This window comes from Helianthus annuus, chromosome 6, assembly GCF_002127325.2.
Source record: "Helianthus annuus cultivar XRQ/B chromosome 6, HanXRQr2.0-SUNRISE, whole genome shotgun sequence".
Lineage (NCBI taxonomy): Eukaryota > Viridiplantae > Streptophyta > Magnoliopsida > Asterales > Asteraceae > Helianthus > Helianthus annuus.
This window is the reverse complement of record NC_035438.2, coordinates 115,391,550-115,463,638: the sequence shown is the minus strand read 5'-3', so window position 1 is coordinate 115,463,638 and position 72,089 is coordinate 115,391,550.

The window sequence follows — 72,089 nt, the reverse complement described above, 5'->3', positions numbered from 1 at the left end:
TATGCGAGGGCCGAGGGATCTCAGGTCGATACTTCCATATGCGCAGAGAGATATCAGCTTCGACTTTTCAGTGTGTCCCCTTTAGAGGATCTTTTAGCATTCAACAGCAGATTATCAATTTTATTGTCTAATCAGCTGAGGGCTTTTTGCTATGTTTCAAGCAAATGCAGCAAGTATTATCCGAGGACTAGGTCAGAACTTCCATTCAGCAGAAGTCCTGGGATAATACCCCAGATATCATAGAGTATAAAGACCTAGTATATCAGAATACAGAATCTTTCAAACGAGATTTCAGGGGTTACCTATATATCCAAGTTTGTGTTAACCCACAGAATAAGCAAGTTTAAAAATTTAGTTTATATCTCGTCACAACTTACTAAATGTGTAACAATTTTGTGAAAAATCTACTGACATATCTAGAATAAAATTGTTTATCACATTTTAACATTTCAAATCTTTAGCATGTTGTGACAGCCTACTGATGTACTATCATTTCCTCTTTTCACAACGAAACTTATTTTTGAATTTTATCATGTTTTTGTGTTTTTCAAATTTTCAAATGTTTTTGGATTTTCTGAAATTTCCCTACTCCCCCTAAAATGCAAACACATTTCAAAGAAAATTTGAAAACTTCTAGACTCTTAACCTACTTGAAGAAAATTGAAAACAAACTGTACAGAAACATGACAACCGATATCAAATCGCTTCAAATCGCCATTCACTAGGCATAAACAATCTGAACTCCCCCTTTCACAAACCATTTTCTCATTTAGATTTCAAAACACTTTAGTTTGTTTTAATCAAAATGACTTTTCCGGAAAATGAGTTTGTTAAGATAAAAACCACTTGTAGGTTTATCACTTTGTTAAAATCGGGGATATGGTTCATCATCTTGTGCTTTGTATTATCATGAGTTAGTAAATCAAGTACAACTTAATGTCCTTGATTCATCATTTGCAATTAAGAATCCTCTTGATCCACTTGTAAATGATAACCACTTGAAAAAAAAACCAACAAATACCACTTGTAAGTAGATCCAATCACAAACCATTTGTAGGTTTTCCTGTAGGAATGATACATCTACAAGAAACCTCTTTACCACTTGTCAAATTAGTCAGAAAGATGCCGATTCCTGCTTCTCAATTACCAACCTGGAAGCTCCGGCGTAGTCCTTTCACCTGTAAAATTCAAACACTATTCAAAATCTTTCAAACAAACTTTTCAAACACTAGAATGATGCCGATTCCTGATCCACGATATAAACTTGGGATCTCCGGCATAGTCCTAAGACTATCATGGAAAGCATACTTCCATCCAAGTCTTTTCAGACTTGATGGCTTTTAATTCTTGCGCAGTGGGGTTGTATGTTGCCTTTTTAGTTGCATAGAAGTCTTTAACCCCCTTCGCTTTCCCATTCAGCATTTTCCCAAAAATTTTCTTTACACTTCCATTAAAAGTTTTCTCGACATCAAATTCATTTTTCTCTGTGTAAAACTGTTTCGAGATATCAACTTTTCCAATTTTCTTTTTAACTTCTTCAAATTTCAATTATGGAAATTCTTCATCATTCATTGAAATTTTCTTCTCAACCTGTGGCTCTTCTGGCTTTGTGGAACCAGATTTATCGCCGACATTTTCATCATTCTTTTTAACAACCCACACTTGGTTGTCTTTTTCTTTCTTTTTTGTAAAAATTCTTCTTCGAACACTCACCAACCTCATATTTTGAATTGTCAAAAATTTTAAGTCTATTGGTTGGTGGTTCAACAGCAACAACTTTGTCTTTTAATTTCTGAGAAACTCCCTGTTTTGTTTTTGCATTTGTCGAACAGTTCCATGCAATGTGACTAGCTTCATTGCACTTGTAACAGGTTCGAGTCTCTCTTTGATAAAACACTTCATTTCCATTCTTCTTTCTTTCAGCAAGAAACTCTTGATTTGACTGTCTCCAGAATGGTTTCTTCTGTTCCTCATCTGAGCTTCCACCTGACACAAATTCTGTTTTTGTTTTAGTTATTTTATCGTTTTTATAGTTTTCTGGTGGAACAAAGCCTAATCCTTTCTTTTTGTAGCTACGATTTTGGTTAGGTTTCTTTTGAAAACCAGAACCAGAATTGTAACCCTTTTTCTTGTTTAGACGTTGTTGAACTCTTGAAGTGTACTTTTTACGTTTTTCAGTAAGATTTAAATTTTTTATTTCAGAAATATTGATTTCTGTCATTTTGAAAACCTTTTTGATCATGTCAAAGCGAACACTTCTTATTGGAAATTCTTTGTTGTAATATAATTTGTCAGAACCATTCAAAGTATACACTACTTCAAATGTTTCATCATTCAAATTTGCTTTTGATAACAAAAATTCTTTACTGTAAGACTGTTTAACCGACAAATTTTCACTGTTGACTGACGAATTTGACCCTTCAGACCCAGATTTTGACTCGGACCCCTCATCAGTATCCAACACCTGATCGACCACCTTTCTTATTAACTCAGACTCATGATCAGTATCGGACGAGGTAAACGTGACATCAATGTTGTCTGGTAAAACGTCAGATGTGTCGGTTTTAAGCTTTATATTGACTGCTTTTTCTAGTTGCTCCTCGTTTGGTTTTCTAGGAGAATACCCTTCCCAAATTGGAGGCGGACACTTGTTATAGCTAGCAGTCGGTTTCTTACCACAATCTTTCTTCTTCTTTAGCTTCTCGTCTTGAAAAGCTTCCATTCCTGCAATAGTTGGGTAAATACGATCAATGAGATAATTAGAACTAGAATAACTTTGTAACAAACGTCTAATTCTCTCATTCTCGATCTTTTCTGTCTCCAACTCTTGCTTCCACTTAGCACTTTCTTCGATGTAAAAGTTGATAGCTTTCTGCTTTGTCATCATGACTGCATTCATCATCGTTAGCGCTTGTTCTCTCTCTGAGTTTGTCTTTTGGAGACCAGTTACTGCTTTGTTCAAGACATCATATGATTCTTTTACATAGTTGAGATTGAACAGTAACTGCTCCTTCTTCTTCTCATACTCAGCAATAATGTCATCTTTTGCTGCACATTCCTTGCAAGCTTCCAAACACTTTGTGCAAGGCTTGACAACTTCAACAATCTTCTCAACCTCGATTGTTTTCACAACTTCAATCACCTTTTCTTCTTCTTTCACCTTCTCAGCTTCAATTACTTTCTCAACGTCAGTAATCTTCTCAGCAACACTTTCAACATTTTGAACATCATCTTCAGATTTCTTTTGTTGTTCTTTAGCAGCTCTTTTCTCCTTCAGTTTCTCCAAGCGTTCTGCAAAATAAAAATGAAAACTTTCAGGAGAAAGATGAGATTTTGCAATATCGATATGTTTTTCTTTGTTGGGATTGAACCCTATCAGAGGAACAGATAATTAAAGCCAAAACTGGATCAGAACAGTGGATTATGAATAAGCAGATGCTGATACACAAATCTCTCCCCTTGAAAGTGATTACAACTATTGATGACCTCCTATCTGCTGATCTTACCAAACTACTGACTCATAACTGCTGCTCAACTAAAGATCTGATGGAAGACTAAAGTCCTGCTGATTCAATCTACTGCCTTGAGTCAAGCACTGCTGATCCAGACAAGTGTTGCTGGGTTCACAGCAGTAGAAGGTTGCAGCAGTTGTTCTAAAGTCTGTTTTGTAATAGAATGTATTAGCAGTAGTTAACACAAGCAGTGTCTGTATAGATCAGAGGTTAGAGTTTGTTAGGAGGTTAGATGTTACTTTCATGGTGACGTCAGCAAAGACGCTCAGTAGTTTGCAAGTGCCTATAAATAGTTTAGTACTTTGTACTGTTCTATCAGCTCTTTACATCATTCGTCTTCTTTGTACGAACAAACTACTAAGCTCGGGCTGAGGGGGAGTTTGCATTCATACATCTATCTTTGTAATCGTTTTTGAAATTAAATTCAATCATTCGGTTCATTGTGTAAAAGATGTTTGATCAAAGTATTACTCTCATTTGATTGTATGCAAAGTTTGTTTTCATTTTAATTCCGCTGCACAACTCATCCATTTTCATCTTAACTTCAAACACAAAATACAATCAAAAAGAAACTCAGATCCAACAATTGGTATCAGAGCTTGGACAGTCAAATTTGATTTAACAATCATTTTGACGTAAAAGTTCAGCTCAAAACAGTTGATACTGATCGTTTGTTCGTCGTTGAAAAACAGAGTAAGGATTAATCACCACTAAAGTTGATTTCTCAGTACCTGTAAAACAACAAGAATGACGTCACAATCTCAGGACGATAAAAACATTGGTTCTCTCTTTAAACCACCTATGCTAAAAAGAAATGAGTACAACATCTGGCAGAGGAGGATGGGTCACATCCTCGCTTAACAAAGTACAGGTTGTTGGAAGTCTGTTATCTTTGGTCCTCATGTTCCTACAGTGCCAAGCGCTGAAGATGCTAAAAAACAAGTTCCAAAACCTGTTGAAAATTATACTGAAACGGATTATCAAAAGTTTGAACTAGATGCTAAAGCATTTAGTATCATAGCATCAGCGCTGCCCAACGAAATATATGCTGGATTGTTACATTGTGACAATGCCAAAGAGTTGTGGGACGCACTTAAGGAACAGTTTGGAGGTACCGAAGAGGTTATAGAAAACAATAGGGAAATCCTGAACCAACAGTATGAAACATTTTGTCATGTTAAAGGTGAATCACTGACGCAACAATTTGAGCGGTTCAGTTGTCTCATCAGTGAACTGAGGCTTGTTAAAACCACTTTTACAAACTCAACTCAAAACAGCAGGTTCCTCAGGTCACTGCCAGATAAATGGGACACAATAGCGTTTGTCGCCCGAAATTCACCTGAGTTCAAGGATCTGACCTTGACCTAACTCCATGGTCGACTCCTGACCTATGAAAGGGAGTTGAAGCAGAAAAGGAAGTTACAAGAGTCAGGGAAAACCGTTGATGATTATTCATTCGGTAACACTGCTCTTCTGGGTCAAGAAGAATCTGGTGGTAGTGGTAAGGATCAGGGTTATGATCACTTCCTTGACATAACTGCTGGTGCAAATTTTAACAACCCTGATCCTCACTCTACAGGTTATGCATTCACTGCAAATGAAAACCAGATGTCAGACAATTTAAGCTTTGAACTAAATGATTTACAGCATTTTGACCCCACTGATCTTGAAGAAATGGACATCTTGCATCAACTGGCCTTGCTAAGTGTTAGAACTAGCAAGTTTTATAAAAGAACAGGGCGAAAATTCCCAGGGTTGCATGGGAATCTAAGGGTTGGGTTGGATAAATCGAAAATCAAGTGCTATAAGTGTAACAGGTTAGGACATTTTGCTAGAGAGTGTAGGAGTCAAACAACTGGTCCCATAATTACTCACCCTAGTTCAAATCCTAGACCTCAAAATCAAAACACTGTGCACTATGCCCAATATGCCCCAGCAGCACATGTGAACATTGCTCACTATGTTGTTGCTCCTGTGCCAGTGCATTATGTCCAAACAGCTGCTCCACAGATTCAATATGTTCAAACCCCTGCTCCACAGATTCAATATGTTCAAACCCCTGCTCCCCAGGCACAAGTGCAACCTGCACCACAAACCACTGCTCCAGTTGCAACACAACCAGATCAACAAAGTTTCTTTACTCAAGAGTTTGTTGACTGGAGCAGTATGCCTGAAGACCTCAGTGATGAAAACTTTGCACTCTATGCTTCTAATGTTTCTTCTCATGATGAATTTTGTTTGATGGCATTAGAGTCAATACAGGAGGGTGTTGAATCTGAAGAGAAACAGCTGGTCTCTGAAACAGTGGATGAGGTGATTGAAACAGTGGTTACTGCTGTGGCTGATAAAGTACTGTTGGAAGAAAGTTCAGGTACCCTGATTGAACCACTGACAGATCTATGGTCTGAAGAAGATAAGAAAGAAGAAAAGGCAGGTGAAGAAGAAGAGAGAGCTGGTGATGAAGAGAATACTCAGTGTGATTGTGCAATGATGGCTGCTGCCAAGGTATCACCTCAAGTTCTAGAAAAACTATGTTCTGACAATTGCATTATTGCTTTTGCTAACATCAAAGAGGTGAATGAAAACCTTAGGAACAAAATCTTAACTGATGAAGTCAAATTTGAAAGATCTTTAAAAGAACTTAAAAACAAATTGGCTGAAAAAGAGAAAGAGATTAGCAGCATGAAAGAAGAGCAAAGCATAACCAAAACCCAACTCCAAACTATGGTAGAAAAATACCAAGTTTGCAAAAAGGAGTTAGAGTCCACCCAGATCACATGTGAGAAATGGGTGGAATCATGCAAAGGGTATGAGGTTATGCTTGAGAAACAGATAAAAAGCAATGTGAAATTTGGGGTTGGGTATAGAAAACATGATGATGAAAACACTGCTTTTGGAAAATCTGTTTCAACCACTGATGTAACTACTGAGTACATCCCCACAAACAAGAATGGCCAAGAAGTGAAAATCACTGACAAACTTGGTAACAAAATCACACTTGACAGACCAATGGGCCCCTCTGCTTTTGAGGAGATTGAAAATCATCAATTTAAACCAAGATGGTCTGATGAGTGTGATATTCTTGAAAATTTCAAGCCAATGGACTTTACATCAACTGATGGTGTTAAAGCTCCAAAAGCTAAAGTCATTCCTCTCAAGGACATCCCGGCAGTGGTTAAAACCTCTGCTGCAAAGGAGTCTGAAAAGAGGAAGAAGAAAGAAAAAGTTGATAACTTGTTTTGTGAATTCTGTGAGAAGAGGAACCATCTAATAAAAGATTGTTTCCACTTAAAAGCTTATGATTTAACCAAAACAAGTGTCACTACTTCAGCTGAAAGTTGCAGTGTTTGTGGTAAAACAAACCATAAAACTCAGGCATGTGTGTATCTCAAAAACTTCAATGAAAAGAAGAATGAATACATGGCTAAAACATCCTTGAGTTCATCAGCATCATCATCATCTGTCAAGTTCACAAAGAAACAACCACTGTTTGTGCCAGTTCAAACAGCTGTCACAAAACAGCTGAACCAAACATCTGTTAAAAGAGATGTTCAGGTTACTGATGCACCTCCTGCCAATCAGTTCAGAAAAGGCAAGGAAAAACAGTCTTACCAAAGGATTCCACACGTTTATGAGGTCTACAAAAAGCCCTCTAAACCCAGAGTGAATAGGCATCCTTTCGGTTACCAGCAGGTGATTGGGTAAGACCCTCAACAGTGGTTAGCAAGGAACAGTACTAAAACTGTCCAAACCCCTGACTTAACCACTGTCCATCACACTGCATTCATACCAGACATTGTTGAGACTCCATCCAAAGCCTTGTTGGCTTTAGAGTCCTTAATGAACTAATCCTTTTACTCCATGTGCAGGGAGCTTCTGCATGCTTTGATAGTCTTTGGTATGTAGATAGTGGAGGCTCCAGGCACATGACAGGATATAAAGCCCTCCTCAAAGACTTTAAAATCCATGGTGGGGGTGATATATCCTTTGGAAATAATAGTAAAGGAAAGGTTTTGGGGTCTGGAACAGTGCAATCTGGCAATGTAAAATTTGAAAATATCAATCTAATAGACAATCTAAAATTCAACCTTCTGAGTGTATCCCAAATGAGTGACAAAGGGTTTGGGTCATTCTTCACAAAAGATTGTTGTAGGATTGTTGGACCAGAAATGGTCAAAAAGATTGAAGCAATAATCAAAAATGGTCAAACTAAACTTGTTGCTCAAAGAAGTGGCAATGTTTATGTTGTTGACATGTCAAAAGAGTGTCCCAGAGCTGATGCCTGTCTGTTCTCAGCTGCCTCTAACAAAGAGACAGAACTTTGGCACAAAAGACTGGGGCACACAAATCTTAAGACAATAACAGAAATTTCAAAAAATGGTTTGGTGGGAGGCCTGCCACAAAAAGTGTTTTCATGTCCTGAACATTGCATTTCCTGTTTAAAAGGAAAACTGCATAAAAGTTCCCACAAGTCCATTGAAGAGTCCAAAACAACCCAGTGTTTGCAAATGCTACACATGGATTTGTTTGGCCCAGTTCAAGTCATGAGCCTTAAAAAGAAAAGATATTGTTTGGTAATAGTTGATGGCTTTTCTAGGTTTACATGGACTTTCTTTTTGCACTCTAAAGATGAAACTGCAGGCATTTTGCAAGACTTTATGACACAGGTTGAAAAGCAATTTGACCTTCCAGTGAAAAGCTTTAGGACTGACAATGGCACAGAATTTAAAAATAGGGAGTTGGATGCCTTCTGTGTGAAGAAAGGGATTGTAAGGCAGTACAGCATCCCTAGAACACCAGAGCAAAATGGGGTTGTTGAAAGAAAGAACAGGACTTTGATTGAGGCTGCCAGAACCATGCTTGCAGATTCAGGTTTGCCATTAACTTTCTGGGCAGAGGCAGTAAACACTGCTTGCTATGTCCAGAACAGAGTTTTAATAAACCACAGGCACAAAAAGACTGCCTATGAAATTCTGTATAAAATCAAACCACTGATCTCATACTTTAAGGTGTTTGGCTGCCCATGCTTTATTTTGAACTTAAAAGATTCCATTTCAAAATTTGCAGCCAAAATAGATTGTGGTTATTTTCTAGGATACTCAACCACTGCCAAGGCCTACAAAGTGTTCAATGCACGGACCAAGGTAGTGGAGGAGACTTTGGATGTAAAGTCCAATGAACTTTCATCAATGAAAATCCTAGCAAATCCTGCTGAACTGTTTGATCTTGAAAAATTCACTTTTGAAAATACTGCTGTCAAGACTAACAGTGCAGGTCCATTAGAGGATACAACACCTGACTATGGGTATGAAGTCATCATCCCTCAAAGGTCTGCCACAAAAGGGAAAGCATCAGTTGTTCAAAACATCTGTGAAAGCTCAACCACTGCTACATCAACAGTTGTTGACCAAAGTAGCCCATTTCCCACTACTTCCACATCCTCAAACACTGCTGACAAAAGTCCTCAAACAGTGGATAAAAGTCAGCAGTGGTCCACTCCATTACCACCCATTCCACCACCTTTTGAAGCCACTGCTGGGTCATCAAAGTCACCAGCAGTGGTTAGCTCAGATGATACACATTTGCAGCCTTCACCAACAAATGCCATCATACCATACCAAGGAGATTTAATCTTCTTGATATCTCATCCACCTGATCAAATCATTGGCAACATCAATGAAGGGGTGCTCACAAGAAGCCAAACCCAAAACATTTGTCTTTTTGCTGGTTTTCTATCACTCCATTAGCCAGTCAAGTACCAAGAGGCACTAAAAGACAACAGCTGGGTAGAAGCCATGCAAGAGGAGCTCCAACAGTTTAAGAGATAACAAGTATGGGAGCTTGTACCACTGCCAAAAGAGGTTAGTCCCATTGGCATAAAGTGGGTCTTCAAGAACAAAACAGATGAAAGGGGCATTGTTGTCAAGAACAAAGCCAGGCTTGTGGTTCAAGGTTATAGACAGGAAGAGGGGATTGATTATGATGAAACATTCGCCCCTGTTGCAAGATTGGAAGCTATCAGACTGTTCCTGGCCTTTGCTGTCAACCACAACATGAAGGTGTTTCAGATGGATATCAAAAGTGCTTTCCTCTATGGTACATTACAAGAAGAGGTATATGTATGTCAACCTCCAGGCTTTGAGGATCCATTTTATCCTGATCATGTCTACAGGCTAAACAAAGCCTTGTATGGCCTGAAATAAGCACCTAGAGCCTGGTATGAAACTCTTTCCAACTTTCTACTCTCAAATGGTTTCAAAAGAGGTACCATTGATAAAACACTGTTTCTTAAATGAAGAGGGAAAGATTTAATGATTGTCCAAATTTATGTGGATGATATTATTTTTGGAAGCACATGTACCAAAATGTGTGAAGAGTTTAGAGAACTCATGACAGCTGAGTTTGAAATGAGTGCAATGGGTGAGCTGCAATGCTTTCTTGGTCTCCAAGTACAGCAATTGCAAAATGGAACTTTCATTCATCAAAGCAAATATGCTAAAGAACTTTTAACCAAATTTGACATGAATGATTGTAAAGCATGCAGCACACCCATGGCCACAAATAAGCTTGTCATGTCTGATGAAAAGGATGAGCTGATTGACCAAACACTCTATAGAAGCATGATTGGGTCTTTATTGTACCTAACTGCATCTAGACCAGACATCATGTTTGCAACATGTGTCTGTGCAAGAAGTCAATCAGCTCCCAAAAAATCAAATCTCTTTGCTGTAAAAAGGATTCTCAGATACATAAAAGGTGCTCCCACACTTGGTATCTGGTATCCAGCTAATGGGAATATCAAGCTTTCAGGTTTTTCAGACAGTGACTTTGCTGGATGTCACACCACAAGGAAGTCCACTTCAGGAGGGTGCCAGTTTCTAGGTGATTGCTTAGTCTCTTGGCAAAGCAAAAAGCAAGCAGCAGTTTCAACATCCACTGCTGAGGCTGAATACATTGCTGCTGCAAGCTGTACAGCCCAACTCCTGTGGCTTCAAAATCAGTTATTGGATTTTGGTATCATTGCCTTAAAGACACCACTCATGTTGGATAGTCAGGCAGCAGAAAATATCATCAAAAATCCAGTTTCTCATTCTACCACAAAGCACATCAACATCAGACATCACTTTGTGAGGGATTGCTATGAAAAAGGTTTAATTTCTCTGCATCATGTCCCAACTAAAGACCAGCTGGCAGATGTGCTCACAAAAGCACTTGATACAGTCACTTTTGAAAGCTTGGTCTCTAGGATTGGGATGCTAAACATGGAATAACAAGCAACATCTTGTTTTTCTATGAATAAAAGCAACAAAATGTTTTCAGAAAATCAAAAATCCATCCTTAAAAATAGCTTAAAAATAAAAATTTCATTAAAATCCTTAAAAGTCTGCCATAACCACTGATTGTTCAAAAGTCTGCTCTACTTCAAAAAGTCTGCCCACTGCTGAAAGGCAACCTCTGTTCTCTCATTCATTGATAACCACTGTTGTTCAAAAGCAGTGTCTTATCCACTGATATACTATCCACTGATAGTGAAAATCATCCACTGCCCCCTTTCCACTGCTTTCATCAGTTGCTTTCACCAAAATTACTGTCCTTCATTTTCACCAGTGGTTGTCACGTGGGCAGTACATAGCAGTCAGACCTTTTGTAACGGCTGCCACGTCAGCATTCATTCTCTTTCCTATAACACCCCCATTCACCATCAAAACAGGGTTTTACTGTCGAATTGAATTCTTAAAAATTCTCTTCTCAAAGCAGTTTTTCTTCTCATTTCTCACAAATTTCTTCGATCGTTTCGTTTCAAAAATGACAAAATCGAAGCTCTCTGCAAAACCCACTTCAAAATCATCGAAAACAGCCTCTCAAAAGGCAACTTCCACTGAAATTCCATTCAAAAAATCTCACAATCTCCTGGGTCTTCTCACAAAACCAGGAACCACAGATGTTTTCGATTCCATTATCACCATCATGGCAAAATCAAAGTACAAAACTTTGCTCACCGCCGACGCACCCATCTACTTAGCGACCCAAAGGGAATTTTGGAGGAATGCAACCCTTGAAAAACAAGGAGACATTGCAACTGCAATCCAATCTTCCATAAAGGGTAAAGTTGTCCACATTACACCACAATCCATCTCCGAAGTCTTTCAACTCGATGACCAGGCAGGTAAAACTTCCTTCACTAAAAACGAGTTGCATATTGACTTCATTGAACGAGGGTATGAAGCAACAATGATGAAGAAACTAACCTTAGAAAAAGGTTATTTTCCTCCTGCACCAAGATTTCTATTTCATACCCTCCTCCTATGTGTGTCAAACAAAACCACTTCTTTTAATGAGATCCCTATAAAGATTCAAAATCTGGGATATGCAATTCTTCAAGAAGAAAATTATAATTATTCTCGGGAATCTTTAAAGATTTGGTAAATAATGTTGAAAGCAAATCATTCTTACTATTTCCAAGGTTTTTAAGTTATTATTTTCAAAAGAAATTCAGTAAGGATGATTTAGCTTTAATAAACCAAGGTGAAATAACTGCAATAAACTGCCTAACGTCTGAAACTTTTTCACGAATGTTAGCACCTTGCAAAACACAAGCAGGGGTACCTGAGCAGAATTTAGCAGCAACCACTGCTCCTCAAGTATCTGCTGCTGAGCCTACTGCTCTAGGTGATCAAAGCAGCAGACCAACTGTTTTGAAACCCACACCTACAGAACCCAAAAAGCCCTACAAAAAGAAAAATCAAAAACCCCCTAAACCAACCAAAATGGCAACTCTGGAGGATGAGATACCAGAGTTAATGCCTGTGACAACACAAGAGTCACAAGAAACCACTGCTGCAACTTCCACACAGCAGATGGTACAAATATCTCAACCCATAACCATAACTCCTCCTGCTTCTTCACAAAAAGAACAGGTTGTACACAAAGGGCCACCACATCATGATGTTCTGGATACACTTGTTTCCATCATCCACAGCTCAATGCCCGGAGCAAATCCGCTTCCTACACCTACCATCACATCTCAATTCCACCAAAAACACAATTACTGTTGGATGCAATTGATTTAAACCAGGCACAAATGTTACTTTCTTCACGAAGTTTCGGTAGTATGGTAAAGCGTACCCCCGCGTCACCCCTACTACTTATGCCCCGTGCTTTGGTGTCACACTTTGTTGACACGGCCTTGACCGTGCTTTTAAACGTTATGGCACCATTAGAACTTCACTACGATCTCCGTGCACTGACCAAGATAATCCCGTGTGCACCCGTGATTAGTTGTCCCTTGCACGTATACCGTACCTCGTTCTAAGAGTGTTATAGGGATAAAATACATAATATAGTACATAGTGCTAGCGTCTAGATAGTGCTCGATTGTAAGAGAAATAGAATCCACACACGATGATATATGAAATAAGTTCCAGAAATGATAGCGATAAATCGTATTATTACAACCACATTAGGGTCAAAATACGTCGTTGTGGAAACTTGCGGAGACGGCGGTTGTTGATGACTTCCTTTCAGGTTACGGTTTTGTACGGCACTGCGACGTATAATGCCCATACCAGTTGCAATTTGCGCAATAGCGACATTTTGCTTCTAGCGGGTGATGATACGTGCATGTGAAACACAGGGGATGAGATCCATTGTAAGCGCGTTGTGACTGGACTGGGACTGATCGGAGAGGTTCGGGTTGTGGCAGTCCAGTTGTTGAAGAGTCTGGGCTCACGGTCTTTCGTTTGCGGCTAGGTTGGGCTTCCTGAGTCGATGCAGTGTCGTCTTCGGATTCGCCTGATGATTTGACGGAGACATTGTCGGAGCAACCCTTAGAAGAATCCTCCGAGGAGCTGTCAGATGAACCATCGACCGATTCTCCAGAGGAATCGTCGGATGAGTGGATGATGATTGCTTGATGAGCTCGTTTGACAGGCTTCTTGGAGAAGAATCCGTCCACGACTCGTTTGCTGTTGAGCTCTGCGGCTAGAAGGTAGGCTTCTTCGATGGTAGTAGGTTTTGCAGCTTCGACAAAATCACCCACACACTCTGGTAAGCCACGAATATACTTCGCGATAGCTTTCTTTGGAGTGTCGACTTGACTTGGGCAGATTATGCCAAGCTGTTTGAACCTTGCTGTATAGCTCGCATTGTCACCTTCGGCTTGCTTGATTTCCCAAAATTCGTTCTCTAGCTTCTGAACTTCGTGAGGGGGACAATATTCTTCCTTCATGAGTTCCTTCAGCTCACCCCATGAGAGGGCGTAAGCTGCGGAGATCCCACGTTTGTTGCGTTCGGCGGTCCACCAATCGAGTGCTCGGGATTGGAATACTCCGGTGACGCAAGTAGTTTGAAGGTCCTCGGGGCACCCACTCTGACGAAGGGTAACCTCGATGGCATCGAACCACTGGAGTAATTGAGAAACATCTCCTTCACCCGTGAAAGGCATCGGATCACAGGCCTTGAAGTGTTTGTAGAGGAATGCAGATTCCGTCTTGACGTCTTCCGGGGCTCGAGAGTGGCTTTGAGAGTGCACTTGGGCGACAATTTGAGGAATGAGCTTGACCACTTCCTTGGTCACAATTGAGGCAATCCTCTTATCGGCGCGTCGTTGGGCCCTTCTCCTAGCTACTCGTCTTGAGATCGAGTTGTTGGAAGGCATCTAGACAGAAGGATTCGGAATGAGATTCGATCATAATGATTTCTGAACTTTTGATGCGATTTGATTCGATCAAAACTCGGTATAGAATTTAATTAAACACACATAGGAGCCACATAGGAAAATTCTAGGTTCCTAAACTCTCACATAATTGATTCGTTTTGTATATAGTACGTATAGGTATAGCTGTAGGTTACACATAGATATTGATTCAGAATTTGTGAGGACGTGACAAGAGGAATAGCGTAAGCGAATTCGAGTACTTAGGCGTTGGTTTTGTTGCGATCATTCGGTCTTTGTTTTAGATTGCGATGGCTGTGCAGGTTGTGCGCTTTGTAAATCGAGGTTCGTAAATTCGATAAATCGAGAAATCGGTAAATCGTAAAGCTTAAATTTGAAAACTCATAGACGTAATTGATACCATATACGTAATAGTTTAGATAGAATGCCTTGGGTGTTTAGGCGTTGACCACCCAAGTAACCCGACTATAACCAACAGGTTCGGGCATACGCGTTGACCTAGAGGACTCACGCTTCCACTGGGATGCAGCTCCTAGCATTTGTCTCTCTAGTCTTCGCGCAGCCAGAGTCGTTGTTATGGTCGTGTTCTTGGTGAGAGCTTTTGTAAACCATTTTATAGAGTGGAACAGTTGATTAAGGTATGGGTTTCACCCCTGGCTTAACAACTTCGTTCCCATTTGTGGTTGTGCTCATCGAATAAATCCGAGAGTTCCACCAGAATTTCGAAATGGAGACCTTTTGTCGAGATGTGGATGTCACTCCTAGCTCAACAAAGAGTTCTCGTGCTAGAAAAATACGCTGAGTGAGTGATCCTATCGAGAGTTATTGGTTTTCACACCTGGTCTCGACTAGATCACTCGGTTTTGTTATGCGAGTAGTTTTGAAAACATGTGTATTGTGTCGGCCTTAGGAAAGGCTAAGTAACATTCTAGCCTTAGGAAAGGCTCTTTGTGTGAAGCTGTAGTATGCGGTGTTCACACAATAGTTGTAACTTTTCAACAAATTCGATCGAGAGTAACAAGTTGGCCCAAACAAACCCTAACGAGTTCGTAAGAGTCGGCCTGTTGGTACTTAGACTATAGACTAGGTCACTTTCATAAGACATCGACCCGGACTAGGTCGAGTCTCAACTTTGCCTAATTCCCTATAGTTATGGCTCTGATACCAATCTGTCACACCCCAACCGATGGCGGAATCATCGGGGCGCGGCACTAGGCGAATCAGATTGCTCAAGAGAATCCATAACAACTATATTGCGATAATATTTATTACATTTGTCATCCCATACTAACAAACAATTACAATCACACAAGTTATCACAGATTTCTTGTTCTCTCGAACAATTCAAATCCGACAACCTATAATTTAGATGAGTTTCTAGACTTCCTAGCTTGATTTGATGTAAACTTCGGCTAAACCTGCAACATACGTTAAAACTTTGTCAATACAAAAGTATTGGCGAGTATACAGGTTTGATATGTGATAGTGTGATAGATTAAAAGTGCTGCGAATTTCCACATGCATAAACGTAATACACAACATATATACTCACAAAACTGATACTACCAGCTAAGTCCTCGATGCTCGACTCTTGATGGCATAACTAGACCCCGTCGGGCGAAATAGTACTATACTAGTCTTGGTGGGACGTCACGAGTATAAGTCCTAGCATACATGTACTAGCATCACGTATATCTATGCAAACAGTTATTCGCAAGTGATAAATAGTCCAATTAAATCATTCGTTTGATAAGTTTGGTTTTTATGGAACGTATGTTACACCCAAAATTCGATAAAAGGGGTCAAGTATACTCACAGCGCGTATTCGGTTAGGTTTGCGGAATCGGTGCCGGAGAATGTCCTGATTTTAGACAATTTATGTGAGTGATAGGTTACTATGCGTTAAACGGTATCGATTTGCGTGAAATCGGGCGAAATTGGGTTGAAATCGGACAAAATGGTGAAATTGGGCTGAAAATTGTAATTGGGCTGGCCCAGTCGAACAGGCCACTCGATCGAGTGGGCCTGGTCGATCGGACAGACTTGGTCCTGATCGATCGGACAGCCTGATCGATCGACCAGCTGTTCGATCGACCAGCTGTTCGATCGACCAGCTGTTCGATCGACCAGCTGTTCGATCGACCAGCTGTTCGATCGACCAGCTGTTCGATCGACCAGCTGTTCGATCGACTAGCTGTTCGATCGACTAGCTGTTCGATCGACTTAGCTGTTCGATCGACTAGCTGTTCGATTGGCCATCCTGTTCGGCTGTTTTCGATGATTTTTCGAGCGTTTTTCGGAGTTTTGGGTCGAGACGTTACGATGAGGTGTTAAGCAACTGAAATCCCGTCAATTCCGACCTGTTTTAACGGCCGGGAATCACCCCGTTCGTCAGAACTGGTCGTTTTTGTCGGTTTTTCCGTGTTTAACTCGAAATCGATCATTTTATCACTAGATCTGATGTAAAAACCTTGATTTTACTTAGGAAATGCCCTGGATCTGAGTTGTTCTTGATGATATGAGGTCAACACTTGAAGTTCATAAGAACTTTGTGATGAAATCTATCCGAACATCCCAAATCCGTGGCCTTTTGATTAGAAAAACATTGATTTGGGTGAGATTCATGAAGAATCGTATGGAAATCATTCGGATCTAAGTTGTTCTTCATGGGATGACATCACCTTTGAAGAACTTTATGGTGACATCACCTTAGAACACCCAAAATCCGTTGATTTCACGGTTAAAAACTGAGATTTGAAAGGTAGAAAGATGAAGGATTGCATTTTGATCAAGGAAGTACAAGATTCGGGTTGAAAACTTACAAGAATCGGAAGAAATCGAGAGATTTGAGGGCTGGAACGTCTTGGTCGGTTAGGAGCAGCAACACAAGTGTTTGGGAGTGAATGGAGGGGTATTTATAGGCAAGGAAGGGGAAAAGAAGGCAAAACAGCGACTGGATCGGTTGGCCCAGTCGATCGGCTGGCCCAGTCGATCGGCTGGCCCAGTCGATCGGCTGGCCCAGTCGATCGGCTGGCCCAGTCGATCGGCTGGCCCAGTCGATCGGCTGGCCCATCCGATCGGCTGGTCCATCCGATCGGACTGGCCCATCCGATCGGACTGGCCTATCTGATTGGGCCGGTCTGACCAATTGGACTAGTCTGATCGAATTGATCCGTTCGGAAGCCTTTTGATCCCGTTTTTGGTGCGATTTCGACGGTTTGAGCCATATTTTCATATATTTATATAATTATTAAATTATTTATTATTATTAATCACAAAAGGGCCGTATATACGTATTTATGTATCCAATTCTCAGCGCGGTGATCAAGTTACGCGTGCCTTCGAGTGCGTTCTTTGATGTGATGTGCCACAATGATTATCGGGGCACCACTTACTCATATTTCCATCATCGTCATGACGGTTAGAGTCATAGTACTCACCCGATAACCCTCGTTAGCGTTGATTACTCACATTTTGACACCTCACGCTCATCGAGAAGGGTAGTTTAGGCCTTTACTCGACATCATCGTGAGTGTTATGCAAAATAGGTTTGTAATAGCGATAGAATATGCGTAATTATTCGATTGTACTTCGATTTAGCGATATAATTGATATAGTTACATTATGATCCGAATCTCCGGTGCTAGGCGTAACGAGTGCATCGAGTAGTAACAACGCACAAAGGTGCGGGTTGTTACAGTATCCCCTCCTTTAGGAAATTTCGTCCCGAAATTAATCTAATAGTAGGGTCGTAGGAGTTGATGCGATTGAGAGTAGAGATTAATAGCGTCTAGATAACGAGCGATCGATTAAGATTTGGCGAGTGAAAATAGAGAGAGCATACGATTCGATTACCTAGAAGTGATAACACACATATAAAAGCAATCCCATAGCGTTTTAAACTTACCAATACTCGATTAATCTCCGAAGTTAATTAAGAAAAATCTCCTCATGGCGCGGTGTCGACCGTTTTGATGTCCACACCAGCGCTATGTGGAGGGTTTTGTTATTTGATATCAGGTTTTGAGTTTTACATTTTAAAAGAATCAGGTGGCAAAATAAGTTTTAAGAAAACTTTCCTACAACGTGGGTTCGAGCGGAACTCGACTGTCGAACCCTCGTTCTCGGGAAGATTCCTGTCGGTCATTGCAAAGGTTTTTAAGAAAAGAATTGGACTTATGAAATTTTCATTGGGCACGGAGCCAAACTGATTCAATGTTTTCTCCATGTTGTAAGGAATTTCACTTGTCCAACGGTTTTAAATAAATAATTAAAAATTTTATAAAAATAGGTTTTCCTTAATAGTATGGAAAAATAACTTATATCGGGCCCCACGTGGCACCTTCCCACAAAAGTTCGTTAATATGGTTAAAACACTTATATATAGGAAGTACCAGCGGCGTATCCACCATGCCTTACCCATATTAACTCTGTTTCATGAGGCAGTGTCATGCGTGCCGATAAGACACAGATAGAATTTCGATTCCCTTGATCCTAGCGATGAGGTGCTAGACCGAGTTTGAATAGAAATAAGTTGGATGCAACCCAAACGTAGGCGGCGGGTGCGAGTAGTCCGGTCGCACAACGCTGATATGGTATGTTTGGTTGGGCAACGAATGACACGATTTTGATTCGGGTAAATGAGATTTCGATTTGATTCCACACGAAGTTCGCATGGCACGTTTCCGCAAGACTTGCTAATATGACAAACACCATGTTTCCATATTAGTTTTATCTTGTGAAGCAATGTCATGCACCCTAACATTACACCACCTGCGTTGACTTCCAAGTAACGTTCGAATATCGATAGGCAATAGATTTCAACAGATTGATAAGCGACGATTGTTGCGTTGCGTGTGATAGACGATTTATTGAACTGATTACACCACGAATAGTACTAAGGCTAGCCCACACGGCCTTTTTCCACAAAGTCAACTAATATGGTCAAAACATCACCATGTTTCAACCTTGTTAGTTTCGTCTCGTGAAGCGAGGTCTTGTGCGCTAACACGACACGCAGAATGCGTGCATTGATAAGTAATAGCGAACCAAGATAATAGTGTCGAGTTGATGGATTAGGTGCGAGGCGCGTTAAGAGTGGAAGGCGGCGAGTGATTGTCGATACTCGTCTAGCGAATCCACAATAGGCGATCCACACCAGCTGATAGAGGTTCACACAATTGACAACAACTAGCGTTAGAGATTTCTAGACAAACACATGATGCGATTGCGATTTCGAGCCACTTATCGAATGATTTGATTGCGAGATTGATCCGGCAAAACTGCGATTAAGTTGCGTTCTAGACTTTACGACCAGTCTCGCGTTGCTCCAATTGCTCTTCGGGGTGAACTTACCTAAGTTCATCGATGTGGCAATTTGTGTACGCGGACTTACGAGAAGCCTCGCAGTGATGCGGTTTAGTTTTGTTACGCCTTGTGATTGATGGTAGAGTGTCAAATTAACCATAATAGTATAATAGGTCTAATAACGTCCAACTCCACATGGCACTTTCTTCACGAAGTTTCGGTAGTATGGTAAAGCGTACCCCCGCGTCACCCCTACTACTTATGCCCCGTGCTTTGGTGTCACACTTTGTTGACACGGCCTTGACCGTGCTTTTAAACGTTATGGCACCATTAGAACTTCACTACGATCTCCGTGCACTGACCAAGATAATCCCGTGTGCACCCGTGATTAGTTGTCCCTTGCACGTATACCGTACCTCGTTCTAAGAGTGTTATAGGGATAAAATACATAATATAGTACATAGTGCTAGCGTCTAGATAGTGCTCGATTGTAAGAGAAATAGAATCCACACACGATGATATATGAAATAAGTTCCAGAAATGATAGCGATAAATCGTATTATTACAACCACATTAGGGTCAAAATACGTCGTTGTGGAAACTTGCGGAGACGGCGGTTGTTGATGACTTCCTTTCAGGTTACGGTTTTGTACGGCACTGCGACGTATAATGCCCATACCAGTTGCAATTTGCGCAATAGCGACATTTTGCTTCTAGCGGGTGATGATACGTGCATGTGAAACACAGGGGATGAGATCCATTGTAAGCGCGTTGTGACTGGACTGGGACTGATCGGAGAGGTTCGGGTTGTGGCAGTCCAGTTGTTGAAGAGTCTGGGCTCACGGTCTTTCGTTTGCGGCTAGGTTGGGCTTCCTGAGTCGATGCAGTGTCGTCTTCGGATTCGCCTGATGATTTGACGGAGACATTGTCGGAGCAACCCTTAGAAGAATCCTCCGAGGAGCTGTCAGATGAACCATCGACCGATTCTCCAGAGGAATCGTCGGATGAGTGGATGATGATTGCTTGATGAGCTCGTTTGACAGGCTTCTTGGAGAAGAATCCGTCCACGACTCGTTTGCTGTTGAGCTCTGCGGCTAGAAGGTAGGCTTCTTCGATGGTAGTAGGTTTTGCAGCTTCGACAAAATCACCCACACACTCTGGTAAGCCACGAATATACTTCGCGATAGCTTTCTTTGGAGTGTCGACTTGACTTGGGCAGATTATGCCAAGCTGTTTGAACCTTGCTGTATAGCTCGCATTGTCACCTTCGGCTTGCTTGATTTCCCAAAATTCGTTCTCTAGCTTCTGAACTTCGTGAGGGGGACAATATTCTTCCTTCATGAGTTCCTTCAGCTCACCCCATGAGAGGGCGTAAGCTGCGGAGATCCCACGTTTGTTGCGTTCGGCGGTCCACCAATCGAGTGCTCGGGATTGGAATACTCCGGTGACGCAAGTAGTTTGAAGGTCCTCGGGGCACCCACTCTGACGAAGGGTAACCTCGATGGCATCGAACCACTGGAGTAATTGAGAAACATCTCCTTCACCCGTGAAAGGCATCGGATCACAGGCCTTGAAGTGTTTGTAGAGGAATGCAGATTCCGTCTTGACGTCTTCCGGGGCTCGAGAGTGGCTTTGAGAGTGCACTTGCGCGACAATTTGAGGAATGAGCTTGACCACTTCCTTGGTCACAATTGAGGCAATCCTCTTATCGGCGCGTCGTTGGGCCCTTCTCCTAGCTACTCGTCTTGAGATCGAGTTGTTGGAAGGCATCTAGACAGAAGGATTCGGAATGAGATTCGATCATAATGATTTCTGAACTTTTGATGCGATTTGATTCGATCAAAACTCGGTATAGAATTTAATTAAACACACATAGGAGCCACATAGGAAAATTCTAGGTTCCTAAACTCTCACATAATTGATTCGTTTTGTATATAGTACGTATAGGTATAGCTGTAGGTTACACATAGATATTGATTCAGAATTTGTGAGGACGTGACAAGAGGAATAGCGTAAGCGAATTCGAGTACTTAGGCGTTGGTTTTGTTGCGATCATTCGGTCTTTGTTTTAGATTGCGATGGCTGTGCAGGTTGTGCGCTTTGTAAATCGAGGTTCGTAAATTCGATAAATCGAGAAATCGGTAAATCGTAAAGCTTAAATTTGAAAACTCATAGACGTAATTGATACCATATACGTAATAGTTTAGATAGAATGCCTTGGGTGTTTAGGCGTTGACCACCCAAGTAACCCGACTATAACCAACAGGTTCGGGCATACGCGTTGACCTAGAGGACTCACGCTTCCACTGGGATGCAGCTCCTAGCATTTGTCTCTCTAGTCTTCGCGCAGCCAGAGTCGTTGTTATGGTCGTGTTCTTGGTGAGAGCTTTTGTAAACCATTTTATAGAGTGGAACAGTTGATTAAGGTATGGGTTTCACCCCTGGCTTAACAACTTCGTTCCCATTTGTGGTTGTGCTCATCGAATAAATCCGAGAGTTCCACCAGAATTTCGAAATGGAGACCTTTTGTCGAGATGTGGATGTCACTCCTAGCTCAACAAAGAGTTCTCGTGCTAGAAAAATACGCTGAGTGAGTGATCCTATCGAGAGTTATTGGTTTTCACACCTGGTCTCGACTAGATCACTCGGTTTTGTTATGCGAGTAGTTTTGAAAACATGTGTATTGTGTCGGCCTTAGGAAAGGCTAAGTAACATTCTAGCCTTAGGAAAGGCTCTTTGTGTGAAGCTGTAGTATGCGGTGTTCACACAATAGTTGTAACTTTTCAACAAATTCGATCGAGAGTAACAAGTTGGCCCAAACAAACCCTAACGAGTTCGTAAGAGTCGGCCTGTTGGTACTTAGACTATAGACTAGGTCACTTTCATAAGACATCGACCCGGACTAGGTCGAGTCTCAACTTTGCCTAATTCCCTATAGTTATGGCTCTGATACCAATCTGTCACACCCCAACCGATGGCGGAATCATCGGGGCGCGGCACTAGGCGAATCAGATTGCTCAAGAGAATCCATAACAACTATATTGCGATAATATTTATTACATTTGTCATCCCATACTAACAAACAATTACAATCACACAAGTTATCACAGATTTCTTGTTCTCTCGAACAATTCAAATCCGACAACCTATAATTTAGATGAGTTTCTAGACTTCCTAGCTTGATTTGATGTAAACTTCGGCTAAACCTGCAACATACGTTAAAACTTTGTCAATACAAAAGTATTGGCGAGTATACAGGTTTGATATGTGATAGTGTGATAGATTAAAAGTGCTGCGAATTTCCACATGCATAAACGTAATACACAACATATATACTCACAAAACTGATACTACCAGCTAAGTCCTCGATGCTCGACTCTTGATGGCATAACTAGACCCCGTCGGGCGAAATAGTACTATACTAGTCTTGGTGGGACGTCACGAGTATAAGTCCTAGCATACATGTACTAGCATCACGTATATCTATGCAAACAGTTATTCGCAAGTGATAAATAGTCCAATTAAATCATTCGTTTGATAAGTTTGGTTTTTATGGAACGTATGTTACACCCAAAATTCGATAAAAGGGGTCAAGTATACTCACAGCGCGTATTCGGTTAGGTTTGCGGAATCGGTGCCGGAGAATGTCCTGATTTTAGACAATTTATGTGAGTGATAGGTTACTATGCGTTAAACGGTATCGATTTGCGTGAAATCGGGCGAAATTGGGTTGAAATCGGACAAAATGGTGAAATTGGGCTGAAAATTGTAATTGGGCTGGCCCAGTCGAACAGGCCACTCGATCGAGTGGGCCTGGTCGATCGGACAGACTTGGTCCTGATCGATCGGACAGCCTGATCGATCGACCAGCTGTTCGATCGACCAGCTGTTCGATCGACCAGCTGTTCGATCGACCAGCTGTTCGATCGACCAGCTGTTCGATCGACCAGCTGTTCGATCGACCAGCTGTTCGATCGACTAGCTGTTCGATCGACTAGCTGTTCGATCGACTTAGCTGTTCGATCGACTAGCTGTTCGATTGGCCATCCTGTTCGGCTGTTTTCGATGATTTTTCGAGCGTTTTTCGGAGTTTTGGGTCGAGACGTTACGATGAGGTGTTAAGCAACTGAAATCCCGTCAATTCCGACCTGTTTTAACGGCCGGGAATCACCCCGTTCGTCAGAACTGGTCGTTTTTGTCGGTTTTTCCGTGTTTAACTCGAAATCGATCATTTTATCACTAGATCTGATGTAAAAACCTTGATTTTACTTAGGAAATGCCCTGGATCTGAGTTGTTCTTGATGATATGAGGTCAACACTTGAAGTTCATAAGAACTTTGTGATGAAATCTATCCGAACATCCCAAATCCGTGGCCTTTTGATTAGAAAAACATTGATTTGGGTGAGATTCATGAAGAATCGTATGGAAATCATTCGGATCTAAGTTGTTCTTCATGGGATGACATCACCTTTGAAGAACTTTATGGTGACATCACCTTAGAACACCCAAAATCCGTTGATTTCACGGTTAAAAACTGAGATTTGAAAGGTAGAAAGATGAAGGATTGCATTTTGATCAAGGAAGTACAAGATTCGGGTTGAAAACTTACAAGAATCGGAAGAAATCGAGAGATTTGAGGGCTGGAACGTCTTGGTCGGTTAGGAGCAGCAACACAAGTGTTTGGGAGTGAATGGAGGGGTATTTATAGGCAAGGAAGGGGAAAAGAAGGCAAAACAGCGACTGGATCGGTTGGCCCAGTCGATCGGCTGGCCCAGTCGATCGGCTGGCCCAGTCGATCGGCTGGCCCAGTCGATCGGCTGGCCCAGTCGATCGGCTGGCCCAGTCGATCGGCTGGCCCAGTCGATCGGCTGGCCCATCCGATCGGCTGGCCCATCCGATCGGACTGGCCCATCCGATCGGACTGGCCTATCTGATTGGGCCGGTCTGACCAATTGGACTAGTCTGATCGAATTGATCCGTTCGGAAGCCTTTTGATCCCGTTTTTGGTGCGATTTCGACGGTTTGAGCCATATTTTCATATATTTATATAATTATTAAATTATTTATTATTATTAATCACAAAAGGGCCGTATATACGTATTTATGTATCCAATTCTCAGTGCGGTGATCAAGTTACGCGTGCCTTCGAGTGCGTTCTTTGATGTGATGTGCCACAATGATTATCGGGGCACCACTTACTCATATTTCCATCATCGTCATGACGGTTAGAGTCATAGTACTCACCCGATAACCCTCGTTAGCGTTGATTACTCACATTTTGACACCTCACGCTCATCGAGAAGGGTAGTTTAGGCCTTTACTCGACATCATCGTGAGTGTTATGCAAAATAGGTTTGTAATAGCGATAGAATATGCGTAATTATTCGATTGTACTTCGATTTAGCGATATAATTGATATAGTTACATTATGATCCGAATCTCCGGTGCTAGGCGTAACGAGTGCATCGAGTAGTAACAACGCACAAAGGTGCGGGTTGTTACACATTGAGTTACAAGTAACTCTTTGTGGTAATCCAAGTGAAGCAGCCACTACAACTGTTGAACCTACAGGTTTACAGTTGGACAGTGGTTACATCAATAAGACTTCCTTGGAGGCAATTCCTTTTATAGCACCTCTGTCAACCACCAGCGGATTTATTTATCCTACTGGCAACATCAAAAGGTTGTCAAGTGTTGAAGGAAGAAGACCCTAGTACCAAGAAAAAGGGGCATCGGTGGTTAATGTTTGGAGTAAACTCCCTACTTCTACCACTGATAAAACCACTGATAGTGGGAAATCAGATGATCCCATTAAATTGGGTGATGGTTTAAAGTACCAGAAATTGACGGCTCGTGTTGAAAAACTTGATAACTCTGTTGCGGAACTCAAAGAAATGCTACAACAGTTGTTACAAGTACAAAAGGTACAATCCACTGCTGTTCCACCTCAAGCACCTGCTATACAACAGGCACCTGCTACAAATGAGCTCTGGAATCTATTTCAACCTTTTCTCCATCGTCAAGCACAGATAGCAGATCAGCAACATGAAAAACATGTTCAACAATTAAGAAATGCTATGGAGTCTAGGTACAGAGACACTCAGGCTGATCTAAAGGCTCTCAAAACTCAGATCCTGCACTCCACTGGCACTGCTCCTCCACCAGTATTTTTCATTGATCAACTCCCCGAAGATAATGCTAAAAAGGGGGAGAAAATTCAGGAATGGAGAAGGAAAGGAATAACAGATGGTCTTTACCTCGCACCAGAAAATTCCAATATGACCAAACAGATTCCTTTGCCAGATGGGAGTAAGAAACTTGATGTGACTACAAATGCACTTGCAGAAGCACTTGCATGTGTAAAAAGGGATAGAGAGGCCAAAAAGAAAGCCAAGGTGGATTATCCGGATCAGGGTACTTCAGGGTCAAGAGATGATGAAAATCTCTTTGATGAAAAGAAGAAGCCTACTAGAAAAGTAAGGCTACCCAAATCCATTCCGGTCAGACGTTCAAAGTCTGCTCAAAAACCACCACCTAAAACAGCTGTTGTAACTCCTGGTGTATCAGCTGCTGTTGGTACTTCAGTAGTTTCAACATCTGCTCCCACTTCAACACACACCACTTCAACACACACTACATCCAATGTTTTACCTCTATCACCACCAAAATCACAATCACCTCCTGTCAAAAGGCAGAAGACAGCAGTTGTTATAACTTCTGCTGTAAAGACAACAGTGGTTGGAACACCAGTTGTTCCAACAGCTGTTAGTCTATCACAAACCACTGCCACTACAACCACCTTTCCATCCAAAACATCATCAGTCCCTCCTCAAATAAAGAGAAGAAGACTAATTCCTAAAGATGATGTCACTGCACCATCCCAACCATCTTCAAAACTTTTAGCTCTTGTCAATATACCAAAACCAGTTCCACTTTCTTCTGTTCCAATGCACAGACCCTTACCTCCTGCAGGTGTTCAATTCCCTCTTGAACTAGAAGCTGTCAGAGAAGAGATAAAATCCTTCTATACTGAGGATGACCCTGCCAAAAGGAGTTTGCCTTCAATCAAAGGATATCCCTGGCCCGAAAACATTGAAGAATATTTGAAGATAAAGGCCAAGCAAGCAGAGGATATCTCAAAAAGAAACACACAAGGGAAATCTGACAAAGAAGTATCACGATACTACCAATATCTGCTCACACAAGTCAGTTCCCTAGAACGTTTTGCTAAAAATGTCAGTCAACAAATTTCAGAAAGAGCAGCTGAAACTCTGAAGAAAGACTACATTGAAAGCATTATGTTCTACAAGAAATACAAAGGAGAGAGACACATGTACAAAGAGTGGACTGTTCCAGAGCTTGAAGCTGAATCAGCCAGAATTCAAGTTATGATAAAAAGGAAAGTCACTCACACTCCTCCTGATTGGGCAAAGTTCAAAAAGAATGTACCTGAAAAGTAGTTGGAACTAAAAAGAATGAAAGAAGAATTGGTTGTTGCTGAATTTGGTACCAAAAGACAAGTTGCTAGATGGAAAGAAGATTTGGTCAGGTCAACCTACAAAAGGTTGGAGGAATTAAGGAAGAAAGATCCAAAAATTCCTCAAAAACCTGACTACCCTGAAGCAGCGGTTTCAAAAGGACCATCAAAGCTGCAAACCAGGAGAGCCACTGCTCCAGCGGGTACTGCCATCTACAAAAGAAGGACACAAAGCCAGTTTGGAGCTGAAACTGTTCAAGAAATTCTTGCTGGAAATGCTGTCTTAAAAGAAGGCTTGTTAAGAACGTTAAAAGAAGAACTTGAACAGGAGAACGCTGCTACCACTGCTCAGCCAGTGATGAACCGGCCAGCCTCACCAAATACTTCAGCAAATAAACATCTCCCAAGAAACCCATCAGGCTCAAAAATAAAAAAGTGGGCAACTGACAAACAGACCTGCGTATTGACTTTGCTCAGGCCTGGTGGAGTAGTGGAGAAAATATCAAGGGAACAAGCTCTTGGCCTGAGTCTTGAAGATTTGCAGGATCTCCTTGATCTTCCACTTAGCAGGGATGATGAAGATACAGATGCCCTTGACTTTGAATTACAATTTAAAGGTCAGATAAGGGAGCTGTTAATGAGGCAATAAAGTATCCACAAATAATGAAGGGTTTTGGCATTATCTGTTCCAGGGGGAGATTGTTGGGATTGAACCCTATCAGAGGAACAGATAATTAAAGCCAAAACTGGATCAGAACAGTGGATTATGAATAAGCAGATGCTAATACACAAATCTCTCCCCTTGAAAGTGATTACAACTACTGATGACCTCCTATCTGCTGATCTTACCAAACTACTGACTCATAACTGCTGCTCAACTAAAGATCTGATGGAAGACTAAAGTCCTGCTGATTCAATCTACTGCCTTAAGTCAAGCACTGCTGATCCGGACAAGTGCTGCTGGGTTCACAGCAGTAGAAGGTTGCAGCAGTTGTTCTAAAGTCTGTTTTGTAATAGAATGTATTAGCAGTAGTTAACACAAGCAGTGTCTGTATACATCAGAGGTTAGAGTTTGTTAGGAGGTTAGATGTCACTTTCATGGTGACGTCAGCAAAGATGCTCAGTAGTTTGCAAGTGCCTATAAATAGTTCAGTACTTTGTACTGTTCTATCAGCTCTTTACATCATTCGTCTTCTTTGTACGAACAAACTACTGAGCTCGGGCTGAGGGGGAGTTTGCATTCATACATCTATCTTTGTAATCGTTGTTGAAATTAAATTCAATCATTCGGTTCATTGTGTAAAAGATGTTTGATCAAAGTATTACTCTCATTTGATTGTATGCAAAGTTTTTTTTCATTTTAATTTCGCTGCACAACTCATCCATTTTCATCTTAACTTCAAACACAAAATACAATCAAAAAGAAACTCAGATCCAACATTCTTCCTCATCATCACTGCTACTATCAACTGGTGACCGATCAAACTGTACAGATTTTTTAGAATCAGCATCTGATAATCCAGAATCTGATGGTGTTTGATCAAATACAACTTCTTTTTCTGAACTAACGTCATTTTGTACACTTTCATCTGAACTCTGTAAACTCTCATCAGCACTTTCTGAATTTTCATCAACACTTTCTGAATTTTCATCAGACATAACAGATTTTTCATCCTCACTCTTCACATTCACTCCGATAGACTTCATCCAAGTAGCGAACATGTCTGGCTCTCTGACAATCTTGGCGATGAAAGCTTTGAAGTCTCCCTTTTCATCAACAAACATATCCCAGCTGAAGCCTTCAGGTAGTTGTTCATCATCTTGATCAACTAAACAGGCTTTGCTATCAGGAGATATGAAGTTGCTCCAGTTGAAGTTCACCAAACATGCTCACTTTGAATCTTCAATCTTTCTACCATGAGCCGTCTGTGAGTCTTGTGATTGACCAACTTGCTGATAAATGGCTTTCTTGTAGTAATCGTCTTTACCAAATGGATTCTGAGCACCGCTAGCTTCTCTATTCTTGCATTCCCGTTTGAAATGGCCTTTCTCCCTGCATCGAAAACAAGTAACTTTAGACTTATCAAAACCTAAAGTAGATACATGAGCATCAAGAAAGTCATTTCTCCCGGTGATTGTTTTGAACTTTTCAGCACGTCGAAGAACACTTGCAAGACACCATTTGATATCTATTAATTCCATCTCTTCAGCGTCTATCTGATCGTAATCTTCCTTTGTGAGCATAGGATTTCCGATCCGACCAGCTACTAGTCCCTCATAAGATAACAATACAGAACCAAGTAGAGCCATGTGGTCTTTAGCAGTGTCTTCTGAGAAGCTTTGGCCTTCTGGAAGGTTTAGAGCTATATTGCACTGAATCACGTAGCCATTTCCAGTTTTCGTGCTTTGAGACTGAAAGCTTGTGTTTGATTCTTTAGGATTGACACTCGGAAATGATGAGAATCCACTGCTGCTTTTGCCAGAACTTTGATTAGCTTTTTCTGATGAATCCCCAGCACTAAACGCAGTTTGAATTTTCAGGCTTCTCTCAGCTTCAGGAACTGGAATGTTGCCTTTATAGTACATCTTCACGTCCTGTTGACCACTCGGACTGTTCATCCTAGCGATTTTCTGCTGTTCCAGATCCTGACTCTCGATCTTTTCGATAAATTGAGAAATCGTTAACCCATCATAAACACCCATGTTTTTCAGAATCATCAGATAAGTTCCCCACTCTTTCTGTGGTAGAGCATCGGCAAGCTTGTCCACCCATTCTTCACGATCTTTTGTAATACTTAACATCGACATCGATCGTACAAGGTGACAGTATCTCTCAATCAACTTCTTTGTGTCCTCTCCCGGTAAGCTGCTGAACAGATCAAACTCTTTCTTAAGCAGCGCCTTCTTGCTCTTTATCATGTTCTCGCTTCCCTCGAATTTGACTTTAAGTGCATCCCAAATTGACTTTGCAGTTTTGTCATGCTGTAGCAGAATGAATATATCCTCCTTGATTGCTTGTTGCAGCAGACTGATCATCATCTTCTCGGCTTTGTACATAGTCCGTTCCTGATCTGTGAACTCTGATAACTCTTTAAGAACCTGCAACTTCGTTCTAGGCAACACGTACTTCTTCAGTATACATTCCCATGATCTGAGATGATTTGCCTGAACCCAGTTCTCAAAACGATCTTTCCACCCGTAATATTCTTCGATACTCATCAATTTCGGGGGTTTCTGGGTGGTTCCCGCCTCGTTCTCTAAATTCATGGCCTGAGCAATCGCAGCTGGAGTAGACGGCGTTGCAAATGCGTTGTAGAACTCGGTATCCATGCTTCACACCTGTATCACCTGATGTACACACAATCAAACAAAGCACAATCAGTTTTTAAAAAAACTTATCAAAGTAACTGAATTAAACTGATACTCCGTGCGAACTGAACCACTCGAACTGATGAATATTCTGTGCGAACTGAGGATTGACAAACTGTGCAGATAGAACTTGATGTGAACTGAGATTTAAATTGTTAAACCGTACGAAATGCTATGACCCGGATCAAATTCAAATAACCTGACCAAACCACACGACCTGAGACTGAACGATCTCTTGTGAACTAGAATCAAATTCAAACCTTGTGATTTAGCTTTCACTATCGACAAACAACAATCAAACAGTACACGTGACAGACAAACAATCAATTGATAAACAAAAATGATTGGGCCGCAAGTGATAAGGTCAAACTAATCATGATTGGACCGATTACTTTATGTTGAAAAAAAAATGCAGTGATTGGGCCGCATGATATGATGAATATTCAATGATTGGGCCGCAACTTATGATGAAGACTCAATGATTGGGCCGCATGATATGAAAGGTATACTTTAAAAATTTTGATTGGGCCTCAACTTGTTAATATGTGACATTCAAAAAGTGCCGACAACTTTATTAGTTAACCATAAATTCTGATTGGGCCACACATAAAGTCTGACAAACAACACATTATTTCAACATTCAATTCACAATTTGAGTCACAAGGCCGGTGGTCAACAAACACATACAATTGGACCGGTTTTATAATGTGACAAACAACAACACAGATTTTTTGTGATTGGGCCGTGAACCACTAACTAACAATTTCTATAAACCTTTGCTTATTTGACAATTACTAAAAAAATAATTTGCCGACAACCGTTCTTTTTTTTTTTAAACCACTCCCATTGGACCATAAATTCCACTAAACCCTCAATACAATTGGGCCACACACATCACTAATCATTCAACTGATTGGGCCACATATAATGTGGTTATTATCAAATTTCAAATGTTTGAACTTTGGGCTGACATCATTAATTTCACATGCAATAATAAGGAGCCGTCCAACTTTTTAATGTAATTGGACCTTTTATTCCATTGTGGCCGACAATCACTATTATTACTTTCGGTATATTCAAGCGAACCTACTAATTGACTAAAAAGCGGACCTAGTGAAGCGGACCATTTAATTGTCACAATGAGCGGACCTGCTGATAAGGATCTTTGGAACGGACCTATCAAACTAAGTGACAATGGAGCGAACCTTACGAGCGGACTTCACTTTTATTTGGAGCGGACCTGTAAGTTGGAGTGAATCTACTACAATTTGGAGCGGACCAATTACAATTTGGAGCGAACTTGATTTTATTTGGAGCGGACCTGTAGATGTTTGGAGCGAATCTAACAAAAAATTGTCCGAATAAGCGGACTTGAAGTGCCAAATAAGCGGATCTACCAACTGACCGAAAAAGCGGACCTAATTCCGAAGATGATTTCACCCATTTTTCATCCGAATTTCAAACTCAAACTTTCAAGGGTTTATCTATGAACAATTACCTACAACCTGTGAAATTTTGAGCGGATTTCGACCGTTAAATCTCGTTCTGATGAAGAAAGAAGGTGTAGAAGTGAGAAATGATGATGAATTCCAGCTATTTTCTGTAGAAAACCTCCTCCCAAGCTCTGATACCACTTGTAGGATCGTGTTTTGACCCGAACGAGTCGTTCAGAGGCGTTCTCCTATGTTTCAGGTGCGGAAAAACAAGAAACGTAGGTAGAAATAGCTTATTCTTCACTTTAATCTACTGATTTATTGATTTGACAATGTTTACAGCTCGTTCTTCACACCGGCAGCACTTCGGTATGGAAATCACCAAGTTACAAATGAGATCCGCTTATGGGGTATATATAGTGCAGTAGCTCCCCACATACGGACATGTCTGTATAAGCGGACCTGCCATAAAAACGGACCTACTATGTCCGTATAAGCGGACCTGACACATAAGCGGACCTCCTATGTCCGTATAAGCGGACCTAGTCTCTAAAACACCTATACTCTCCAGTTTTCTCGTAAAACGCGCCCTAATCTATACAATACAATGCATAACATGATCCAAGACGAAATCAACAGATGTAGTGCACCAACACAGGGATTCTCGGGATTTCTTCTGGATTAAACTGTAACATCCGTCAAAATGGTTCCCAAAATCCGACCGTTTTGAAATACGGATCCTAACTCTTGAAACTCCGAAAAACGTTCGTGAAATAAATAACCGATGAAGGATTTATTCTAATATCAATTTAGTTCTTTGTTTATCTTATTTGTTTAATCAATTAATTTGGTCAATAATTTAAACTATTAATTTCATAGTCTAACCAAGTTTGTTTTGTTGGATTAATCAAGTTAGATAAGCAACATAGTATGGTTTAACCTAAGTATAAAAGTGTAGTGAAAACCCTAGTCTCTCATTTTTAATCAGCCGCTTAACATCACTTGGTTCCCTCCCATTCATTCTGCTACCCTTTACAAATCAGCCAAATGCACACACAAAGAACCCCAATCAAACTAGAACTTCATCTTCCTCTCCTACATTCAACCACCAGCCGACACCCCACCCCCCTTTCCCTCTCGATCTCGTTCAGCAACTGCTCTGGTCGTCTCCTTCTTTACCGGCAGACCCAACATACCCAAAACTCCTCACCTTATTCCTCCTTCTTAAACCACAACACAACTCCACCTCTGCTTAATTGAACGGTCAGCCACCACCATTTCCGTGGTGGCATACGATGGCACGAACACAGACGCGAAGGAAGAGAGAGACGCGAAGAGAGAGAGACGACTGAGAAGGGAGGCCGACACCATTCGTGGAGGCGGCGACGGCAAAGCATCGGCAGAAGCCGTTCGGTGACGGCGACTGGGTAAGTTGTAGGTCCGGTTTTAGCTCCGAATCGATTGCGTAACGACACGTTCGACGTGCGGAATCCGTGAACGTGCGTGACCGAACACACGAGAACGTACAAATGACGTGATTCTATTGATATGATGTCGTGTACAAAACCGTGAATCACGTAGAGAGACCTTCTCTCTCTAGACTTTCTCTCTCTAAGATTATCTCCCTAAATCACCAAATGAGCCAAAAGTCACTAAACTAAACACTAAGGCTCCTATTTATAGGCACAAGGTTATAAGGGATTTCCCCTTATTTACAATAATGCCACCTTGCCTATTTCTTACAAAATACAATATAAAGCCTATTTTACTTCTATTTCAGCTACGGTTCCGATTGACGAAGACGATAGACATTCTGCACTAACAGACTCCCCCTGGATATTGCCGCAGTCAATCCGTAGTCAAACTCATAGCGACTTGTTTTTCTCTCTCTCTCTCTCTGAGTCTTCTTGAAGGTTTGACGGTATCAGCAACCATAGACTCCCTCTTTCTTGAACAGAATCCCCGTGGATCTGTTTTTGACTTCAGTTGCTCCCCCTCTCGCTCAGACTCTTTTTCTTCAGGCTCCCCCTTTCGTCAAGCTTCCGTGCTTTTGGGATCGACACCTGCTTTCCGATTACAAGCTCTTCCAGGAACGATACCTGGCTCTTTGAATCCACGCTTTCATTTGCGTTGAGCTTGTCTTCAGACTCCCCCTTAGACTCAGCTGTCGGGATCGTAGTCTGGCTTTCACTGATTCACAAGTTCAGGATCAATTCCTGGCTTTATTCTGCATCTCCTCAGGATTTGAAACCTGGTTAACCTGCACATCCTCTACCTCAATATAAGTTTCACAATTTTATAACAGTTGGATTTTAAGAAACTTACTGGTAGAAATCATTCATTCATTAACTGTAAAGTTACATCAAGTTCAAATGAATGATCTTGATTAACTAACAACACAATCTTTCAAAAACATTTGTGTATGACATTCAAAGTTTTCAACATATTCTCCCAATCCTGTTCATCATGTTTAGCACTCGAATTTTGAATATCAGCTCTTCAACATCAATTTGTCGAAAATCTTTTTGATTTTTCAAAATTTTAGCTAAAACATTCCGAAAATCTTTTTGGATTTTTGTTTTGAATGAAATGCAGTAAAGAAATATATACAGATAATATTTTTGTGAGTTTGTGTAAGAGGATCATATCAGTTCTTGAGATAAATCACTAGCACCGTTAAGCTTTAATCATTTTAAGTTCTAAACGATTCACATAGATTGACGATATAGTTGTCTTCTTAAATTTTCACACAATTTTTAATCTGATCAGGATACTAATTAGGTGAATTAAGAACTTAAACTCATTCAAGTGTCCCACTTCTTGAATATACTCCCGTATCTAGATTCAAATATTCAATCTTACAAACTTAAATGAGTGTCCCAATTCAGAATATACTCCCGTATCCAGATCTCAATATTCAGAATTACAGGTAAGTATACTAAGATGATATCTGTAAAGGGTTAGATTTAAAATCATGAGAGCTCAGGTCAGAACTACCGTTCAGCAGAGAGATCATGATTTGTGTCCCCTTTAGAGGATCTTTTTACAACAACAAGAATGATCAATTTTATTGTCTCATTTTGCTGAGGGCTTATGCTGTGTTTCAAGCATTTGCAGCAAGTATTATCCGAGGACTAGGTCAGAACTTCCATTCAGCAGAAGTCCCGGGATAATACCCCAGATATCACTAAGTATAAACAATCCTAGTATTTCAGAAAGAGAAACCTTTCAAAAGAGATTTCGGGGGTTACCCATATATTCGTGAAATGTTACCCACAATCTAAGAAAGTTTGATATCTTATAGAATCTTTCAAACAAGATTTCAGGGGTTACCTATATATCCAAGTAATGTTCCCCACGAAATAAGCAAGTTTGAATATTTTATATTTATACCCCGAACAAACTTACTAATTGTGTAAAAATCTATCGACACATCATCAGTGAGACCGTTTATCACTTTTGACATTTCATTTCTTTAGCGTGCTGTGATAGTCCGATGATGTACTATCATTTCCTCTTTTCTCAACAAAACTCATTTTGAAATTTTTCAATGTTTTTGGCTTTTTCTGGTTTTATCATGTTTTTGTATTTTCAAATTTTCAAAATTTCTAAAAATTTCTTACTCCCCCTAAAATCAAAATATGTTTCAATTTTGATTTTCCGAGAAAATTTGAAAACATTAGACTGTACAAATAACATGACAAACTGATGAGAATTTCTTCAATTCGCCATCCATTTTGCGTAAACAATCAGAACTCCCCTGACAACAAACTATTTTCCCATTATGATTTCAAAACACTTAAGTTTGTTTTAATCAAAATGGTTTTTCCGGAAAATTAGTTTTGTTTGTCTTTTCACAAACTTGGGGTTCTTTCATCACATTGTTTTCCTTTAATCACTTGTTGAAAAGAGAAATCAAGTACAATTTAATGTCCTTGATTAGTCTTTTGTAATTCGAAATATCACAGTTACCAACTTGTGAATTTCTCAAGAAAGATGCCGATTCCTACTCCCCACTTACCAACCTGGGAGTTCCGGCAAGTCAGGTTTTTTATTTAAGCAGATTCACCCAAGCCTGACCAGCCATGGGTGATTTTGACAATTTTACCTCAAAACTTGGCTCTTCTGGTTTTGACGAACCAGAATCATTGCCTGAATGTGGCTTGTCTGACTTTGATGAGTCAGATTCATCGCCAACACGTTGCTCCTTTGCTTCCGAAGAAACAAATTCATCGCCAGGAACTTCTTCTTTCCTTTTTAACCTGTCTATCCTCATATTTGTATCTAATGAACTCGGTTTGCTTGATTTGTCAGTCTTTGATGAGCAAACTGGTTTATCAGAACTCTTTTCTGATTTTCTTGTTGTACCCAAGGACAAGATTCTTTCCAGATACTCTCTTGCCTTCTTCCTTTTTTTCCTCAGTTTGTCTTTCTGCCCTTGTGAAAGTTTTACTTTCTTTTCTTCCACTTTCTGTTCTTTGGGCTTGACATTGACTGGTTTCTTTGCCATTCTTTGAGATTCAACCCTCAATCTTCCCATCGATCTCCTTGGGCAATCTCTGGCAATATGACCTTTGATTTGACATTCAAAGCATCTTCTCGTTTCAAATCTTTGACTTTGGCAGTTAACAGCAATGTGTCCTTGATAGCCACAAGTGTAACACACTCTGTTATCATACCTCTTCTCACTTTCATATCGTATACCATTTTCATACCACACACTTAGATCATAACATTGAGTTGCCTTGTGGTATTCATTTCTCTTCTTGTATCCTTGATTTGGCATTTGAGCACTGTGGTCAAACCTGCACCACTGATTCCCAACTATTTTTGAGTTTTGATTTTTAAATTTTTGTGAATTTTTATTGTGATTGGATGATTGATCTGATGAGCTTTTATTTTCTTTTTGAAAATTTTTCGATTTTTTATCTTTTTGTTTCTGTTCCACATTCTTCTTTACAGGTTTTTGCGTTGAGCATTCACCTTTCTCAGTAGAATGTAAAACAGTATTTTTAAACATTTCATTTAATTTCAAAAATGTTTTTCGTTTTTCTTCTTTTTCTTTTTCATCATCAGATTTGTCATCACAATCTTCAATTTTGACTTTGTCAAAATTTGTGACATTATCACTTATTGGAACTGAATTGATCGGTTTTGGACAAGGATAATTCAATAACTCTGAAGAAATCACAAAACCTTTCAATTTCTTTTCAAGCTCGTCAATTTTATTTCGAGCATATTCAACTTCTTTTTCAAGTCGAATAATCATCTGTCGATGGGAATTTATTACCTTTCGCTTTTCAATATTGTTCTTGCTAAAAACAGATCTCCCATCTTCAAGAATCTTTATTTGACTTTGAAATTCTTTTTCAATTTTTAATTTTTCTTTTTCAAAACTTTCAATTTTTTCTTTCAAAATTTTGTTTTCTGATGTTAAACTGTTCAAACCACTCAACAGTTTGACATTTTCAGACTTCAATTTTTCACACATTTCTCGCATTTCAAGAATCTGTTTATTATCAGATTCTTTCTCATCCTTCAAGCTTTTGATTTCCAATGTTAAACTCTCCACATCCTTCAAGAATTTAACATTGTCTGCTGCAGATTTTTCACATTTTGAGCATACAACTTCACAATTTGAAGTTTCATCTTTCTTGGATTCTTCAATCTTTGACGTTTCTGCAAGAAAAATTTTAACCATATCAGCAGGATTCAAATCTTCATTTAAAAAACAACCTCTCTTGTAATCATATTTCATCCTACTTCTTACATTAAGACCATTTCTAATTCTTTTCATTATTTCAAAGATCACATCTAAACTTATATTTTCTGAGTTTCTTTCTAATTCCTCTATCAACTCTTTCTTTTTCTTCTCAATTTCACAATTTTGTGTTCTAAGCTCTCTGATGAAATCATCTGGACTAAATTTTGAGAACCTAGAATCCTTTTTCAGCTTACACACAAATTCATCCCATTCCAAAGGTAAGGCATCTGCAAATTTTGATATCTTTTCAGCATTTGTCATCTTAATCCCATACCTTTCCAACTTATCAAGCAATTCAAAATATCTCCCTTTCAAATCATCAAACTTTTCAAATTTTTTACACAAAAAATATTCAGATCTTTTAATCCAAGCATCCTTTTTCTCATCTTCTTTTCTGTATTGCCAATTCATATCAAACCAACTATTAATTCTTTCAAGTTTAGTGTTTTCCTGTTTGTCAAACATTTTGATCCCAATTTCTTTGTTAAGTGACTTGATTAAAATTTCTATCTAAGTTCAAAGTCCACAAAGTTTTAATGTCTTGATATTTGCACTGATATTTGCACCTTGTAATTTGGCTTGAGTCTCCTGCAAACAAACAATCAAACGATCAGTTTAAAAATATCAAAAACACCTAACTTTGACGAGAGATTGATTGGTCAAACAGAACAGGTAGTTGTTCGATCGGTTGGGATTTTTGTTGTTCGATCGAATGAAATTACTAGCCGAACGAGTGAGCTAGCCGAACCAAGACAATGCTATTCGATCGAGTGAGCTAGCCGAACCAAGGCAATGCTAGTCGATCGAGTGAGCTAGCCGAACCAAGGCAATGCTATTCGATCGAGTGAGCTAGCCGATCGAATGGGAATGAAAGTTTCTGTTCAATCGGTTAAGCCAGCCTATCGAGTTGCACTTTAAAACTTTGAACAAAAACAAAAATCCCTGAATCGGATTGTGACCCGATCAACTCACCACTCGTTAATTGTCCTTCAAAATATATTCACTATTAAAAAATCAACAATACATATCACGTTAACAATTAATGATCCTCTCACAATATGTAAACTTGATAGGACCAAGATTGTTTAACGTGAACACGTATGTAATGGACAATTAAGTATAGTGTGCTGCACAATTATAATGTCACGTGACTCTCTTGTTTCACAAAAAAAATTGATTCGACCAACAAGCTATCACATGAATTGACAGTGATTCACATAGCCGACAAGATGATCTTAATCACAAACTAATTGGACCAAACTTATTAGTGGGCGGCACCGTTTTCTTTGAATTTAATATTGATTAGGCCAAGAGGTTTATGGCCGACAATTTTTAATTCAAGAAACGTGCTTGGGCCAATTAATCCATTAACACTTTTAATAAAAGGCTATGATTGGGCCACACTACTAAGCAATCAAAATTCAAAACAGTTAATATGGCAACAATTATGATCTTTTTGATTGGGCCGCACTTATTTCACGTGAAAGATTTTGACAATTTTCAATTGTTCTTGAAATTCTCAAAAGCCATTTGCAGACAATACTATGAGTGATGTGATTTGGAACGAAGTGCCGACCGTGTGGGTGAGATGCTAGCCGATCGGTTGAGAATTGCTAGCCGATCGGTTGGGAACTTGCTAACCGATCGAGTGAAAGTTGCTGCTAGCCGATTAACTGACAATTGCTGCTGTTCGATTTGTTTGCGTGAATAATAAAAAAAAAAAAACTGATTTAACAATTAAGGTAACCAACAATCATGCAAACTGACAACTTTGTTTTAATGGCCGACAACACACTATTCAAACAACATCTAATTTGACCCCTTAATTCCACATAGCTTCAATTCTATAGGACCTTAATGATCAATCTGTTAGTGGGCGGCAATATATCAATCATATCACATGCAAACTATTTGACCAAGTAATGTATCAAGCTGACAAACTTTTGATTTCTTAATTTCTTATTTGACCGCAAGTTTGATATTAATGATCACCTGAGTTGCCTAATATCAATTCACGTAATAAAGCTGAGACTGTTGACAAAGTGACCCGATTGGTTGTTGTTATTCGATTGGATGCATGTGACGGTGAGTCTTAGCCGATCGGCTAGGGTCAAACAAGTCAACTTTTTTTTATTTTTAATGAATTGTAATGGTTCGCTATGAAACGGTTAGAGATGCCGGCCGATCGGTTGAGCTAGCCGATCGGTTAGGCTAGCCGATCGGTTGGCATCCATCTTCAACATCAACAGTGAACATGTTTAACAACTTTTTCGAACACAAAATTTCAGATTTCTCTCAAACCGTTAAGAATTAAGATCTAAAAATTTGTAGGCTTGTAGATCAAGTGTTTTCACACATCATATCCAAAAATCAGCAATTTTCGACCGTGAAAACCTGTTCAATCAGTCAAAATTCAGTTAAAAACGTGAAGAACAAGAAAATATGAAGAAATTTGACAAATCTGAATGATTTTGGCTCTGAATCTGCTCAAAACTTGTACGAATCTGTGAGTTTGATCTTCGCAACCGAGCACCTGCTCTGATACCACTTGTAGATCCGGTTTTAGCTCCGAATCGATTGCGTAACGACACGTTCGACGTGCGGAATCCGTGAACGTGCGTGACTGAACACACGAGAACGTACAAATGACGTGATTCTATTGATATGATGTCGTGTACAAATCCGTGAATCACGTAGAGAGACCTTCTCTCTCTAGACTTTCTCTCTCTAAGATTATCTCTCTAAATCACCAAATGAGCCAAAAGTCACTAAACTAAACACTAAGGCTCCTATTTATAGGCACAAGGTTATAAGGGATTTCCCCTTATTTACAATAATGCCACCTTCCCTATTTCTTACAAAATACAATATAAAGCCTATTTTACTTCTATTTCAGCTACGGTTCCGATTGACGAAGAAGATAGACATTCTGCACTAACATAAGTGGTGGTTATTTTCAGCTTATTTTCGGTCTGATTCTCGATTCGGTTTGTTTTGCTCAAGTTCGTATATTTATTCTGGTACGGTTCAGATTTGGGTCGATGTGTGGCTTGAGTTCGTTGGGCTCGAGTCAGGTCCAATCGCAGGTTTGGGTTCGCGTTCAGTTCGGGTAAGCGGGTTCAGTCCTCGGTTGATAACGGGTCTGGTTCGACTCAGGTACAGGGCCCAGGTCAGTTGCAGACGGCTCCGGCTCACCCGGTTTGGTTCGAAGTTCAGACTCGAGTGCGGCCTCGGTTCAGATTCGATGTTCGGCTCTCTTCTTCAGTCAACTCCAGTCAACTGTGGTCAAACACAGTCAACACCGTTTCGGTATACCTTTCTTATTTCTTGTTCTCTCGTTTGATTCCTCTGTTACAAATAGTGTAGTTTCTGATGTTTTAATCATCCAACTAAACCGAAAATCTATAATTTACTGTTGAACCTTTTTTTATATAACTTCAGCATAGGCTTTGATCATTTTCATGACAAAATTTATCGTGTTTGTACAATATACACCATAAACATGATGTTTGATTATTACTATTAACTTAAAGTTGGAAAGAAAATTATAACAGTGGACATTTCTTTTTATTTGTCTATATTCTTTTCTATCTAATTAAAACCATAAGCTTAAATCTAAATAGTTGGCAAATTATTTTTATATAAATCATTAATTTATAAACAAAATACTAAAAACTTCAAACCTAAATATTAATAAGTTCGCTACGCGCTATTGTAATTATCTAGAATAATCGCTCCCGTTCGTTCGGTTCCTTATTTTTACTCGTGCGTTATGTTGCAAGGAATCGCAAACGCAACCACTTGTAATCTCAAGACTTCGTCAATTCCACTCTCGGTTTTCGTGGAACCCTACGCGAAACTGTGAGTATACTCGCAACCCCCTTTTATGTTTACCACCTTTTGGGGTGTAACATGTTTAACTATTAAACTACACTTAAACTTATTCTTTATGCAATACACGAAAACAATCCTTATACATGAATACAATGTTATGATACTTGATGCTTACGCGGACCATACTTATGTGATATGTTTTAGTCATTAGCTTTCACGAGCCTCCATTCGACATGTATAGTGCTATAGGAGTAACGCACTGCCCCCCTTAAACTTGGGTCATGTTGAATTAGTTAAACTTTCTTGCGTAAACAGAGGTTGGCTAGAAATATTGCATGCCGCGTTAGGTTGATCACGTATAGACTAAGTTGCCATGTGGATTGGTTTAAAACTTTTAAATTTATACTTATACTTATGCTTAAACTTGTATACTTGCCTTTGCTTTTACATTGAATTGTATTTTAAACATGTTATAGGTTGATGATGACGATGCTATGAAAAGAAGTAGCGTTGATGCCTAGATACACATATAGACGTTTAGGTTTAATATGTTGTATCAATTTTGCTTATATTGTTATGTACTTCTTTGAACTTGATGTATTTGAATTCCTTGTAATGTTGACAATTTACTTTATGAAATGAAATCGGTTTATTAAATATTGTCACAAATAGCGTTATGAAGTCTCTTGCAATCTTCACACTTCGTCTCATCCTGTTGTTTCCGCCATTGGTTGGGGTGTGACAGATTGGCAGCCTCGGTTCAGATTCGATGTTCGGCTCTCTTCTTCAGTCAACTCCAGTCAACTGTGGTCAAACACAGTCAACACCGTTTCGGTATACCTTTCTTATTTCTTGTTCTCTCGTTTGATTCCTCTGTTACAAATAGTTTAGTTTCTGATGTTTTAATCATCCAACTGAACTGAAAATCTATAATTTACTGTTGAACCTTTTTTTATATAACTTCAGCATAGGCTTTGATCATTTTCATGACAAAATTTATCGTATTTATACAATATACACCATAAACATGATGTTTGATTATTACTGTTAACTTAAAGTTGGAAAGAAAATTATAACAGTGGACATTTCTTTTTATTTGTCTATATTCTTTTCTATCTAATTAAAACCATAAGCTTTGGCAAATTATTTTTATATAAATCATTAATTTATAAACAAAATACTAAAAACTTCAAACCTAAATATTAATAAGTTCGTTACGCGCTATTGTAATTATCTAGAATAATCGCTCCCGTTCGTTCGGTTCCTTATTTTTACTCGTGTGTTATGTTGCAAGGAATCGCAAACGCAACCACTTGTAATCTCAAGACTTCGTCAATTCCACTCTCGGTTTTTGTGGAACCCTACGCGAAACTGTGAGTATACTCGCAACCCCCTTTTATGTTTACCACCTTTTGGGGTGTAACATGTTTAACTATTAAACTACACTTAAACTTATTCTTCATGCAATACACGAAAACAATCCTTATACATGAATACAATGTTATGATACTTGATGCTTACGCGGACCATACTTATGTGATATGTTTTAGTCATTAGCTTTCACGAGCCTCCATTCGACATGTATAGCGCTATAGGAGTAACGCACCGCCCCCCTTAAACTTGGGTCATGTTGAATTAATTAAACTTTCTTGTGTAAACAGAGGTTGGCTAGAAATATTGCATGCCGCGTTAGGTTGATCACGTATAGACTAAGTTGCCATGTGGATTCGTTTTAAACTTTTAAACTTATACTTATACTTATGCTTAAACTTGTATACTTGCCTTTGCTTTTGCATTGAATTGTATTTTAAACATGTTACAGGTTGATGATGACAATGCTATGAAAAGAAGTAGCGTTGATGCCTAGATACACATATAGATGTTTAGGTTTAATATGTTGTATCAATTTTGCTTATGTTGTTACGTACTTCTTTGAACTTGATGTATTTGAATTCCTTGTAATGTTGACAATTTATTTTATGAAATGAAATCGGTTTATTAAATATTGTCACAAATAGCGTTATGAAGTCTCTTGCAATCTTCACACTTCGTCTCATCCCGATGTTTCCGCCATTGATTTTTATACTTATACTCATACTACTTATACGTTTTATGTTTATACTCATACTTACATGAATTTTCATACTTAAACTCATGCTCATACATTAATTCATTCTCATGATTCATACATTCGTACCCGTACGCAAGTGTAATCCAAGGGATACGCTTACGTGGGTCCCATACATACTTAAGCATGGACTTGCTTATATAATATATTCTTATATGTACACGTTCTTATTTTTAAAAATGTATACCCTGATTCATGCACAACTAGTACAAGCTATGCGGATCATGCGACGATCAAAATAATCGCGGGTGCACACGGGATTATAGTGATGGGTGTATAAAAACCATAGAGTGTACTACTATGTATGGTAAGACACGGAACATAACATGACACCGAATACGAAACGGACGTAACATGGTCAAAACATGGTGGATACGCCGTTGGTACTTCCTATATATAACTGTTTTCATCATGTTACCAAACTTTCGTAAGACGTGCCATGAGAAATTCAGTGTTTTGCAGACCTTTTAGACCTAATTCAAACTTTAAACAACTCACAAACGCATTATATCCGATTATCCACGACGAGACTTCATCTTTAACACGCTACTTTCGTCTATCCAATGCTTATGCCTTAAAACCATTATAGCCAAACAAATCCTTTTGCAAACTTATCTTGACATTTTCAAAACTTCATACTTTGTACGTTTCAAAATTTTCGAGTCTCAAATTTTATATAATCACCTTTTCACCAAAACTCTTTCAAGTCTTCCTCTTGAATAAATTTCGGGATGAAATTTCCTAAAGGAGGGGAGACTGTAACGCCATGCGTTTTCATACTTTCCACATTTAGAAACCTTTGCTTGAAATTCTAATTTTGGAAATCTCGTATTCTTGTAATCGTCTGCTCGTTTCAAGCCATTGTAAATCCGAGACTTTGATCGTAATGAAATGAATCTTTTATATGGAATACTATTTTTATACATGCTTATACATGTTACAATACTCGGGTTATACGTTACTAATCTCAAATATATACGCGTGACCGATACCCGACATACTGGTACTCGTAACTTCTACGTGCTTGTTAACTATTAAATACATGGTTAAATTCTGATAATAAAATAATAATAATAATAATAATCCTAGTAATATAATAATAATAATAATAATAATAATAATAATAATAATAATAATAATAATAATAATAATAGTATATGTTACATGTGAACGTTGCATGTCTAAAAAAATTTAAAAAAAAAACAATATTAAGGGGCTGATTATAGTCATTCGATCACAACCCTCATGGCTGTTGAAGTTGTCCCTTTTGTTATTCAAACACCTACCATATTACATTTAAAGAATAGGTTATGTGTTCATTATTGTATGTATGATACCTAAATCAATTAATTGTCACTTAAACATAAAAAAAGGGTGAACATGGCTGTCAAAGCCCATGCGAACGGACAGCTATGGGCTGCCTTTATGTAGTCTTTTTTTTATTTAATAAACCTCCCAAACTCATGAGATTTCAATGGTTAGTCATATATTAACATGATATAATATGTACTATAATATAATCTAATAAGTCGCACAAAAGAGAGTGGTTATTGGCTGCAAACAGCCCACTCCGGCCGCTAATGTCAAAGACAGCAACAATTGTCTTTTTTTATTTATTTAACTCTCAACTAATTGCATTTAAAGCCAACCAACTTTAACCCTAATCCATCCCCTATAAATACCACTCTAATCTCAGCCACTTTTCCACTTTTGCAACACTCTAATCACTCCCAAATCATCCAAAAACGCAGCTGATTGCAGAAATTCGGACAGAATTATACCTCTTCACTAAAGTGAGCATAACTCACTCAATACTTGTCCAATTTAGTCGATTCTTTTTCCTATGTGCTTGGATTGACCTTATCTTCGATTCCATGGATTTTTCACAGTAAATAAGTCCCTGGAACTCCGGCAAAAAGGCTCCAAAGTTCACTGTTCATTTCTGATTTCAATCAAACTTTACTTAACTTGTTCAAACTTGAGTCAAACTCATCCCAAACCTATGTCCTTATGCTTATAACCACTTCTATGGTTAGTTAGGCTTAAAACAAGGTTGAGACATTCAAAATCAGAGGTTAAACCTCATATACATTCTGTTTTATTTAGGGTTTTTAACCCACAAGTAATGTTTAAGTCCAAGACTTAATGTAGGTGTGATTATGGACTAACTTGGGTTGTCCAACATAGAATCCCCTCATTACTTGATGATTTCTCATAGTGTAGTTGTTTATTATTCTTGTATTAATGTTAGTTCATAACCCTCCTTGTATGTTTTTACATCAAGTGTAGTGGTGAACCATAAGAGGTACCTAAATGGAAGCTTGATCTTCCTACCTCCTACATGATTTCCATGACATTTAAAGGTACCTAAATGAAGATCTTAATCTTCTACCTCATGCTTGAAATATTGGACATAATAATATGTATATAATATACGTAATATATAAACACATAATCCAAATAATCGAATCTAAGATGATGAACTAGTGTTCATATGTCATAGTACTAGATTATATCATCCTATGGTATGATAACTTGTCACGATTCTAATGGAACCTTGTTCCATGAAAACATATCAACTCTTTGGAGTTTCATAGTGTCAAGAACAAGTATCATATGTACTAGGTGATTATTTTCATATGTTATTTTCATGTTGTTAAAATTCTAAACCTACACATCCCTTAATCTTAAATCCAAACTCGTTCATACCCTGAATCGCATTAACTCGTCAATACTTGGATAATCGGAAGACTTGCAAAACCGTGAGTATACTCGCAACCCCCTTTTTATGTTTACCACTTTTTGGGGTGTAACATGTTACATTATTAAAAACACACTTAAACTTATTCTTTATGCAATGCACAAAAACAATCCTTATACATGAATACTATGTTGTGATACTTGATGCTTACGTGGACCATACTTATGTGATATGTTTTAGTCATTAGCTTTCACGAGCCTCCATTTGACATGTATAGCTCTATAGGAGTAACGCACCGCCCCCGTTAATTTTGGGTCATGTTGAATTAATTAAACTTTCTTGCGTAAACAGAGGTTGGCTAGAAATATTGCATGCCACGTTAGGTTGATCTCGTATAAACTAAGTTGCCATGTGAATTCGTTTTAAACTTTTATACTTATGCTTAAACTTGTATACTCGCCTTTGCTTTTGCATTGAATTGTATTTTAAACATGTTACATGTTGAGGATTGATGATGCTATGAAAACGGACTAGCAAAGATGCCTAGATACTCACTTAGACGTCTTAGGTCAAATACGTTGTATAAATTTCATATTTGTTGTTGTTGTATTATTTTCTTGTATCTTTAATGTATTGTAACATCTATTCATGAATGAAATCTATTTATCTTTAATTCTATTGTCACAATTAGCGTTATGAATGATGAGCAATCTTTCTTCGTCTCACTCCGATGTTTCCGCCATCGGTTGGGGTGTGACAGATTGGTATGTCTTATCGGGTTTAACAGGTCTCTGACGACGTGTATAACACAAGTATTAAAATATAAATATAACTCGTTTATCTACTTGATATCTCATGTCTATAACAGAGTTTTATGTTTTATGTACCAAGAAAAAGAAATGATGGATCCTAACCTCATAATTTTATTTATTTATAAAAAAGTAAAAAATCTTATTGTGTACTTTTTCAGTAAACAGGCCCAATCGTGTTTTGTACAAATATCTATTGCCAGCCCTAATTGATCGGTATAGGTTCAGGATAAAATGGTATTGGTTCTATAAGTTAATATAGATTAAAAGGTAACATTGGTTCGGGATTTGTATGTAGGCTTAAGTTTTTCTCGTTTTCTATAGGTTGAAATAGGTCACAATTAGCTAACCTCTGGTCTAGTTCTTCCCACAAGGGTTTGGTTACGGGGATTTGGGTTGAACCTTCAACTAGGGTTATGGTAGCTACTTGATTTTTCTTCTTATTTCTCTTTTCTCTATTTCCTTTATTGAACCAGCCTCTTTTCTTAGGAGGTTGTAGTTCAATTGGTTGGGCTTGGAAAATTATAGGCTCGTCTTTATCTGCCTCATATCCATATTGAGTTCCAGATGGTCCTTCATTCACTTCCAAGTCGGAAATATTTTGGAATGCCTCGGATACGTTTCCGTCACTCCTACTGTGGACTCAAAAATCTTTAAAAACAATATTTTCAAAAATCATATATATACTTAACTTTATATTTATAGAAATAACACATAGGTTATTTTATTATTAACTTCCTAACTTTAATGTTTAAGTTTAGGTATTAAAATAACACCTAAATGGCTTAAACCAGTGGCTCTGATACCACCTTCTATCACTTTATTTAAGCCTTCAGTGCTTCATGTCATGCTTCTTTTACTTTCACAGTAAGTTACCTGAAACGCGTTTAAAAACATTTTATCAGCGGAAAATACTGGTGAGGTTCATTCATTTGTGTAAAAAGACACAGTGTCATAATTACAACATTAAGAGTTTTTACATTTGTTTATATCTTTCAATTACTCAATCAGTATTTGTCATTCGGTGGCAGTTCCTGTGACTGTGGTCATATCACTCATTCGGCAGTCCCGATAGTGAAGATTATCAAGTTTCAAAATACCAAAACTTAATCACTGTAAGTATAACTGAAAAACATGTAGAGTTTTGCAAATCATTTGAGAAAAAGAGAATGACTCACTTTTAAGATTTAGGGTTTTGATTACTATAGCCTCCTGGTATTAAGCTTGGGTTCCTAATAAACACACAATGCAACACGTATTAGTGTATTATGTCACACCCCCAAAATCCACACGCGGAGTACCACCGCATGGAGGCGTGACATGACCAGGATCAAGCCACCAATCATATTGAACATATAAGTAAATAGTAAACGTCATTCATCAATACGAAAGGTGTTTTCAAAACCAAACATAATCAAATGTGTAGCGGAAGCATTAATGTAAAAACCCCACATAAGTATCAAGTTCTAAAAATGTAAATGTTTAACATGGACTCAACAGTCCATGTGCCCACAACGATCGCGCCTCCCGTGCAAGCTCCATGAGTACCTATGGTCCTGCAAGGCATGTAACAGAGAGTCAACAACTAGTTGAGCGAGTTCACAGAAAGTAAGTTCGTTGCATTACCATGCGTTATTAACTAAGTCAATTGTATGATCATTTAGTGGGGGCTTCCCATGAGTGGATGTTCAGTTAGTGGGGGCTTCCCATGAGTGGATGTTCAGTTAGTGGGGGCTTCCCATGTGATATGTACTAGACTAGAGGTAACCATAAGTGTTCTTCCTAACCCGAGAACAGTAGTACGTACGAGGTTTACGTAGGTTTTACGTAAGCATCCTTCTTCACCCGAGGACAGTGGTACGCGGGGGTTTATGTAGGTTTTACGTAAGTGCCTTTTACAACCCGAGGCAGTAGTGAGTATAAGTTTACGTAGGTTTTACGTAAGTGCCCTTCGCAACCTGGGGACAGTGGTAAGTACAAGTATACGTAGGTTTTACGTATAGGTCCTTCGCATCCGAGGACGATGGTAGATAGTCTAGTAACAGTGTAAGTACATGTATTCGTTCAATCCCATTCCTTCAATCCCATTCCCTACCCACCGGGAATCCCATGCCTTGGTAAGAGTATGAACTCACCTTGGTTTGCTCGGCAGATACGCAGAAAGTCAATCAAGCTATATGGTGGTCAACCACGTCCTACCATGGTTACCATACAAGTCAGGTTCATATTCAAGTAGTGCACGTATATTCTACACGTATTGTACACAAGTAACGATCATGGCATACACGTCTAGCATGGCAGTTCAACAACAGTGCTAGTTCAACAGTAAAAAAAATCATGTAGCAAACAAAGCCCAACAGTACGGCCCAATTACCTAAGCCCGTAACAGTGTGCAAGTCCAAATCAGTGTGCATGTGTTCGCGGTCTCGAGTCGAGACTAGAGATCTCGAGTCGAGACTAGGCGGTCTCGAGTTGTTGGCTTAAAGATCTCGAGTCGAGACTAAGAAGGTCTCGAGTCCTGCATGTACTAGTCGAGACTAGACGGTCTCGTGTCGCAACAGGACCCGCAACCGTGGTCTCGAGTTGTTCTGTTTGTGCTGATGATGTGCGGTCTCGAGTCGAGACTGTGAGTTCTCGACTCGCAATCTGTGTCGAGACTAGGTGATGTAACAGACTTCCTTAATTCAAGCTCATCAATTCCGTAACATCAGTTAAAAAATTTTTGGCAGTTTCAAATCAGATCAATCAAACATTCAATTCAGCAGTTCATGCCTAAACATTCAACCTTAACTATCATCTAGTCAAGAAAAACAACAATTTACCAATCATCATATGGACATGAAATCGGATTATCTGATTAACCAATTTCAAAGACTAACATGCAACCCTACATCATGGCCAAGCAATTACCCACGGAATCATCAGGCTAGATCAAACAATTTATCAGTTGTTTACGAACTCAAAATCATGCAATACATATATTCATCGATCATAGCATCATCACCACACTAAACACATGTCCCGATTTCATAAGTAAAATCTCATTAACAGAGTCACTAGCATAAAACCCTAACCAAACTTATAACAAAATAACATCACAAAACATACAACTAAACAAGGATAAGACACGAACCAGGAGTGTGATGTAATTAACCAAACCGAGATGGGAGCCGTGATCCGTAGGCTTCGATGGTGAAAGTGTTGCCGTCGGGTTCGAGAGAGAGGGAGAGAGCTCTTAGGGTTTGTGTGTGTTTGTGGTTTGCAAGTTATGAGGATCAAAACCCCATAATGGGTATGTGTATTCGTATAAGGGAGTGGGCCGAATCCCCCCTTAATGGGATGCCCTTAGTCTCGAGTCAAGATGTGTGGGCCGAATGGGTTTGTGTAATCGGATTAAGGTTCGGTTTGTTTATATTCGATACACATTGTCACTAAATCATAACCATATCGCATTCAAGTAACCGTTAAAGTTCACACAATCATATAAGGTTCAAACAATCACATAAGGTTCAAACGATCACATAAGGTTCAAACGAGTTATACTGAGCACCAAGAGAAGTTTGAAATACGAGTTGTCACATTATCCCCAACTTGGCTAACTGGTATTCGCACCCGAATCAAACAATACACTAACATAAAAGTCGTCGAGAAGGAACTTACCCATAACCACGTTGGGATCATTCCTTACTTCTCCCTGCCCCAGCACAAATGCACGTCCCCTAGCTTCGTTGCCATTGTTGTTTCCACCGTTGTTGTTTCCGTTGCCTTGGTTTTTATTGTTGTTGTTGTTCTGGTTTCGGTTTAACTGAGGGCAGTGTCTCTTGAAGTGACCTTCAGCACCACAATGAAAACATCCCTTGTTGCCCTGTTGCTGATTCTGTGGCGTTTGCTGCTGCTGTTGGTTCTGAGTTACAGGCCGTGGGCTCCTACAATCCTTGGCCTCATGACCCATCTTGAGACACCTCTGACAACGACCCTTGTTGCACTGGCCACTGTGGTGTCTGTTACAATTGTTGCACCTTGGGAGGTTTCCTCGATATCCACCCTGTCTTTGGTTGCCCGAAGATTGTTGACCAGGGCTCTGATAGTTGTCAGTCTTTCGCTGCTGAACCTGAGACTGAACTGAAGCTGAACCCTTGCTGGCATCCCCCTCCCATTTCCGCTTGTTGTCACTGGGAGTAGCAGGAGTAGCAGAAGTGGTAACGGGAGTGGTAGCGCTGATACGTTTAGGCAGCCTGTTCTGTTCCACTGCCTGATCCGTGAGGCGATGAGCAAGACGCTGAATGTCCTGGATATTGTCGAGGTTAGCCGATGTCACATGGCTCTGAATTTCTGATGCTAGACCCTTGAGGTACAACTCAATGCGCTTGATTGGAGGGTCCACCATAGTTGGACACAAGATGGCCAGCTCGTTTGACCGTTTTGTATAGGCTTCAATTTCCGACCCTGTCATTTTCAGATGATAGAGCTCCACTTCCAACTTGTGGATGTCATCACGTGTGCAGTATTCTCGTTTGATGAGTTCCTTGAAATCATTCCAAGGGGTGGCGTTAGCAGCTGCCAGCCCTAATATCTGAACTTGCGCATTCCACCAAGTCAGCGCGATTCCCTCTAAAGTACTAGTGGCGTATTTCACCCTGCGAGCCTCAGGGCATTCACACATTTCAAACACCGACTCGAGCTTCTCAAACCAATGGAGGAGTCCCACTGCTCCTTCAGTGCCACTAAACGTGCTTGGACGACAGTCCATGAAATTCTTGAATGTGCAAACAGGTTGCTGAACGTGTTGACCTATTGTCTATAAGAATAGGACAAGGTTAAACACAAGAGTTGGTTTAGGAGTGTAGGATCTAATGATCCTAGAGTGAGTTTGCAACTGCAGGGTATACCTCCTGCTTGTGCGGCTACAAGTGCCGCAGCAACTTGTTCGTTAATGAGAGTCGTCAACTGGGCTTGAGTCATGTTAATGCGTCCAGACATGATCTTCATAGCAAAGGTAACATAAGTGAGAGAGAGGTTCGCGAGAAAGCGATGACAGAAGGGAGTAAGCACACAAAGGTTCTCATGCAATAGCAGTTATGTATATCAAAGCATACCCTGAGCAAAGTTCTATGTGATCTAGCAAGTAGGCAATATAACATATACCATATTACCTAGAATGTTGAGTCTTGCACGTGGAGCGAGGCTTCGTTGTGGATCGTTGAGCACTGTACTGGTTATAGTCTGGTTTTAATTAAAACGTTTTTCCCTTATAAAAACCAAGTTCTCTATAACCAATGGCTCTGATACCAATCTGTCACACCCCCAAAATCCACACGCGGAGTACCACCGCATGGAGGCGTGACATGACCAGGATCAAGCCACCAATCATATTGAACATATAAGTAAATAGTAAACGTCATTCATCAATACGAAAGGTGTTTTCAAAACCAAACATAATCAAATGTGTAGCGGAAGCATTAATGTAAAAACCCCACATAAGTATCATGTTCTAAAAATGTAAATGTTTAACATGGAACTCAACAGTCCATGTGCCCACAACGATCGCGTCTCCCGTGCAAGCTCCATGAGTACCTATGGTCCTGCAAGGCATGTAACAGAGAGTCAACAACTAGTTGAGCGAGTTCACAGAAAGTAAGTTCGTTGCATTACCATGCGTTATTAACTAAGTCAATTGTATGATCATTTAGTGGGGGCTTCCCATGAGTGGATGTTAAGTTAGTGGGGGCTTCCCATGTGATATGTACTAGACTAGAGGTAACCATAAGTGTTCTTCCTAACCCGAGAACAGTAGTACGTACGAGGTTTACGTAGGTTTTACGTAAGCATCCTTCTTCACCCGAGGACAGTGGTACGCAGGGGTTTACGTAGGTTTTACGTAAGTGCCTTTCACAACCCGAGGCAGTAGTGAGTATAAGTTTACGTAGGTTTTACGTAAGTGCCCTTCGCAACCTGGGGACAGTGGTAAGTACAAGTATACGTAGGTTTTACGTATGGGTCCTTGGCATCCGAGGACGATGGTAGATAGTCTAGTAACAGTGTAAGTACATGTATTCATTCAATCCCATTCCTTCAATCCCATTCCCTACCCACCGGGAATCCCATGCCTTGGTAGGAGTGTGAACTCACCTTGGTTTGCTCGGCAGATACGCAGAAAGTCAATCAAGCTATATGGTGGTCAACCATGTCCTATCCATGGTTACCATACAAGTCAGGTTCATATTCAAGTAGTGCACGTATATTCTACACGTATTATACACAAGTAACGATCATGGCAAACACGTCTAGCATGGCAGTTCAACAACAGTGCTAGTTCAACAGTAAAAAAAATCATGTAGCAAACATAGCCCAACAGTACGGCCCAATTACCTAAGCCCGTAACAGTGTGTAAGTCCAAATCAGTGTGCATGTGTTCGTGGTCTCGAGTCGAGACTAGAGATCACGAGTCGAGACTAGGCAGTCTCGAGTTGTTGGCTTAAAGATCTCGAGTCGAGACTAAGAAGGTCTCGAGTCCTGCATGTACTAGTCAAGACTAGACGGTCTCGTGTCGCAACAGGACCCGCAACCGTGGTCTCGAGTTGTTCTGTTTGTGCTGATGATGTGCGGTCTCGAGTTGAGACTGTGAGTTCTCGACTCGCAATCTGTGTCGAGACTAGGTGATGTAACAGACTTCCTTAATTCAAGCTCATCAATTTCGTAACATCAGTTAACAATTTTTGGCAGTTTCAAAGCAGATCAATCAAACATTCAATTCAGCAGTTCATGCCTAAACATTCAACCTTAACTATCATCTAGTCAAGAACAACAACAATTTACCAATCATCATATGGACATGAAATCGGATCATCTGATTAACCAATTTCAAAGACTAACATGCAACCCTACATCATGGCCAAGCAATTACCCACGGAATCATCAGGCTAGATCAAACAATTTATCAGTTGATTACGAACTCAAAATCACACAATATATATATTCATCGATCATAGCATCATCACCACAATAAACACATGTCACGATTTCATAAGTAAAATCTCATTAACAGAGTCACTAGCACAAAACCCTAACCAAACTTATAACAAAATAACATCACAAAACATACAACTAAACAAGGATAAGACACGAACCAGGAGTGTGATGTAATTAACCAAACCAAGATGGGAGCCGTGATCCGTAGGCTTCGATGGTGAAAGTGTTGCCGTCGGGTTCGAGAGAGAGGGAGAGAGCTCCTAGGTTTTGTGTGTGTTTGTGGTTTGCAAGTTATGAGGATCAAAACCCCATAATGGGTATGTGTATTCGTATAAGGGAGTGGGCCGAATCCCCCCTTAATGGGTTGCCCTTGGTCTTGAGTCAAGATGTGTGGGCCGAATGGGTTTGTGTAATCGGATTAAGGTTCGGTTTGTTTATATTCGATACACATTGTCACTAAATCATAACCATATAGCATTCAATTAACCGTTAAAGTTCACACAATCATATAAGGTTCAAACAATCACATAAGGTTCAAATGATCACATAAGGTTCAAACGAGTTATACTGAGCACCAAGAGAAGTTTGAAATACGAGTTGTCACATATTAACCCAATTCAAACTTTAACAATAATCACGAGATCAAAACCCAAACGTAGTTAACAAAGTATATCCTTATACAGGCAGCACTTTGACATCCGTTGATGGGTTTCAGATCGATCGGACATGGTATCGTAACAGTGATCAGGGTTAAAAACACTGCTTACGGTGCAGAGTTTTAGGGCTTCGGGGTATATTGTATAATAGCATAGTAGTTCAGAGAGAGAGGGAGAGAGAGAGTAAGTAACAAATGAAAGTTTTAAGCAGGAATGGAAGTTGAATTCACGTCCAATTTATAGTCGTAAAATGATCACGTCGCGTCACGCGACCGATTTAGTCCCTCACCGTTGCGTAGCGCGAGCAGGTGAGCTAGGGCTTAGGTGGCATGAGTCAATACTAGGGGTGTTCAAAACCGGATATCCGAAAATTCAGATATCCGAATTTCGGATATCCGAAATTTTCGGATACCAGATTTCACTATCCGAATCCGTATCCGAAATTTCGGATATCCGAAATTCGGATATCCGAAATTTCGGATACGGATTCGGATAGTGAATCGGATATCCGAAAATCCAACTTTCTATTTAATTTTATTTTTTTATTATTTTTTTATATTTGGAAACGGATATTTTGGATAGTTTCGGATATCCGAATATAAGTTTTCGGATATTTTTTGGATATTTTTCGGATATTTCGGATATTTTCGGATATTTTTCGGATATTTCAGATACTTCGGATATTTTCAGATATTCGGATATCCGAAAAAATGGAAAATTAAATTTTCGGATATTTCAGATATCCAAAATATCCGAAAATTTTGAAAATCATTATCCGAATCCGAATCCGAAAAATTCGGATATCCGAATTTCGGATATCCGAAATTTCGGATATCCGATTTTTCGGATATTTTGGATTCGGATATCGGATATTCGGATCGGATTTTCGGATACGGATACTTTTGAACACCCCTAGTCAATACTGTAGGTCTGCCACGTGGCTGCCATGTGTCCTCTGTCGAATATTGAGGTGTCGCGTCACGCGACTGGATCTTTCAATTATCGTCACGTAGCGCGATGAGGTCAAAACCTGGGTTCTCTTGTTTTTCGTGTTGGTTCCTGTTGTACGAGTTTGGAGTCTCAGTTATGATTCGTAATCTACTTTTCGAGAGTTGTTACATACAAGGCTATTTATTATAAGGTGTGTGAGAGATCGGATTGAATACGAGTTATGCCATTATTATATATATAAGATGAAATGCTTAGCTACAGTAAAATAAAAGCAAATATGGTATAGCCCAGTTGGTCAGGGGGTTTTCTACTAAGTGGTTTCCTCCCGGAGAGGTCTCAGGTTCGATTCCTACTAAGTGAAAATTATGTAAATATGGGAGAGCACCTATGGGGGGGTATTCGAACTTGGAGTGACAGGTTTAAACAGCATATGTTGGCCCTTTGGGGTAAGTTGGAAATCCAGTTGATCTACCGTTCAAAAAAAAGTAAAATAAAAAGTTGTCTTTTAATGAATGAAAATTTTAATGATTTTTATTTAAAGTAAAATGTTGATTTTATATACAAAATAAAAATTAGTCTTTTAGTGAATGAAAATTGTAATGATTTGTGTTCAAAGAAAAATTAGAATTTTATATACATGAATAGAAAGAGTTGATGAATAGCTATTTTGAAATTTGAATGTTTTTTTTAATAGTAATTCATTTATACCTTGAATGAGTTTTTTTAATTAATTCATTTATACCTTAATTTGATTGTAAGAGTATTGATACTATACCGAACCGCGACGTTTTCGCACGAACATCATTGGTGCCAATATCCATAGTATCAGAACCAACATTCGTTTTATGGTTTTCGATTGACGTAGAATACATGTCGATATCCTTTCGATAATATCACGACTTTATTTTTAAGTTTCTTAGTATTCTTTTTTAATTGCCATAATGAGCGCTGACACCAATACAAACTGAACCTATACTAATTGAGTTCCCGCTACATAGCGCAAGGAAAGACACTAGTTCTTTAAATACAAAGGCGGAACCATGGTTAAACCATACACTGTGGGCGTCTGGGTGAGGCTTGGAATGGAAGTTCAGAATTTTTGTCTCACTCAAACACACACACGCATAATATTTTTTAAGCGGCAATTGCATATTTCCCCTTATAAAACATGTCAATTGCATATTTACCTAGCTTCATATTAAAATTACATACTTCCACTTCTTTGTTATAACTTTTCAAAATGACAAGATCTGGTGCGATTCCATTTGAGTAGGCTTCGTCAGATTTTGATTTTAATAATTGTTGATGCGATTCCTATATGTGGTTTTGTTTGCATTTTCACAGTGTGTGTTATATTTGGTTGTAACTAGTGAAGCAATAAAATCTCATGTGAACTTAACTATAAATATGAGGGACTGGAATAACTTGTGACATGGATTTCCGTAATTCTACTCCTATATTTGATTGTAAAATTGTATACCATAGTTGATTTATACTCACTAGGTACCTCGTGAGCCATTACTAGTTGCATTTCATGTTGAGAATATGGATTAAATGAAATAAGATGTATGACTAAAAAGATGTTACTTGAATATATAGAAGTTACATAAAAGTCTGTATGACAAAATGTCTAAGTGAAAGTTGGTTGCTAGTCATGTATGGAAAAATATTGATATGAGTAGTACAATAGACTATTAGAAAATGTGGTGAAATGATCATGAGGACGATGACTTAATAATTTTCGGGTTGTACTTAATAGGCGACTCGAGTGGCAAGGTGGGTGATAAAGCCCGGAGTAATACACGGCTTAAAGGAAAGCTCTAAGGTACATAGTTTCATGCTTCATAGAATTTCTTTATTTGAATCGTATTAACATATGATCGATTATTATAAATTAGTTGTAAAATTCAGTTTTTACATATGCGACATATGCGATGTATTTCGTATGAATGAGCCGGGAGATTAGATAACGAACTAACGATAAGTTTGAATGTTCGAAAGTGATGGATTTCATTAAAACATTCAAACTAGTCAAAATAAGGAATTGGTATTAAGTTTGAATGTTCGAAAGTGATGGATTTCACTAAAACATGCAAACGGGTTAAAATGATAGAAAGATAAATGTTTGGTTGTATAAAAGCGATGGACTTCGCTATGTTAACCAAACGGGTCAAAAAGAAGTCTTAATGCATACCGAAACGGTTGCATAAATACGACTTCGGTATAATACCCGGAAAATGAGTAGGATTTCGAATATATGCATAAACCGAGAAACGGGAATGCGGACTAAAATTCAAAAGACTCGGATTGCGAATTATGACTAAAAGATAAACAATTTCGCACATGGAAATTGTGCTAATAAAGTTCAACTACTTGTGGTTGAACGGGTCGAATAATAAAAACGCATGCCGAATAATGGATGCATAAATCCCGTGGATAGTACCCCGAGTAATCGGAAACATTCATAGTTATAGTTATGATGTTCATGTGGATTAAACGTGATCAAATGAGTTTGTTTGTTAAAAACATAAACGGGTCAAATAATTTGTAAATAAATATTAAGCTGAAGGCTTATAAGTTAAGAATTTTGTTAATCTGGATGGTGGATTTCGAGTCCAAATGATAAAGGATCAAATTACGATCATATAGGAAGAAACGGGAGGTTAATCGGACAAACGGGTTAAAAGTTATGGTCGTTTTTCGTAGTAAGGGCAAAACAGGGAAAACACACCTACAGACCAGGCCGTAACCTACGGCTGGAGGCCGTAGGCTACGGTGCAGCCATTCTGTCCCCGACATATTATAGAGACCGTAAGCTACGGTGTAAGGGTCTGTAGCTTACGGCAGGGTTTTAAGAATTTTTGTGTTCTTCTATTTTTCAGTTAAACATGTTAACAAACATTTTTTAAACACTTTATATCTAACATTTAAGGTTGTTAAATGTTATTTAGGTTCATGCTTAGTCAAATTTGGATGGGATCACGCTTCTACAAGAACCGAACACAAATGAAATCAAAGCTTCCGCATTTGTTTAGTTGTTATTGTCATCCTAAACGTTGTTAAATATTAGAAACGTTATTTTGAATACTTTTGAAGTCTTAAATAACTTTGAATTATGTTTGGCATTTTGTAATTAGCATTTTATGTATCTAAGATGCAACCTTTATGAAATATTATATATATGATTAAGTATGGGCCTTACAATTGTATACAGTATACTAAAGTATATTAGTTCAATACTTATTAGAACTTTTAAAATAAAATCATTTAGGAGGTTACATTCAAACCACTTTTGTCTATTTTTGACCCTTTACATTTTAAGTTATTTTTTATACCTTTTTGACCCATTTTGACACTTTGGGCTTACTCTACTCCTTAATGATGAGGATCAATGATAAATCATGTATGTTTCATTGGGAATGCTTAAAAATAAAATGGGTTGGCAATTAGATTTTGTTTCATGGAATTGGTCTAGAATGTCGGAGACGGACGTGGAGCTGAAGGGGTAGCAGGAATGTAGAGAGATTCTTAATAAGGTGACTCTCAACATCACTAAGGATAGGTGGGTGTGGAATGTTGATAGCGAAGATGGGTTTTCGGTGAAGGCTGTTAAAAAGGCCTTAATTACCGAAAGGGGAAATAGCCAGCTTCCTGATTTTGATTGGTGTAAATGGGTTCCAATTAAATGCAACATTGTGGCTTGGAGAGGTAACTTAGATAGGCTAGCTACGAGAGTGAATTTAAGAAGAAGGAACGTGGACATCATTTATGTCTTGTGTCCCTTCTGTAATGAGTTTGAGGAAACAGTGGAGCATCTTTTTACTGCTTGTTCGGTGGCAAATCGGGTGTGGTCGGAGTTAAGTGCTTGGTGTAAAGTCCCTCCGATATTTGCTCTCAACTTCAAAGACATTTTTGTAACACCCCGAAAATATAAAACTTTATATTGAAATTATAAAGTATAAAAAAATATATAAATAAATAATAAACTAACTAGGAATAAATAACCTAGTTAGTCATGAATCTTGTAGTAACAAAGAAACTTAGTTAAAAGCCCCTAAATAATAAAGGACTAATAGTTAAGGGACCAAAGTTGATAGAAATCAAACTTGTTTTAATAAAACAAGAAAAATCAAAATCCAAACACACAAATGTGTGTCTGGATCGATCTAGAAACACAGGGGGCGACCAACTCACCCACAAACCCTAGTCTTGCAATTTCCACCAAATTGAGGGCTCCAATCTAGTCTAAATCGATTCTCAAGCACGAAATAGTGATTTCCTCTGAAAAGGGATCATAAGGTATACAAAATCTTCACCCAAATTTCTAAGTAAATTCATGGAATTCCGGATTTGATGTTGCATTTAGTTGTTTTGAATGAAATAGTGTCTAGGGATAAACCCTAGTCAATTACTTGTTGAAATTTTGCCTAATTCTTGTGAAATCCATAATCACCATTGAAAGTGATAAATGGGTTTGTAGAAGTATGATGAACATTAGGATTGTGATTCTTGTTTTAATGTAAACTGAATTTCCAAGAGGTAAATTCTGAAATATAGAAGTTAAAACATGTGTAAATATGCCTAATTGAAGTCGGTTTAGATAAAAATTAGAAGCCATGAACTTGGTTATGATTATGTAAAAATTTAACCCGCTAGGTGTTTGTTGAAACGCCTAAGTGAGGAATAAAGTGTTAAATCGGACAAAAGCGCAGATTTGAATGTCATAATAATTGTCCGTTATTGATTGTAAAAGAGTTCTAAATTTGATGATGAATGGAACTCTCTAGGTAAAGCATCTGGATCGTCAAGTGGACAAGCCGGAAGTGATACACGTTTGAAGGGCACACTTTGAAGGTACGCGACTTATAGTTTCGCTACATTATGTTTAATTGTTGGTCTTTATGTTGTTATGTTGAATTTAGCCAAACAAGAAAAGCCCGTTAAGTCACGGAAGTGACAAAGCACCTTAGACAAGTAAAACGAGTCAAAGCATGTACTAGAAATAGAGTTTGGATGTGTCTTGTAATGGTGATTCCCATTGGGCATCCAAACGGGTCAAAACAAGTTGAATTGTGAACATTGAGTCAATGACCATCACACGTTGATTGGTTAAAATCAAGCGTAAGCCGTGTAGCGGACACGCTAAACTCGTTATAGAAAAATGAGCCCTTGATATGGGAAATTAGATTCAGATTTTATACTTGTCAAATAGTGTTATAAGGCATGTTTAAATTCTTGAAAACAAGTATGACAAATATTATACAAGCAACCCTCTAGAAGGAGCTAAACGTCAAAATCGGTAAACACGGGAACGGGCGATATGGCCTAAAACATGTGATGCCAACAATACAAGTTGTGGAACTTGTGAACAAACGAGACGGATAAGTAAGAGGCCGAATTGTAAACCAACTCCTTTTGAAATGCTATTTTATGAAATTCGAGTTGATAAACGTGTCCTTAATTCAATTACGGTCGTGTAGGAAAAAGAATGACGTAAAACGGACTTGTGTAGCGAAAGTTATGCAAGTTTGAAGTTTGTATTTGGTTTATGTGAGCTGGAAATGTGCAGCAACAAGTTTTAAACAAGAGGCTATGGAAAAGGGGGCTAGGTGGGGCGTCTAGCCCCTAGGTGGGGCGTCTAGCCCCCTGATTCCAAAAATTTTTAATTTTTGTTCATTTTGACTTATTAAACTTGTTTATACCCTTTTTAACATTGTCAAAACTGACATTTGATTTGGTTTTGACCTTAGGTGATGATGGTTCTAACCCGGATGGTGATCAAGTAGTTATCAAGAACCGAACACAATCTTTTGAAGCTTCCGCGATTAGTTAACTTTGTTAAAGACAATGTTTATATTGTAGACACTTAAATATTTGTTTTTGGGTTGTTAAAAACTAGTAGTTGTTAACTAGAAGGCTAACTTTATGAAAACTTCCGTTGGGTATTTAATATTAATCGAAGTTTTTGGTTTAAAACTGCTTATTTTGTATTAAATTCTTATATAAATGAAACGAGTGTTACAAGTTGGTAATCAGAGCTTAAGGTTGTCAACAAAGTGTTCGGTTCAAGCTTGATTGATCGTCCGGTAAGAATTAATTAATTATTTTAGTAGATCTTATCTTATGTAAGAAACAAGATGTGAATTAACGTGCATGGGAAGAGCGTGTTAACACACTCAAACCCGGAAAGTGCACTAAATGTGAACGTTTAAAGCAAGTTACGAACTTGGCTAAATCGAAGCAAATAAAGCTATGTTATAAATGAAATGTTTAATAATTAATGTAAACATTTCAGTTTCAAGATGACAGAAAGAAACGATGATGATCCGGTGCCGACAAGCACCGAACAAATGAAAGAGTTAATTGCCGAAGAAGTGGGGAAGGCAATTGAGGGTAGTCTATCCGGTTTCATAGACAAAATTCAAAACACAGTGTTATCATTAGTTGAAGAACGAGTTAAAAGGTTGGAAGATAATGTCAACCTTATGAGAGAAAAATCCGGAGAATGCAAAGGGTGTTCGTATAAGGAGTTTATGGCGTGTAAGCCGCCAATTTACAACGGGGAGGTCGACCCGATAATATGCCAAAGATGGCTAAGTGATGTAGAAGGGGTATTTGAAAGGACCCATTGTGACGTAAGCGATTATGTGGCTTACGGAACGAGTCAATTAAGGGGTCAAGCCAAGGATTGGTAGGATAACAAAAAGAAGGAGATTGGAGCCGAAGCGGCAAGGGTTATGACGTGGGACGAGTTTAAGGTACCATTCCTTAAACACCACAGTCCCAAGGCGGTCATCAACAAAATCAAGGAGGAATTCATCCAGTTAAGGCAAAAGGGTGAAACGATTGATAAAATCACGGGTATTTTCATGGATAAGCTGAGATTCTGCGATGAGCTAGTAACTACCGAGGAGCAGAAAATATATTATTATTATTATAATATGTTAAGTGCAGAATATCGGGAGTTTATGACTCCTTCCAAGTATGAGACGCTCACTGAGATCATAAATACGGCTTGGGAAAGAGAAATTGAACTCAAGAAGTAAATTGAACGAGGCGAACGAAGGGCGATGGATGTCAACTCGAGCCCTATAAAGAAGGTTCGAACAACTGAGACGGTAAAGGAGACAGATGCGAAGGGTGGAACACCGAGTTGCAAAGTCTGTGGAAAGGGGCACAAGGGCGAATGCCGCATTAAAGACAAACCATGCCCCATATGCGGAAAGACAGGGCCTACGGCCGCGCTATGTCCCGGGAAAGTTTCGGTGTGCTATAAGTGCTATCAGTCGGGCCACAAAAAGTCGGAGTACCCGGAATTGGACGGGAAAAGGGATGAGAAGGATGTGCAGATGGAGGCACAAAAGGCAAGGGCCAGATCCTTCCAATTAACCGCAACCGAAGTAAAGATAGAACCTGATGACGTTTCGGGTATGTTTCTTGTGACTTCGATTTTAACACAAATTTTATTCGATACGAGTGCGAAATATTACTGAATCTATGCGATAGGTCGTAAAAGTATATGGGAAGGAAAATGTAAAACCAATGAAACCGAAGTGTTAAAAACATTAAGATAAAGAACGCAGGTAACGAGTTGAAAGGAATTAGGGGAATAATGCAAATAAAGGAACGAGTGGGATAAACCGACGCAAAAACGAAGTAAGAAGTCATAGAGTCGGAAAGATAAGCCAAAAGAAAATGAGTGTAGCCTTAGACTACGGTTAAGGTCAAATGAATTTCAAAAGCCAAAAATAAATTATTCTAAACATAAAAAAGGGGGGGTTGCCTAGACACACCCATATCTATAGATATATATACCATTAAATAAAGACATGAGTAGAAGATGATCTACGGGATCGCTAGACCCTTCCGGGTTATAAGCAATATAAAGGTCTACGGGACCAAAATGACCCTCGGGTGACAAATACAAAGAAACAAACAATAGGGTCTCACCTTAAAAAAAAAGGGCGAAGATCTAATAAAATGGTCTATGGGGCTAAGTAAAGGAACATACGGGTCGACAATATAGAAGCGTGAGAACCAGTTATGATTTTCCATGTAAAATGATAACGGAGAAGAATAATTCTTGCCGTCAAATTTTGATATGATTGATTGGCAAGTGATCAAGAGAAAAGCATTCAACTAAAATTTGGTTTTAGTAAGAAACGATGTTCTAACACATATAAATATTATGTGAGAAACTAGAAAATGGTTAATGCTAAAGAATATAGGTCTTAACACCGAAAGGTGTAAGACGAGGCATTCGAAGGAAAAATTCTTAATAATGAAAAGCCGATGTAAAACTTAAACATGACGTGATGCGATGCGACCATAACCATAAAAGTGATATAGAATATAATCATGTTATAGCGCAAGTTATGGGTGTTGGTGCATAAATCTGTCGACTTCGTCGTGTATCGAGTCTTGCATTGTTCGTGGCACGAAGATCGAGGAATCAAGTCTTAAAGTTAATTCCGCATGAATCTGTCTAATTCCGCATGAAGAGTAATCTTGTAATTCCGCACGGAATTACAAGTTAATTCTGTTTCTGATGTAATTTCGCGTGAAAGTGATTCCGTGTGAGGCTTGTTCAAACGGAATTAGATAGGCTATAAATAGGTTTAGGTCTGTGTCATTCCATACGAAATTAGTTGAGAATTTTCCGACGGCGAAGCTCTGTCAATGTGTCGTCTTGTTGTAATTGTGTTCCAGATCAATACAAACGACAGTTTAAGTAAAGATCTAGCTGAATTCATGCATTATGTCTGTTTCCGCCTTTCATAGTGTATAGAACGCCTCTGATCGACTCAGTTCGGGTCATACAACAATCCTACATGTGGTATCAGAGCCCAGGAGGAGGAGTTCTGCAAAATTTCAGCCTGATTTCATCTCATTTTCTTACTTCTACACCTTTTATCAATTTATCAAGTTTAAACGGTTAAAATGATCTGAATTTCACATATAACATGCAAAACAGTGTTTTAACTAAGCCTTGAGAGAATTGGACCATAATTCAATCTAAAATTTACAAAATTCTTAATTTCGCATGAAATTATGATAGAAAATGATGACATCATTTTAATTCCGTTTGAAAGAGTTCTTTAATTTCGTACGAAATTAATTGATTTGGTTAATCTCGTTTGAAAGCACATCTAATTCCGCACGGAATTAGTGTTTCCGTTTGAAATCGTTCAAACGATATTATAATTCCGTTTAAAAGTTTAATTCCGTGTGAAACTGAGTAATTTTGCATGGAATTACCTGATTTCGTTTGAAAGCCATTAATTTCATTTGAAATTGTTTGTTTGCAGGGTATTTTCGTTTGAAGGACTTGATTTCGTTTGAAAATGTCTGACGAAGATTTTTACAACGCATTTGTTTCATCCCCGACTACTCCGGCTGCCATTGCTCAAAGCATGAACATGGAGAACGAAACCGGAACTTTGCAAAAGCCCCCGAAGCTTATGGGAATCGGGGAATATTATGGATGGAAAGATAGATTCGAAAACTGGGTACTAGCTAATCACTTGAGGTCTTGGGAATGTATCGAGAAAAAGTATGTTAGACCACGTACTGAGTTGGGAGTCACAAAAGCTATTTCTGAACTGAATGATAAAGAACGTGACATGTATAAAGCAGAAAAGATAATGATCAGTCTTCTACAGCAAGCTGTAAAGGAAGACATTTTTATCTTGCTTCAACATGATAACACTGCACGTTCAATCTGGGATGCTTTGAAGGTTAAAATCGAGAGTAGTGAGAAAATGATTAAGAGCAAGAAAGCATTACTAAAGAAAGAATTCGATTTGTTTTCAAGTTTAGCAGGAGAAACATCAAAGAAGCTGATTGAAAGATATTGCCACTTAGTTCGATCTATGTCTTTGTTAGGAATAGAGAAAACTCAAGATGAGTGGGTCGACAAGTTAGCTGATGCTTTACCTCAAAAAGAGTGGGGTACATTTTTGATGATTCTGAAGAACACTGGTGAATATGATGGATTGACTAATTCACAGTTCATTGAAAAGATTGAAAGTCAAGATCTTGAACAGCAAAAGATTGCGAGGATGAATAATCCAAGTAATCAACAAGATGTGAAAATGTATTACAAAGGTAGTGTTCAAGATGTTGAAATGAGTCCTAAAATCCAAACTGCTTTCAGTGCTGGGAACTCATCTGGAACTGCTGATCAAAGTCCAAACAGCAGTAGTGGAATCTCTTCATATCCAAGTGTGAATCCAAAAAGTTCAACTATAAGCTTTCAACATCAAAGCTCAAAAACTGGAAATGGTTGTGTGATACAGTGCAATATTGCATTGAATCTCCCCAATGGTCAAAGCTTTTCCGAAGAAGTTGCTAAAGATCACATGGAGTTACTTGCTACCGTGCTACAATCCTATGAAGGTTTGGTTGCAGGAAGGATCGGAAATCCTATGTTGACAAAAGAGGATTACGATCAGATCGATGCTGAAGAGATGGAGCTCATGGACATCAAATGGTGCTTGGCTAGTGTCTTGAGGAGAGCAGAAAAATTCAAAATGATTACCGGGAGAAATGACATTTTGGATGCACATGTGTCTACTTTGGGTTTTGATAAATCTAAAGTTACCTGTTTTCGATGCAGGGAGATTTCAAGAGAGAATGTAAAAACCAGGAAGCTAGTGGAGCAAAGAATCCATTCGGAAAAGATGATTACTATCGGAAAGTGTTGGTGCATTGAATGTCTGTTAACTACGTCTTAATCGAGTCTTAGGTCTAGATAGGTTAAATTAGGGTTGGAAATAAAAAAGTGGGTTATTTCATGTAATTCCGCTTGAAATGACAACATGTCATTTCAAGCGAAATCTGATTCATTATTATTCCGCTCGAAAGTATCATAGGGGTTCTGCTTGAGGTTGTTTGAAGCGGAATCAGAGTCCGCTTGAGCATGTTTCAAGCGGAATCACCTTAAGTATAAATAGGTGTAGTGTTGTGTCATTTGTAACAGTTCAAGCGGAATCAAGTCATTTGTTTGAGTCGAGGTGCTGCCGGATTTTTGTTAGAAATCATTGTAAAGGCTCAGAAAATCAGTAATAGAAAGGAATTGAAAAGGAACAAGCTGTTTGACGTTGTTTACTTTGATTCCGCCTTAGTAAATGATGATGAACTGCTCAACTTGACTGTTTAAGGTCACCGGAACGATCCAACAAGTGGTATCAGAGCTCAGCACGAGGAGTCCCCACCAATTCAGCTTGAAATCATCGGATTCTCACACTTCTACACCTTCTTTTCTGATTTGATCATAATTCAGCGGTTGAAATGACCTAATTTTGACATACATCAAGCGAATCATAGTGTTAACTAATCCCTGAGAGTTTTAGACCTTAATTCGAATAAAATCAGACAAAATTAACAGATTCCGCTTGAAAAGTTGTTCGAAAATGCTGACATCATTAGATTCCGCTTGAAAAATTTTCAAGCGAAACCTCATTAAAAGCTTATTCTGCTTGAAAATTGGGTCTGATTTCGCTCGAAAGTCTGATTCCGCTTGAAATACTTGTGTAATTTCAAGCGAAATTAGATTAAATCATATTCCGCTTGAAATATTGAGTCTTATTCCGCTTGACTTCTTATTCCGCTTGAAAGTTCAAGCAAAATAAGAGATTTCGCTTGAAAGACTATTTCCGCTTGAAGCTGATTCCGCTTCAAACTGATTTCGCTTGAATTTGCCATTTTTCAAAATTTAACAATTTTTCTAAGTGTTTGTTGATTTTTCAGGTACGAGAAAGATGGATGATCTGTTCATGAATCCGTTTAGTGATATGTATGCCTTTGCTGGAAACTCTGGAGATGATACTTCTTCTAGCAACACCAATGAGAACACGCCGAATGCGAATAAAATTTTATCGGATACCTTGGGTGTGGAAAGTGCATACGGAACATATAACAAACCCCCGAAGTTGATGGCAATCGAAGAGTACAGTCAGTGGGCCAAGAAATTTGAGGAATGGTTAAAGGCTTTTGCGTATACCAGCTGGAAGAGTCTAAAGAATGGATACAGAGATGGAGGCAAAAATGGTGAAAATTTGACAACAACTAAAGAAATAGAAGCGTTTGTTGCCGAGCAAAAGTGCATCGCGTTGCTGTTTCAGTCTATCCGAGAAGATATAATATCTTTGATTGAATACACTAATGCTAAAGATCTGTGGAAAAAGTTAGAAGTAAAATGCTTGGGTAGTGCAGAAATAGTGAAAAACAAAAAGAAACTGCTAAGAAAAGAGTTTGATTTATTTGGTTGTTTAAAAAATGAATCAGTTTGTAGATGATTGAGAGGTTTGGGCACTTGAAGTTGGAGCTGGAGAGACATGGGATTTTATATTCTTAAGAAGAGCTAGTCGACAAATTATTCGACTCGTTGCTAGATGAGATGGATTGGCAATACTATGCCTTGATGTTAAAGAATACGATCAAATCTGAGAATCTTACAGTTGATTTGTTGATTGAAAGACTAGAGAGTCACGAGCTGGAGATAAAGAAAACACACAAAGTCAATCACTCGTCATATCAACAGAACCTGGAGTTGTATTATCCAAAAAGCATGATTCCCAAGAATACGTCTCCCAAGACAGCTTTCTCTGCTGAAAATTCCAACACGTCTAGCAAAGAGAGTTCAAGCAGTGGATTTCACAGTGGTTCTTCGTCAACTTCCAATCAATCAGCTGCAAATAACTTGTTTCAATGCAACGTCGCTATAGACTTAAAGAACGCTCAAAACTTCAGCGAGGAGTCTGCAAAGCAACAGATGGTTTTCTTAGCTTCTGTGCTAGAGTCATATGAAAGCCTTGTGGCAGGCAAGATAGGCAACACCAACCTGACAAAGGAAGACTACGATCAGATAGATCCTGAGGAGATGGAATTGATCGACATAAGGTGGTGTATGGCCAGTGCAGTTCGAAGGGCATAGCGTTTCATGGAGATAACTCCTATTGGTGGACCATCTACCAAGTTAGGCTTTGACAAGTCTAAAGTGACATGTTTCAAGTGTAAACAGAAAGGTTACTTTAAGCGTGAATGCCGAAATGCTTATGCTGATGATTCTGAGAACCCGTTCAAAGAAGATTACTACAAGAGAGCGATTTATCATCAGAATAAATCAGAACCGCCAAGAATGAAGCAGCTTGAGGAAAACAAAGAGAAATCCAGAGCTCTTGCTGTGATTCATGATGATGAAGGTTATGACTGGAGCGAGTTGTTACCAGAGGAAGATGCGGTTGAATATGCTTTTATGGCAAAGTCTGTTGAACCTGTTCCTTTTAAAGACAACAGAAATGAAGAACAGAAGTATGGTCACAGAAAGATGTTAGCTCAAAACAGAATGATCAGAATATATGGTATCTATACTGAAGCAAAAAGAGCGAGGAGATGGGATCCAGACAGAGAATGTTATCTTGACCCCATGGGAAACATTGCTATTGACCATAACACCCTCGATCTTGAGACCATAATTCAACAAATTGCTGATGAAGAAGAGTTTTGGCAAAGAAAATGGTGGGGAAGCGGAGAAGAGAAAGAAGAGAAGGAAAAAGAAAAAGAAGAAAAGACAAAGAAGGTTGATGATGGAATCATTGACACGACACAAGAGTTGACAGCTGAAAACATGGGAAAGATGGTTGACAAAGTGCTGGCTGCTAAGGCACTTGAGGTAGACTCTAAGTCTGTATCTGAGTCTAAAAGCCAGGTCAGTTCAAATGCGTCAACGACTGAGTCAGGTAAGAAAGTCAAAGGTGATGTTGACTGCAAAAATTGCATCAAAAAGTGCAAAGTTTGTAGTACAATCACTTATCTCAATGGTAAGAAAATTGATGGTCTGACTGATAGAGTCAGAAGTGTTGAGGATCAGATCCTTAACCGTGATAAAATGTTGAAAGCTTCTAATGACAGATTAAAAGAATTAACTGGCAAAATTGAAAATGATAAAATTGATCAAGAAAAGGTTAGGAAAGAAAATGAGAAGTTAGTTCTTGAAAATCATCGGATTTCTGAAAAATTTGAGAAGCTTAAACGTACGGTTAAAGAGGCTGATGACAGAAATGGTAAAACATTTAAGGAAAATAATCATCTGTCGGGAGTTCTTCGGGTAAAGGAAGAGTTAATCAACAAGCAACTTGATGAGATTGCTAAGTTGAAGCTTCAATTTGAAGAAGCTAAGATTGAGAATGAGCGCATAAATCTGAAATTAACCAGTTACAACTCCGCAAGTTTTGTTTTACAACACATTGTTCCCAAACCCATCAGGAAAAACAAAGCAGGCGAAGATGTATACTCTGAAGGAACCGGGGTGGGTTTTCATCAAGTTCCACCACCAGTTCTAGACAATTATTCGAAAAAACAATCAGGGTTGGTTAATATTGAAGATGAGAATGAAATAAAACTTCCAGATTCAATTGATGTTACATTTTCTTCATCATCATCTGATGATAGTGTTCAGACGGAGATTGTTAAAAGCACAGTTGAAAGTGTTTTGGAGTCTGACAGTTGAGGATGATGAATGTTTTCTGGACAAATACATTCCAAAACCAAAGTCCAAACACAACTTAAATGAAGGACCTACTCTTGTCATGTACAAGATGTCGGGATCGGATAAGTTGTATTCGGGTTCTGAGTTTCCTCTGCAGAATGTTAATATGAACAAATTGACAAATGTGTTCAAAATGATTGAAATTGATATGTCTGAAGTAAGGAATTTGAATCAAACAAAGAGGCAAATGAATTTTGAAAAAGATAAAGCTTATTACAAGAAGCCTGTTGTTCCACCACGTTTTTATAACAACAATCGAAACAGATGGTCGGGTGGTTATCAGGGTGGTAAGAATTATCAGAAAAAGAATGTTCAAAACAAAAAGTTTGCTGAGAAGAAAGTATTTGTATCAAGTTTGAGTTCACTTTCTGATGAAGAGTCAAAGATTTTTTTTAAATCTAATGAAGAGTTCTTTGAGAAGAAGGCTTCACAGCCTCAGTCTGAAGGCACAAGTCGAGTAGTTGACACTCGAACATGCTTCAGATGTAATCAAGTTGGACATATTGCACGAAATTGTACCAACTTGAAGCCTAAGACTGAAGTTGTGAAGATTCAGAAAGAGAAAGTTGATAAGAAGGGAAAAGCTCCATTGATTGTTGAGAAAAAGATTTTGAAAAATGAAAATATCAAAATCAAAACTGAACCTGCTAAAAATGTGGTAACTAAAAATGACAAGTTTTACAAGCGGGTTGCGTCACCTCAACAAACATGGAAGCCGAAAGTTGTTGAAAAGAAAACAAGTGTTCCAAAACCAAAGGTTTCTAAGATAGAAAAACAATCATCTTCTACCACACCGGTTAAGATGAATGTTCCTTTGGATTTTTATAAGAAACTTGAACCAAGAGAGATTGTTTCTGAAAAGAAAGATGTTCAAAAGAAAGACCAACCATCTGGTCAACCTAAAAAAGATGAGTTTTTCTTATATAAAAAGGTTGAGGTTGGGTCTGATGAAAGTCTAAAAATGAATGACAAAAATTTTCCACCACTTTACACTACAAAATCTCACATCAAAGTCCAGTTACCTGAGTCGATAGAGGCTTGGGTAACACCAAAATCTAACTAAAAAGATTGTGGTTTGTGCAGGAGCTTCCGAGATCCGTTTCGCGATGGATTATGGATAGTGGAACTTCTCGGCACATGACGGGGAAGACAGCATTGCTGTACGATGTTAGAAATTTCAATGGAGGTTATGTAGGTTTTGCAGGTAATCAAGGAGGTAGAATTGTTGGTGAAGGAACATTATCCAATGGGGTTGTCACGTTTGAAAGAGTTAATTACATTGCTGAGCTGGAGAATAATCTGCTGAGTATCTCACAGATCTGTGACAGGATGTATACCACTCACTTTACTGACAAAGAATCATGATCGGTTCATTGATGTACTTAACTGCTTCAAGACCCGATATCATGTATCCAACGTGCCTTGCAGCAAGATTTCAATCTAACCCGAGAGCTTCGCATATGGTTATTGTGAAAAGGATATTACGCTATCTGAAAGGAACTCCATCGTTGGGGTTGTGGTATACTAGAAAAGGCGATTTCACGCTCGAAGGGTATTCCGATTCCGATTTCGGATGCTGCAAAGTCAATGCTAAATCAACAACAGCGGGTTGTCGGTTCTTTGGACCTCGTTTGGTCACCTGGCAATGAAAAAAGCAAACCTCTGTGGCTTTATCCACATGTGAAGCGGAGTATGTATCTGCTAGCAGTTGCAGCTCTCAGATCTTGTGGATCCAGCAACAGATGCGTGACTACGGTTTGCAATTTCTAAACACCCCTATATTTGTTGATAATGAGGCTGCAATAAATATAACGAAAAATCCAGTACATCACGCTAAAACGAAACATATAGAAATTCGACATCACTTCATCCGAGATTGCTTCGAGAAGAAGTTGATACGAATTGAGAAAATCCACACTGACAATCAGAAAGCTGATTTACATACCAAAGCT